The 72089-nt window shown below is 38.5% G+C and overlaps 1 long non-coding RNA gene and 1 other non-coding gene across 2 annotated transcripts; both read left to right on the top strand.

The window, feature by feature from the left end:
- The first annotated feature begins 29958 nt into the window (after positions 1–29958).
- LOC144303666 (uncharacterized) lies at positions 29959–42950 on the top strand. Its single transcript, XR_013370653.1, has 2 exons — positions 29959–30203; positions 42726–42950. It is a non-coding gene; the product is annotated as an uncharacterized LOC144303666 (long non-coding RNA).
- Positions 42540–42644, top strand: LOC144303686 (U6 spliceosomal RNA). The gene has a single exon (XR_013370666.1). It is a non-coding gene; the product is annotated as a U6 spliceosomal RNA (small nuclear RNA).
- Positions 42951–72089: the final 29139 nt, after the last annotated feature.

Genomic DNA, 72089 nt, shown 5'->3' with positions numbered 1-72089 from the left:
TGTGAGAAGAACAGCAGCTGCAGAGTGGCTAACACCTCTAGGTCAGCAGCTGTGTTAGGGGGTGGAGGGTAAACGTGTGTCTGTGTGCACAACCCCACAAGTCTTGTGCTGTAGAGAAGAGAAAAATTAGAAGAGAGGATAGTGTGTATGTGTGTGTCTCTGTGTGTTAGGGTGAGACTGATTATGCTGGACAGGATCTAGGAAACGAAGGGCTAGTTCCTCTAGAGATCAAAGAGTGGCTGTTGTGTGGCTGTGGACAATAGGAATCCAGCTCAGTCACTTGCAGAGACCCAGGCTGAGCGCTCCCTTTCCTCTTCTCTCCCTACCCACATTTGACTTTGCTGTGGGGAGAACAGAGAGCTCACAGGTCACCTAGTTTTGTTCAATTAATTTCATATAGCCTTTAACCACCCAGAGCAAATGTGGAGTTCCCAGATGGCTCTCTGTCCACTCATGGGGCCCACCCTCCTCTGCTCCCACCTCAAAGCTGATGTTGGCTTATCGAGCCCGTATTACATGTTGGCTAAATGTACCAAACTAAGTGACATACTCCTAATCTTAAAGAACCCACTTCATCTCATGTAATTACTGGGAAACTATTGTGTTACTCTTGGACCTGGCATCAGCTTAAATTACTCATTCCCATATAAACAGCTCTCTCATGACTGCCAGGGCCTCCTTTAAAAAAAATCCTATTCCCCAGCCCTTCAACCAAAGGTCTGGCTTCTGCTCAGGGTTTTACCTAAAATCTCTCCTGGTGGTATTTACATAAAAATGTCAACTTTCATAAAAAAAAATTTCAATTAGCTAGTATATCTTTGCTACACCTAGTTCCCAACAATTCCTACTTACAGAAAAGGAAGTGGGAGAAAAGTCTGGAACCAGGAGAGCATGCAGGCATCCAGCAGCTGCAGAGGTGCTCTGAGAAAAAGCAAGTATGCTGCATCTCTCAGAACTCAGAGGTTCCTGAGGACATCCACAGAAATGTCTGCAGAAGAATGAAGATAGGAAAGCTGGTGAGAAGCAGCCCGTCCTGGCAATCTTTTCACACTCAGAGAGGAACTTCTGCTTCAACAAGAGAATTCAGCACCCAACACATATGATCCCCACCTAAACCCAGTAAGACAGGAAATAGCAACGGTATTCTTTTTTTTTTTTTTTAAGATTTATTTATTTATTCATTCAGAGAGAGCAAAGAGAGAGGCAGAGACACAGGCAGAGGGAGAAGCAGGCTCCATGCAGGAAGCCCGATGTGGGACTCGATCCTGGGTCTCCAGGATCACACCCCGGGCTGCAGGCGGCGCTAAGCCGCTGCGCCACCGGGGCTGCCCAGCAACGGTATTCAAGACCATTTCCTTCTTACTTCCTCAGAGGACCCTACTGGCTAATCAGAACATGCTGATCACTCTTTAGTTCTTTGTTTCTGGAGCTCTGTTCGTTAAAGACCAGGAGGAATGGGACCCTCCTGCAGAGTCAAGAAAATAGATGAATGGGACAGAGTGCATTAGTAATGCTGCCAGTGAAGTCCTTAGCATGCAGAGAGAACTCTGCACAGTTTACCACAAAATACATACATTCAAGCATCTGTGAATTGGCTCAATTCACCACCATTAACTTGGTTCTAGATATGGTTAGAGGCAGAACCCTAAACTAGAATTTTATGGCAATATATATCTACTGATAGATACTGATACAGATCAGTAGTCACCAAAAATTCTGTATGCAACAAACGTGGTTGATAGGAAGATGCAAATTTTAAATGCAAAAAGGCCATATTCTCCTGATTGCTGTTCAGCCAAGGCAAGACTTACCAGTTTTCTAAGTCTCCTTCACCTGGTAGCATAATATATATCTGTGTTTTAAGGAGTATAGGCCCAACACTTTTTTTATTGAGAAGCTGCAGAACTCTAACCGGTGGTTCAATAAATTGTATTACATCCCCCTCGCACCGAATGCCCTACACGCTTTGGCTTTCCATGTGTAATTGCAAGCTGTTATTAGCCTTGAGCTGTGTCCGTTACTGGCCACACTCTTGCTGAGCGGTCAATTTTTTCCCCTGCCATTTCCTTTGCTCACACCATGCTGACCACGTTGGCCAGAGGCGGCCCGAGGTTTATAGTGCAGCATTGATTTTTCTTTTCTCTCAATACTGACAGAATCATAGATCCAAGGCAAATAAAGAAATGCATTCTGGGGTGATGAAATGTCTTTCATTCAGGCTGGATTGAATCAAAGCCCATCACAGAAATGTAGGGCTCTGAAATGCTAGGGAAGCTCATGCCTCAAATTGTGGAAAAATAAATTTTATGTTTTCTCCACTTTCCTTCAGATTTGTAAATCACTGGGGACTTGGACAGTCCAGCCTGTGACCAGCTTGGGCAACAGGGCCACTGTAAACCAAGAACGGCTGTTACCACCTTCATTAATTGGGGCATTGCTTGTAATTCTGCTTGAAGGATAGTCATTTATTAGCTTAAGTAACACCCAGGGTCTTCCAAAGAACTGTCTTACTGTAAAAATATTGACTGAGGCTCAGCCTTTGCTAAGAAATGCAAGATAGCAATTCACACAGACTTGTGAAAATCAAGCACCAAGGGGCAGCAGTGACTGACTGCAATAAATTGAGGAAATCTTCACTCAAACAAATAACTCCAGTTGACATCTGGTGAAGTGTAAATATGACCTTCACTAATTAATTTAGTGATATTCATACCTTGTTTATAGACATTAATCCAAGTTTGATCTTCGGCACACACAAGAATACGTGTTCACAGAAACAGTGGGATATTCAATGGAAAAACTCTTGGAGGGGGTAGTCAGGAGATCTGGATTTTCATTCTCACTCTTCCATCAGCAACAAATCATTAGCCCTGAACACAGCACTACATTCTTAGCCTTATATTCTTATCTGCAAAATGGAGGTGCTAATATCTACCATGGGTGGTTCTGATGGTTCAGTAGGATAATGTACATGAAATGGCTAGCACACAGCCCAGCACATGTCATTCCTTTGTGTAACATGAGGGGTTGATACCCAGATATGGTGCACTCCACGTATGTGGAAGCATACAGGTAGGCACTAAGGCCCAGCAGTAATTAAACAGCTGGCTCCTGTCTTCAAGGAGATGATAGCCTGGTGCACATTGCATAAGTATCAAATGCTCAGATGACTGCTATTATTATGATCAGTATCATTAGTTGTAGTAGTATGTTTTAGAAATGGGTCAGGCTGCATTAATAGGTCCTTTCTAGCTCTCAGAATCTAATTCGTGATCAATAATAACTATCTCTGTGTGTATGTTTGTATGCATATCTGACTGTATGTGTAATTATTATGCAGTAGAGGTTTGCACTTAAGCAGACCTATCTGCCAAAGGGCTCGTTTTCTATGTCCAAGTTTGAGACCATTCAAAATTCATGCATCTGTTTATTTGTTTTCAACTTGGCCTAATTCCAAAAAAAAATTGAAATATTCTATCACTTTAAATGTAAAATTAAGCCCCCTGGAGTGAACAAAAAGCAATTCACATTGTTCTTTGTCTGACACATCAAATCTAGGTGCCCAAAACTTAAAAATATTACAAGTACAGCCAATAAGTTTGACTTATCATATATACATGTAGATACCAAGTAGTACAAGAATATCTCTTTGATTTCTGGTGATCTTATAGACTAGACACCTCTCCACCTCCATGCCATTAAAGTTTATGGAAAGAGGAACCTTCTGTTATTTTTCATCCATCCCAAGTATTCGGCACATAACAGGTTCTTAATGAATGTTGGTCACCCAATTTGTACCCCAATCAGTCAGACAGACAGTTCTGCCCCCAATCCTTCCATAAGAAAACTGGAAAGGCAGGGGTGCCTGGGTGGCTCAGTCAGTTAAGCGTCCACTCTTGATTTCAACTCAGATCATGATCCCAGGGTTCTGAGATTGAGATGCATCCAGCTCCTCTCTCAGCGAGAAGTCTGCTTAAGATTCTCTCTCTTCCTCTCCCTCTACACCCCCCACAAAAAGAAAGGAAGGAAAGAAGGAAGGAAGAAGGGAGGGAGGGAGGGAGGGAGGGAGGGAGGGAGGAAGGGAGGAAAAGGAAAACTAAAAAGGCATCTGTTTTCCTCTATGAATGACCATAGCTAAGAACTTAGTAGCCATGGCAAATTTTGGTTTACAGTGCTCAAGGGTATCTATAATTGGAAATTCAAAGGCTCTTACCTGAACCCCGCAAAAATCTCTATAGTTCCCTGAACTTTGGAGGACATGAATGCAGAAACCCATGAGAGAGACGTAACTTCACAAGTCGGAGATACCTGATATCTTCTCCCTGTACCAGCTGGGAGTGGGAAAGGAAGTAAGGCTTTTCATCTTTGCTTCTCACTGATCCTCTGTCTCAAAATGTCCTCTAGGAAAGATGGCCTCTTCGTTTTGTTTGTTTGATTTTTTTTAATCTCAAGAGAACTTTTCTTTCAATGTTTATTGACACTTCAGTGGGTTTTGAATAGCCCTTACCATTTTTCTGCATTTGGGCAGTGACAAGTCACCTTTCTGAACATCTGTTTGACTTTCGGCATATGACATAATTCCAATGGCTGAGCCAGAATTAAAAGCTTAAATGGCAATACTTATAAAATGCTAACATGTATAAAATGCACTCCTGCTGTTTTTCAGAAAAGGGTTTAATCAATTTGTAAAAGCCATTACTCACACAAGGAACATATGTCAATTTAGACTGTTCTTAATTCCAGAGTCTACTTACTATTCTCAGGTATTTTATGTAAAATGGGTATTATAATTACTTACGGCAGGAAAAAATACTCTGTTCAGTTCTACCTTTGGCCCTGAGGAATGTGCACTCAACAAGCATTTTCTAAGCATCCACAATATATGGGCTATGGTGTCTGCCTTCCTGGAGACCTCAGAAACAAATGCAAGCAAATGGTCAAGATTCAGCTCATAGAGGCCATGATACAGGATATGCCTGGTGCTACCGGATGGGGCTAGAGGGTGGTTTGCACTTGAGGTAAGAGGCATGGGCCAGAAAAATGCTTCCCCGGCATTTCTGGGCTGAATTTTGAAGGAAACAAGACTAAGGGCAAAGGAAGTTAAAGCCAAGAAAGCATATATGCAAAGGGCCCTAAGAGTCAAAGAAATTTGTTCCTAAATTTCCAAAGGGGAATTCTCTTGTGCTCACTTTCTAGATTATCCCTGAGCTTTTCAAAGGAACATCTGAAAAAGTTACAGTGCTAGGAAAGGAAACCTTCCAGGCCCAGGAAAAGGGTGAGTGTGAGAAAAGGCCCATCTAGCTTGTGTTTTCTCCCCAGGTCAAAGCAGCATGAAGCTGTGAGTGGTCCCCTCCGATGCTTTGCACACATCCACATGCCAGAATCTTAGCCTTCTAAACCCCACAAGTTTTCCACACAAATTCACCTTCCTTCAGCAGGCTCTTGAGATTTTGGCCATGGCCTAATGAGATATCTACAAAGACAAGGTGCTTCAGGGAGTACTAGGGTGACCTAGTCTCAAGACTGGCTCAGCCTTTGCCTCAGTGGGTAGAGGTGGGAATGGAATGGGAGAAAGGCAGAGCAAGACAAAGTCAGCTTTGGTGAGGAGTGAAAGGCAGAGCTAGAGTCAGCCTGAGGCCAGGAGAACAAAGAAAATTCACCCTGAAAACTCACCCAGTTCACTCCCAGGGGGCAGTCTGACAGTGCACGTTTATCATTCACCTTAATTCAAATCAATTCTGATTTGCAGGAACATCAGCTGTTTGAAGAGATAGGTGACTTCGCCAATACATTCTTGCTTATCTTTCTCACTGACTAAATTAGTAAATTTAACAACAACAACAAAAAAAAACTTTAGGGATTTGGTAAGGAAAAATGTTTAAATGAAATCATGTAGATCAAAAAGGTCTGACTGAAATGCTCATTGTGTATGTGTATATGGCCACACAGATACAGCATTTTCTAATTTTATAGGAAAGTTCAAGCCATTTAAAGAATGAATCATGCCAGGTATATCAGGTGCCAAAATGTAATACATTAAAAGTGCATAAAGTATTATTGTTAACATTAACACAAATATTTTAGAGCAAGATAGATATAAAATTTTAATTGTACAGTATTATTCTTGTATGAGTAACTTTTAGAAACCTTCAGAGAGAAGAATAGCCCGGATGCTATCCAGCACCTAGAAGGGCAAACACACCCAGGTTTGGGTGGATTTTACATGATCATTTATACGAATCTCCCTAAGATCTAAAGAATCATTTAAGAAAAGAGCATCTGGTGCCTTCCTCTGACGCCAAATCCTCTGGAATTGAGAATTCCATATACAGGTGATGCCAAGCCCCATATACAGCTGCAGACCAGTGCAGAAATAATGTGTTCACTGCTATATTCCCAACACCTAAAACAGTACCAGGCACATCAAATCAACTCAATAAATATCTGTTGAGTGAAAGAGTAAGTCAATCAGTGAATGAGTGAATGAAAGCCTTGTTTCTGATAAACTCATGTATCACCAACATAGCACACTGGATGGTGCCCTCCAGATCATGTGATGTTTCCTATGCCTAGAACACTCTTCCCAAATATCCAGCTGGCTGGCTTCTCATCATTGAGGTCTCTTCCAATTATCACCTCCTCAGAGTAGCTAGCCCTCCCTGACCACAACATTAGCAGGGGGATTATACCGTCCTACTAGCAATCACAGCTATCTCCTTCTCCTGTATTATCTTCTTTGGAGTAATTATTACTCTCATAAAATACATTAGTATAATGTATTGATTTTTTATGGCTGCTGTAACAAATTACCACAGTCTCAAGCGGCTTAAAACAACATACATTTATTATCTTAAAATTCTGTAGTTCAGAAATCCAACATGGGCCTCACTGGCTAAAATCAAGACATTAGCAGACCTGCATTCCTTTCTGGAGACCCTGGGGGGTGGGGGGGGGGATCTGTTTTTTCACCTTTTCTAGCTTGTAGAGCCACTCACACTCCTTGAAACAAGGCCCTTTTCTCCAACTTCAAAGCCAGCAACATTGCATCTCTGACCATTTTTTTTTAAGATTTATTTATTCATAGACACAGAGAGAGAGACACAGGCAGAGGGAGAAGCAGGCTCCATGCAGGGAGCCCGACATGGGACTCGATCCCAGGTCTCCAGGATCACACCCTGGGCTGCAGGCAGTGCTAAACCACTGCGCCACCAGGGCTGCCCGCATCTCTGACCATTTTTCATAGTTCCATCTCCTGACCACAGCCAGGAAACACTTTCCACTTTTAAGAACTTCTGTGATTAGATTGGGCCCACCCAGATAATATATGATAATCTTCCCATCTCAAGGTCCTTAACTTAATCACATTTGTAAAGTCTCTTCTTCTATGTAAGGCAATATATTTACAGGTTCTTGGAACTGAGATGTGCAGACATCTTTGCTGAGCTATTATTCTGCCTACTACATATGACAGTAATTTACTTTTTTGTATTATCTGATTTCCACAGGCTCTAAGTTCCATGGCAGCCAGGACTCTGTCTCTATGCTACTGATCTATAGCACCTAGAACAATGAACGCCCCACACATGTTGAGCACTTGGTATGTATTTGTGGAATAAATGAGAAAATGAATACCCCTCTACATATGGAATAAGTTATTTGGTCTGATCTTTGGCTATCCCACAGTCTTCATCCCAATATGAGGTATTTAAGATCCACCTAAGGCATCCTCTACATTCTTGAAATAATGCATAATTACTCAGAATTCTCCAAGAACTAAAACAGGACAAAAGAACTTCTGTTAATGTTTGGGTGTCTCACATTCCTTTATTCACTCTCAGTAAAAAAGTAATTGTAGAATTTATTAGAATTATTTTTATTTAATTTACTAAATTTTTCCAGTATGTCCCTTCTTTTAGCAATTTCTTCCTACATAGAGTAAGACCGGTTTAAGCAAGGTCATGCATACATTGTGAGAGATAGAAATATTTACATTTATAACCCTTTCTTTCCAATCAAATACTTTGTGCAAATTTCCAAAAGGAGATAGCTTAATAAATTGCAATGTTTCCAGTTCACCAAGAGCTTATGTGGTATCATTTAAAGGACATCAGTGTCAAAAGCCCTTGGTTTGAGTCCTGGCTCCACTGTGTACTTCTAATTGTGTACTTTTGGACAATCCCCTTACTCGACCAGCCTCAGCTTTCTAGTACACAAAAATGGGGTAAACAGTACCTCTCAGAGTGCTGTCATCAGGAACAAAATAAGAAGATCTATCTCAAACACATATGTGGCATACACACAAGACCCTCTGTAAGTATCCATTCCTTTTCTCTCCTCCTCACTGATCTTATATCCCAAAATACTGGTAACAGGGAGAAAGGAAGCTGTGAGAACAAGCAGAAAAGGATACAAAAACGGTTGGGCAGAACCAGGAATAAGAGCCTGCTGTCAGCAGAGTTTGCTGTTTCAGATGGAAAGGGAAAAAAAATCCCCTGTATATAAATACTTGAGGAAAACATGTGGAGTTTTTCTCAATGTGGTAGTGAGGAGGATAACTCCAGCCTGGCATTCAAGTCTTCCATCAGCTAACCTTCCCTAATTCCATCAGAAATGATGCACTTACATTCTCTCTGCAAAGAGAATTCAGTACAATTTTCCATTAGAACAAATGAAACACTGAAGTGATTCAATGTTTGTTGAAAGATTAATTGCATGACACCATATGGATTGTTATCTCGGTTTGTTCAACTAGAAAAATAAATGTTTGGTAATAGCTGAAGTATCTGCCCTCCAAGTACATTATAAAGTCTTAATTCATTTTTAAGAGAAAAGAAAAGAAGATGGACTATTATTTTAATGTGATTCCTTCCCTGTCATTTGTGACTTGTGATTTGGAATGTCCTATTACTCTTCCCTATCCCAGTCTTATCTTTCAAGGCCCAGCTCAAATTTTTCTATTACACCTTTCCTGACTATGCCCAGACCTAAATGATCTTTTTACTCCCCAGTATTATAGCATTTACTATCTCTATTGCTGATTTCCAAACCTGGCCAATCATCAAAATCCCCTAGTTAAGGACAGGTTAGATTATGCCACACTAACAAACAGTCCAACATCTTAATGGTTTAACATAACAAAGGTCTAGTTATTGCTAATACAAAGCCCCCTGCAGGTCTAGATAACTTTCCAGTGCTACTTGTTCCCTGCAGGAATTCAGAGATTCAGCTCTGGCTAATGAAAATCTCATCATTCTGTACCTGCACTACCTGGAACAATTGGCCTCTTTGATTGAACAGCAATGGAAGAGAATGCTGGAGATTCTAACACTAGCAATTAAATGCCTTAACTCAGAAATTATATATATGACCTTCACTCTCAAACCACTGGCCAGAATTAGTTATATAGTACAACCAATCAGAAGGGGCTAGAGAAGTATAATCATACCAAATGACAAGAAGAAGGAGAAAGCAGGATATGGACGAGTCTCTTCCACATCGAAAACCTTTTTTAAAAATATAGAGTCACAAGAACACATCACATCCAAATCAAATCCAAAACTGAGAGTAGGTCACAAAATTCTCACTTTGAGACCCCACTTTGAGAACCCTTCATTCATATCATGTATTCTGACCTGCCATTTATTTGTCAGTATTTTATCTTTTCATGCTCAGATATGCAAAGTGTTTGAAGACAAGAACTACATCTTTAGTCAGTTCAGGAAATGTTTATTAGTCATGGTAACAGAAACTGAATGTCTGTCTGACATTTTAAAAACATGGGTATTTGCCACATTTCTGCCACTGGGTAAGTCAAGGGTAAACTTTTTAAATTTTTAACTGAAATATAATTCACATACTATACAATTCACTTTTAAAGTATTCAATAGTTTTTAGTATATTCTCATGAATCATAAATATTTCCATGATCCATGGAAAGTACAACCATCACCACTACCTCATTCCAGAATATTTTCACCACCTCAAGACGAAACTCCATACCTGTTAGCAGTCATTCCCAACTCACGAACCCCATCTCACCCCTGGAAATCACTAATCTACTTTCTGTCTATATATTTGCCTATTCATATTTCATTCAAATGGAACCACACAATGTGTGGCCTTTTGTGTCTATTCTTTCCTTATAATGGTGTTTTCTAAGCTCATCCATGTTGAAGTATATATATCAGTAATTCATTCCTTTTCGTTGCTAAATATTACTCCACTATATGGAATATCACATTTTGTTTATCTACTCATTAATGGTCATTTGGGTTGTTTCTGCTTTTAGGCTATTATGTATAAAGCTGCTATGAACACACATGTGCCAGTTTCTGTGTGAACATACATGTTCAATTCTAGATATATCCTTACAAGTAGAATTGCTGAGTCATACAACAATTCTGTTTCACAGAACTTTATTAAGTTTATTTATCTATAAAACACGATAAGTAGTTTCCTGCCTGTGAACTCCAGAAGGATGTAATAAGGATCAAATATAACAGTATTTTGTAAAGACTAAAATACCAACAAATTCTAGACACTATCATCATAACTCAAAAGCACTAGGCACAACATCTTATATAGAGTAGATGCTCCAAAAAGATGTGACAGTTGATTTATGTAATTAACAAACAAGGAGAAAAAATAGGTCTTTAAGTGGTATATTCAATCCGGAGTATCATATCAAACTAGCAAAGCAAGTTACACAGTGAATACCATGAATCTGCATTTAATGTGCTTTCCTGAAGCAGAACAATGTATGTGTTCTTGAAATAAAATCAAATTGACCTGATGTCTTTAAGGGTTTCCATACTAGCGATCCATTTCTTTAGACAGGCTGTGGCATGAACTGCTTGTGTATGCATCAGTGGTGTCCACCAGGGACATGCAATATTTGGGAAAGCCACTCCACCTCAGCTCCTTTGAAGAAGAGTTTTGCCAAGTCTCATTGTTTTTCAGGAGTTAAATGTAGAGTCACACCCCTCCCCAACCACTTTAAAGAGGAAGCAGAATTTTTTCAATAAACTGCAAATTGCCATCCATTCTTAGGAGACATGTCACTACCATTTCGGCAGCATGTGCATTCAGGTGCTCTGTCTGAATTGAGACTTTTAGGCACTAATAATAATTAACTACTTTCTTAGCAATGAAAAAAGTCTTAAATGCCTATTTACTTAATGGTCCCCTAGGGTGTCTTTGTTTTGAATGGGATAAAAAAAAAATCTTAGCTGCAAAATAAGCAGGTGATTCTAATCAATAAAGCCAGAGGACTATATTGATTACAAGAACTCCATTCTTTAGTCATTAACCCTGTGAATTCTCTACCCAAGCCGAGTAGGACTACTTCTACCCAATAGAACACAGAAAGGCTCATTGAGAAACTAGACTCTCATTTCGCTTTCATGTCTTCCTCTTAGCCTACAGGGCCCACTTAGGGAGTCCATTCCACAGGCTGCACATGTGGAAAGATGATTCTGGTGACCCTCCGTCAGTAGGATATGTGCTTGGAAGTATTTGGAGTTTTTTTCTCCTTGGTAGTAATGGATTTGATGACAGAGTATTAATCCTAGCCTGGAAATTTCCTCTGTGAGGAGGGAAATTTCCTCTCCTCTTGATGATTGCCATCATTTCTGCATTTCAAAGAGAGTGTAGAGGTAAGACACAGCATTGATTTTATTAGTGTGAAACAGCAGTTAATATGATCCATGCAATGTACAACAGGCTAAAACAGTCTAGATCTGACAGTCTGGCTTGAGTTGCAAAGTTTAGGTTCATTGGTATATGTTATAATTGGACTAAGCATAGTCGCCAATCATTGTTTTGATCTGAAGTCCCACAGTACCCTGTAACAAGGAGTGACACACTGTATACATACCCCAGCAAGAATCAGGGGCTGTGAGTTCAAGTTCTTACCCTCCCACTAAACCAATTGAGTTATTTTATCCTTCAGGACTTGTTTCTTCACCTACTGATGGATTTGAACCAAATCTGTGCATTTCAAGTTTTAATGAGAATATGAATCACCTGGAGATGTGGGTAAAATGCAGATTCTGATTTAGTGGTTCTAAAGTAGTGCTCAAGATTCTACCCAGGTGAAGCTGGAGCTTCATCAACACACTTCAGGAGTCAGAGACTGTGACATCTGAAGTTACCATGTTCTAACACTATGGCTCTATGATCTGTGTGTTTCTAGTGGCATCAATATGTTTCTACCTTTTGCTATGGATATTTATATAAATCCCTAATTAAACTTCAAGTTCTGTGATGGCAGAACAATTGTTTCTTAAATTCTGTGTTTATGTTCTGTAAAATTCTATATCCCCAAGAAATGGGCTACACAATATTGAGCATACAATAGGTGTCTAATAAACATTTGCTAATGAATGAATGAATAAAATTTGGTATGTTTGCTCATTCTTTCTAAAAAACATTCCATTTTTTAAATTAATTAATTAGTTAATTAATTAAAAACATTCAATTTAGAAATGGAACTGGAAGGATGACAATCCACTATAACACTCTCATTTCATCCAGAAATCAAAGACCCAAATTACTCAGGATTACATAGCTAGTTTATGAGATGGTTAAAAGCAATATCCAACCTCCTTTCTCCAAAATCTATACTCATACAGAACAGCATCTTCCATAGACTTCCTTATCCTCATTCAGTCATATTTCACTAAGGGTTAATCCAGAGAAAACATCTAACTCCAGTTGAACTATACTATGTATACCTATCTTGCTTCTACATAAAAGAAAGTAACAGAGAGGTTTAAGGAGGAAGTTGAGATCAGGAAATGAATTTGATAGGAAGCTATTTATGGTCTCAGTTCCCTTCTGTTTTAAAAGACAGAGTGTTTGAGGGAAGAATCTAGAAACTATTTAGGTTGACAGATTTGGAGTAAATAAGTTAGCTTCTGGAAAAGACCAAATTACCAAACTGGTAACATGTAGTCCCAGCAGACTGACAACCATCCCATCAATCCAATAAACATTGTTTACCACCTTTCCTCCCAGGTACATGAACATGGGACTCATTTACTTTTTGATAAAGGAAATATGCAAAATTCCCATGCTACTGTGTACAAAAATTACTGCTGTGGTGAAAACTATAATAATTATTACTTGCTGAACAAAATTTACAGAAGTATAGAGTGTATGAAAGGGAGCTTATGTTAAGATTAGAGCCATTTGTAAGGGCATATCTTAATAGCTTGTTCTGCCCACAGAGAAAAGGCAGCCCTGTCAGGGTTTTAAGCATGGGAATATCATGCTTAAATCTGAGCTCTCAGGAGAAAACTCCAACAGAATGGATAGAGGGGAGACAAGGCAGGAGGCCACAAGTTTAAATAGAATGCTGCTGCAGTGCAAAACTCTATTGAGATACATGAGAACAGGAACTCAGACATTGCTAGCTTGGATAGAAAGACAGGAATTTCACAAAAGATTTGAAGTTATCTCCTATGAAAACATAGCAACATGTTATGGGGAGGTGGGAGATGGTAAGAAAAAGCCAGACCAGAAATGGAATACAAAGAAGAGTAGGAAGCAAGATTAAGGATAGGGAGTAGATACCAACATTCAAGCCATAAGGATTTAGACAGTTGTTATAGTTTGAATCCCAAATTTGGATTTCAGCGTCCTGAAAACCAAAGGGAAAATAGAAGCATGGGCAGTTTCTGTTGTCCAAATAGACCAAAAACATAAAATACCTAAAAAACAGCCCTTTAAAAGAAACAGAGCCCTTCTAAACACTCAGCAAGAAGAAAAACAAATTTTATATGCGATTTCATACAGGAAGCACCACAGAAGTATAGAGTGTAATCACAATGTTCTCAGGAATATCCTTAGTGTAAGAGTAGAAGTGATTCAATCAGAGTGTTTCTATAGAGGGCCTCAATGAAATACATGTATAATAAGCATAGAGAGACTTCGTCGAGGCAATGGTACATCAACAGTTAAGAAGGAAAAGAACAATCCAATTGACTCACTTCCAGGATCTTAACTAAGTAGCTGCCATTTCTTAACTATAGCTTCCGCTCAAATTCCTGACAATGACTGAGTGATTTTTTGTTGTTTTGGTTGTTGTCATTCTCTAACCACTTGACAATGAGCTATCACAACAACCCCAATTGGTATAACCTGTTTTGCCGTCACAATCAGTCCATCTCTAGGAGGTAGTAGGCATTTACCTGTCTTAGCTTTAAATAAGGATTAGTCTGGTTTAAGGCAACACAGAAGCATTTATCAGGTCTGGTCCAAAGCATCTGTGGTCTTTGGTCCCTTTATATCCAGGCTGCTTTGGCTTTGTTTTCTCTAGAGTCTTCGGAAAAGTTATCTTTTAAATCCCCAGTGGGGACATTAATCTATCACAGACCTTTGTAGTAATCATATTTTATTTAACTGAAGGAAGAGCCAGAGGAGGAGAAAGAGGGGAAGGAAGGAGAGCAGAAATGAAAAGAGTGAAAAAGAAAAAAGAAGAGGCAAAAAAGAAGAAATAGCAGAAGCAAAATAGAAGAGGAGGAGCAAGGAGGAGAGAAAGAAGATGGACCGAAGGCAATGTACACAAGGAAAATCAGGGAAACTGTGAGACAAGGGTAAAGAGAGGCTATTTTCACCAAGGAAAGATGTTTTGCCAAGCTTCCCTGAAGAAGAGAGAATGGACATCCTTCAGATAGAATCAGCCATAAATGTAACACCACTGATTTCTCTGTGATTTGACCAGTTTCAGCTTACAGATGTGGTTACCCACATGCCCATTTTATCCCTCAACCTGACTCATCTGTCTCCCGCTACACAACTTGAGGTGAAAATACTGCTGGTGAAAATACTGGCAGTCCATCTGTGAATGGTGGCATCTTGTAAACACTATCAAAGGCCAAACCAACTCACAAAGCTGGTGTCTCAGACCTCTCAATCAACCTCACCCATCACCCCAAATAAATCTATGTCAAAACTTCTTTTTCATCCTGTATGCCCTAACAATACCTTCTAATCCCTACTTATATGGCTCCCTATGGAGTAGTAGAGTTCTTTTATACAGGTAGTAACAGGTATTAAATGAGGAGAAAACATCTCTGATGGAACTACAAAAATGTGAGCTCAGTGAAGACAAAGCTTTTGTCCGTTTTGTTATCTGCTCAGTGCCTAGAACAATGTCTGGTAGTCTGTATACCTTCAATAAATGTATCTTGGGGGATCCCTGGGTGGCTCAGTGGTTTAGCGCCTGCCTTTGGCCCAGGGCGTGATCCTGGAGTCCCGGGATCAAGTCCCACGTCAGGCTCCTGGCATTGAGCCTGCTTCTCCCTCCTCCTGTGTCTCTGCCTCTCTCTATGTCTATCATAAATAAATAAATAAGTCTTTAAAAAAAGATTTAATAAATGTATCTTGAACAAATGAGCAAATATTGGCAATAAGAATATATGCCTGCCTTTGAGGGTGCTACTTTTATGAAAATATACATGTGTATTTATAGAAATATTTCTAGAACCATGGAATGTTAGAATTAAAAGAAAACTTAGAGGTCTTATAGTCTAGCCTGAGGTTGAGAAAAATGTCAATAACAATGATTATAGAAATAGTAATAAGAAGAATAAATTATTATCCCAATTTCCTGTCCTCTCCACCACCCTACATAGTCCCCAGGCAAATAACAAGTCCATATCCAGGTTACTAGCTTGATCAGGAGGTTCATGAAACTGATTGGCCTCAGAAGGAAATGGGAAGAAAGTCCAAATTTGATTCAGAACGCTGTGTATCATGGAAAGAGGGCTAGGAAAACCCAAGGGGAAAGTAATGAGGGTGAGAAAAGATTGTCCCTAAGAAATATAAGCACTTCCCCACACCCCATACCCTGAAAGGCCTAGAATAATAGCCCTCATGCTTGCTCAGTGCTCAATATTTTTACAGCACTTTTATAGCCATTCTTCACTGAATGTCACAAACTAGCATCTTGCTAGTCATATTTGGTCCAATGATGAGCTTTGTGTTGGCCCAAACACTAATCCCTATTAGGGACTTTTACTCATTCCTGAAAAACTGAATGCCATGTGAAAAGCCATCAAATGGAAAAAAATGTCTTTCCACTCATCTGAATAGGAAAAACTGTGATGTGTTCCATCCCAAATCAAAATACCCGAAATCTCTCAGGTTAAAAAAAAAAGTATAGCAATTGAACAATGAAAACAAGTATATAGGTAATAAACAACAATTTAAAAGTGAATAAATACAGTTTGCACATAAAATATAATGTGAATGTGATGAAAGTTTATTGTACTCATTTTTTTTCCTTCTTTCTGAATCATTTTCTTCATCAATTTTTCAACCTTTGTGGGGCTCATGGTTATCTTGCATTCAAACTGCACTTGAAAATAAAGTTATAACACTAAAAACACCCTCTGGGCAAAAGAAAAGCTAAATAAGAGAGCACTTCAGAATGTGGAAATAGCACACATGCAATTGCTGGAGAGTCATGAGAAGGTGCTACCTGCCACTTAGCATTCCTACACAAAGCAAAACATTTTAAGTTCATCTACACATAGAGTGCAATTCAAATTCACTCCCTATGATGCTGACTAGAAACTGTTATATCAGATACATCGGTAATTGTGTTTTTGCCTAAAGTCATAATGTAAAAATAGTATCATGTTTTATGAATGCATTTGTGTAATGTGTATACAGGTGAAAAAGTCATCATACACACACAGAAAAAGGGAGGAGGCCAACAGGTGGTATAATTTTTCAAAAGTCAATAGGGTGAAAAGCCTTTAACTAAATCATTGTATGTCTATATTTTACCATGAGAATGTAAATGCTGTAAATGTAAAATGTAAAATGTAAAATTTTAAACATGCTGTAAATGTAAAATGTAAAATTTTAAACATTTTAAAAATGAAGAAAATCACACAGAAATACAGAATTCTGGTTTCTCCTGAGAAGGTGGATAACCTGAGCACTCTGGTCTCAACACGCCTTCATGGCAGCAATCAACTGGAGTAGTGGCTGCTCATTCAGAGGGTCATACATATCCCATTGTGCTGGAGAAACTGAGGCCCCAAGATGTCCTATGATGTGTTCAAACTTGGAAATGTAGAACTGGACTAAAGTCTAAGTGCTTTTATTTGAATTCTCCATCCAGAACAGAACATTACTAAGCGATGCCTCTGCTATAAGGTCCATCCAGGGGATTCAGACTTTCTCATTCAAGGTACCAGGAGATCATTGAGGAGTGCCTGGAAACAGTTATGATTTTTCTTAGCCTCTCTGATTCCTGCATTTTCCAGGTGTGTTGTGCTCTGTTCCCAAAGGACAGTACCTGAGATCATCCTTCAGTCACCAAAAACAGTTCTCAACAGTTTACCTGGGGAACTTTAATGCATATTGATGTCATGGTCTCACCACTAGAGATTCTGATTTCATGATTGGAGGTGCTTTCAGGCACCAGGAGTTTTCAGAGTTCCCAGGTAATTCTAATGGGGAGTCACCATTGGGCAACACAGATGTAAACTCTCCCTTGGCCTGAGCCTCACCTTTTGCTGAGAAAGTTCTAGCTTTCTTCAGAGAAGGGAGCACTTATTTCCCTTTCTTACCATCAGGGCCATACAGGGAAGCTGGAGCTGAATCTTGCTCCTAGGTGTTAGGTTTCACTTGCCAAATCCAAAGATACTGTTGATAAGAATAACTGTTACTATTAAGGAAGCACTTAAACTTTGTGCCAGGTCCTTTACTAAATACTTAGCATATAGAATCCACTTTAAGCCTTAGCAGCACCCTGTGAGGCAAGTACTATTATCTTCTTCCCCATTTCCAAGATGAAAGCTCATAGAGTTTTCATAACTTAGCCAAGTCATCCAGTTCCTAAGAGGCAGACTGGATTCTACTGTGGCCTGATCCCAAAGCCTGAGCTCTTACACAATCATGGTATGCTGTCCAATCTAGAATGTGCCAGCATTCCACAAATGGTTTTACTTCTATAAAACAGACAACATAGGGGCACCTGGGTAGCTCAGTAGATTAAGTACCCAACTCTTGAGTTCGGCTCAGGTCATATCTCGGGGTCCTGGGATTAAGCCCTGTGTCAAGTTTGTTGCTCAGCAGGAGTCTGCTTAAGGATTCTCTCCCTCTCCCTCTGCCCCTACCCCCTCACCTCTCTCTCTAAAATAAATAAATAAATCTAACAGATAATATAATTTCAATGCTACTGGCAAAAATAGAGTTAGGTCCATTCATGGTTAAGAGCAAGAGTTCTGGAGCCAGACAGAGTTCCAATCCCAGTTCCATTACTCATGGCCTGGGTAGCTTTGGGCAAGCCACTTGACCTTAAACAGTTTCAATTTACTTTCTCCTAAAAGGGGCTAATAATAGTACCTAGACCGTAGAGCTGTGGTAAGAAGTAAATGACATTAGCAGATTGAAAATATGTAGTAGTGTTGATTTACACTATTTAATGAATAGCATATTAATTCTTTTATCATCATCACAATTATCATTACTATGCAACATCCAAGAAGACAGGGGCTTAAGTTCTTAGACTTTGTTCCCACAGATGTGTATATGCCTAGTTTCTACTTTGTTTTGTGACACTTAACAACACATTTATTCCACAATATATCTAAAACATGTTATTAAACACAGGCCTTCAATTCAAATATGTGTAGAGAATTTGGACAAGTATCAAGAAAAAAAATCTATGATAAGATGAATCCAAAGGATCCTCTTTTCTGATGGTTCAGTAATCTAGCAACAAATTTGCACTTGCCCTGCAGCATCAGAAAGTATTAAGCCAAGGGAACTACTAATTCTATTCTCTTACTAAATTAGAGAGTTGAAGTCTTAGAGTAAATTTACTTTGGAGGAATTTATAATGCAGATCAGACAGCTATCCAAGATACACAAACCAGCAAACAAGTCTCAATACCCATGAGATAAAATGAAGATGATATTACAACTTTGTAATAATGAGAGATAAACAATTCTCTGGAAGGCGAGAGGAAAGTAATGGGTTGTTTGAAATTCCAGGGATTAGAGTGATGGCTCTAGAAGACCCACAACATTTAGCACATTGACATAGGCAAGTAGAAATTTCTTAAGTGTTTTATTATCACAGTAATGAGAATTCAGAACAATTTACTTATACTTTAAACTTCTCCATTATTGTTTCAAGAGCCTTTCTCCAAAGATTTTCTTCATATTATCTCACATCTAAGTATAATTTCAACTGTGAAAAAAAGACTATGGAAGGATAAAATGTTCTGAATATTTAGAACATTCAAGAGCTCACATATTCCACCTGGGGTGCTTGCCCTCAATTGGCTGTTGGATCAAGCTTGTTCCCTGTGGTCTGTCAGCTCTACTCCCAGTTTGCTACTTAATCGATCCACACATGTAGATATGTGTCTGAGTGTTAGGATATTTTGCATTTTAGAAAAAAAAAAAGACAAGAAGTCTTAGCAATGTGTCTGATCCAATTATAGGAGCCCACAGAAAAGCAAAGAAAGGTTCGAAGAAGCCCACAGTGGGAGAGGAGTCCAGAATAACTTTATTGGTGGTCTTGAAGAGCTGGGCTAAATCACCTCAATGAGCCATTAAAGGAGGAAGGGGAAAGAAAAAGGGTGATAAAGATGTATCTTAGTCCCAAATGTACTCATCACAAAAAGCTTGTTTTTTCCATGTGAACAATACCCAACTGCCATTCATTTTTAAGTAGTGATAAGAGCTATTGAGGCAGACAGGACCCTTACCTGGAATACCATTAACAAAAACTCTTAACCAGAGGTGGGCAAGGGCTTCTAACCACACATTTATCTTTTCATCTAAATGCATATGCTCAGGAAGCAATTCTGTCCAAGGGTTATCTTCAAGAAACAAAAATATACATTCTGCTCTTAAACTAAATATATGGTACAAGGTGATCATTTATATGGCAAAGTCCACACACACACACACACACACACACACACACACAAATCTTTTTTCAAAGAAACTTACTTTTCTGAAACTCTATGGATAAAACCTATCCAAGCATGAAAAAATATGCTATTCAGGATGCAAACAAAAGCAACAAGGTAATACTATAGCACTTTGTACTGAAAAATCAACAAGTTCTCTTAATGAAGTGAATTCTTATTTCTAAAGTATTCAGGGATCCCTGGGTGGCGCAGCGGTTTAGCACCTGCCTTTGGCCCACGGTGCAATCCTGGAGACCCGGGATCGAATCCCACGTCAGGCTCCCGGTGCATGGAGCCTGCTTCTCCCTCTGCCTATGTCTCTGCCTCTCTCTCTCTCTCTCTGTGACTATCATAAATAAATGAAAAAAAATAATAAAATAAAGTATTCAATAGCTGACTTTTAATTAAATAAATAAGATTTTTACAGAATTCAATTTTGACTTCTCAGTCATTTTACCTCTCTTCTTTAGGTCTTTGGGATTGCTAAGGAAGAGGCATTGTTTTTTCTCTGTCCCTTATCTTCCAACATAGGACTCTAGGAGTTTCACAAGTCAAAAAATTATATTGGGCTAGTTTAAAACTCTAAGATCCTTGAGAATAGCACCACAGCATTGAAGAAGTCCATTTAAGAAGATATCTTCATCCAAAATACCATAAACTGGATAGCCTATAAACAACAGAAATTTATTTCTCACAGCTCTGGAGGCTGAAAAGTTTAAAATCAAGATGCTAGAAGATTCGGTGTCTGGTAAGAGCCTGCTTCCTGGTTCATAGACAGCCACCTTTCTTTGGTCCTCACCTGATGGACGGGGCAAGGGAGCTCTGTGAAACCTGTTGTATAAGAGCACTCGTCCCATTTAGTAGGGCTCAAGCATTTATGACCTAATCACCTCCCAAAGGCCCCACCTCTTAATACCATTGTATTGGAAGTCAGGATTTCAACATACACATTTTGAGAATGATATAAACATTTAGTCCAATGCATTCCATTCCTGTCCCTAAAAAAATGTATGTCCTTCTTGCATGCAAAATAAGTTGATTTCATTCCAATAACTCAAAAGTCTTAACTCATTAACTCAACTCTAAAGTCTAAGTCCAAAGTCTCATCTAAATGTCATCTAAATCAGATATAGATGACACTCAAGTTATGATTGATTAATTCTGGGGCAAAATTTCTCCCCAACTGTGGACTTGTGAAATCAAACAAGTTTGTGCTTCCAGAATACAATGGCAGGATGAACATAGGATAGATATACCCATTTCAAAAGGGAGAAATAAGAAAGAAGAAAGAGGTTTAAAAAAAAAAAAGTAAATCTAAACTGCAAGGCAAATTTCAAGGCTTGAGAACAATCCTCTATGATTAGACACTCTGCCTTCCAGGCCCATGGGGCAAAAATCCTACCTTCGGATCCACTGAGTGGTGGCCCTACCTCTGCAGCTATGCCAAGCACACGCTAGACACCCATAGCTTTGGGCAGCCCTGCCCAGAGGTAGCTCTATACCTGGGCTCCACAATGCTACAGGAATGGAGACCCAAGCCCTAGGCTCTGCCTGGTTGCCCCATTCTTTGAATCTAAGTGGAGGCAGCTATGCTCCCTTGACTGCTGGGTACAGCTCACATAGCACTGGGGCCTACTAGAGAGACCCATGGGGTGGCCAAGGAACACAGTGGAGAAATATGGGAGCAGAGACAATGATAAGTGCTGGGCAGTCGGAAGAGGTCCCATAGGCACTGTGTTTTCTTCCATTGTCTTGAATAATAGCTCCTGGCTTCTGATTAGATGGCTGACTAATCTCCTTATCAAATGTGGTTTGGCCATCCCTTTAGTGTTCTCTCCAAAAACACTTTCTCATTTCTTTACTATGTGGATGGGCTGGGAATTTTCCAAATCTTTAAGTTCTGCTTCCTCTCTGATTAACAATCTACCTTCAAGTCATTTTTCTCTTCTCACATTTTACCATAAATATTCAGGAGAAGCCAAGTCTCATCTTCAACACTTCACTTAGAAATGAACAGAAGGTAACTATGCTTATCAGGGTGAGCATTTGGAATGTTTATAGTTTCTGAATCATTATTGTATATATCTGAAATTATAATATTATATATCAACTATACTTCAATTAAAAATAAAAAGCTTCATCTAAATATCAGTTAATTACTTCCAAGTTCTTTCTTCCACAAAACGAACACTATTTAGCCCAATGTTTTGCCACTTTATAATAAGGATGGCCTTTCCTTCAGCTTCCTGTAACATTTCCTATTTCTGTCTGAAGCCTCGTGAAAATGGCCTCTATCATCCATGTTTCTAGCAACATTCTGTTTAGGGTTCCATAGGTATTCTCTAAAAAGATCAAGGCCTTCTCCACAGCTCTCCTCTTTTCTTTCCAAGGCCTCACTAGAATCTCCTGTAACAATCCATTCACAGCAATGTAGGCTTTTTTATCACGAATCTCAAAACTCTTCCAGCCTCTACTTATCACCCAGTTCCAAAGTCACTTCCACATTTTTAGTTATTTGTGATAGCAGCAACTTCCCCTCAGTATCAATCTCTACTTTAGTCTGTTTGGACTGCCATAACAAAATACCATAGGCTGAGGGACTTATAAATAGCAGAAATTTATTTCTCATAATTCTGAAGTCTGGGAAGTCCAAAATCAAGTGGACTTGACTAAACTGAGTCCAGATTCAGGGTCTGGGGAAGGCTCACTTCCTGGTTCACAATAAGTGCCTTTCTGTAGTACCCTTATGGAGGGATAAGGGAGCTCTCTGGAGCCTCTTTTATAAAAGCACTAACATCATTCATGAAGATTCTACCCTCATGACCTAAGTACCTCCCAAAGGCCCTACCTCCAAATACCATCACATTGGAGATTAAGATTTGGGAGGCACAAACATTTGAGGTATAGCAGAAGAAAATAAAAAGAAAACTAGAATCAAGATTAGGAATGTGTGAGCTGTGATCTGAGATGCTTCCTGACTTTGGCTGAGTCATTTCTTACCATAAAATTAATAAGCTGGACTGAGGCCTCTTCCAGGACTTTACAAAGTAAGATAATTATGGAGCTAAACCAATGTTGAGGTTGGGAAAATGTATACAGATTCAGCAGCAGGCCCATAACAGAGCACTACAGAGTGGTAAGGAAGAGTTGAAGAAGAAGGGACTAATTCTGACTTAAGAACAGTAATGCCTCAGATCTGAGCTTCAGTGACTTGGTATTCAAGGTCACTAAAGAAATGGGGTATCATTTTCTATCTTATTATAGGAATCTCTTAAATATGTCCAAGAGATTAGGACTACTTCATTTAAAGTGCCTGGAGATTATATTTTCAATTAGTCTTCAGTTTTTGGTCCTAAGTTCCAAGGCTTACTTAGGTAATTGATTTTTTTCACTCTTGATAGAGCCCTAGTTTCTGTTCAAACTCAATCTCAAACTCAAAGATACAACTTCAGAAGCTAAGTTTCTAAAAATGAAGAATACCATTCCTTATAAGCTTGCCTCACCACTATACCCAAGATTAACTCTGAAACAGCTCTAGGGCTTCCACATCTTATTAACACCCAGCCCAAACAAGAAATGTCCCAATAGGAGCACCAAAGGACCTCAGCAGACCCTTGGATCCTATCTTTATTTATATACATTTTGACAAACATTGAATGTCCACTATGTATAAAACACTATGAAGAAGAAAGTTAAGAATTTCTCCGTTTTCTCAAGGAGTTTATGATCTACTGGAAAAGAGATGAACCTGAAATTGAAATGTCTTATAATTGAGGCACAAAATGCTATGATTTCACAAACTATGCAGTCCTATGTAGAAGGACTAAGTGCTCCCTCAAGAGAGGCTGATTTTCACCAATCCAACTAAGCCTAAACCTATTTTGAATCCTACTGACCTCAGCTGTGGAACCAAGCTATTGCTGGGCCTCAGATAATCTTTTGACCTGGTAGGCAACCCCTTCTTTATTCACTGCCCAAGAGAATGTTGGAGATTTTGACCAACTTGACAATCTATCATATTGCCAAATTACCTAAGCCTTTGAAAAAGGGGGATGGTCCCAGCATCTCCAAGTAGATTACCAACTTGGAATACCAAGTAAAGCTTACTAAAGAGGTGAATTTTGACCTAACACTTGAAAAAACAAATCCAGTTTTAATAACTATTTGCATATCTCCATTGGAGACAAGAGGAAAGGATAAAGAAGGCATTCCAGACAAAAAGAGCTCGTAAGAATAATGGCACAAAGGGGCATCCATGTATTCTCTCAGATATACAACAGAGACATAGGTTAACCCTAGACCAGTGGGGAATACAAAGGTGGATACACCCAAGTTTCAAAGAGCTTTTGAGCCCCTTTGCTAAATGGAAATATTCATGGATACTAAGTTTCCTCAGTGTTAGGTATATTCAACAGGTCGATAAAACAAAAACTCATGGATTAATTTAATTTCCTCAGCAACTGGAATAGATCACCCAATGCTGTGGTCTTAAAGTACTGGAGACTCATAGTTTGTTTAAATAAATTTAGATATTAGAACTTTTGGCTATCTATGTATACAATGAAAAGATATTGATTAAACTATCTTTAAATAATATCCTTCTGTTACCATATGTGAAACCAAATTTAACTGAGGAGTAACAGTAAAATGAGTCCATCAAAGCCCATCAAAGCTAGAAACTGGACTTGTGTAAATCTCAAAAATATACCCTTGTCCAGTTTTAGGAATGGAGGCAAAGAGAGAAAAAAAATCCCAGCACCTACTCACAATCAATCCCAGTGTAGTGATGCTGGGGAAGTCTTACCATATCTTAAGCCCAAATCCCAGCTCAATGTGCCTAGGTGGGCTGCTGAAGTTGGTTACACTGCTCCCTCAATAGCTTTTAGAGCCACTTAGCTATATGACATGGCAGCAGTGGAAACCAACAGATAAAAACTGAGGGGCTATACTAGAACCAAGCCAAGAGTAGGAAAGGAGGACAGAATTTGCACAATTCCTCCTCATCTGTAGCTCTGTCAGATATGAACAGCAGAGAGAGGAAGTAACTGTCTCTTTACAAAGCTACTTTCCACCCTGCTTCTATTTGTTTCCATTCCTTCCAAGTCATTCCTAGGACTTTGTACAACGCATAAGGAAAATTGTCAGGAGGGTATTTGCTACTTGACATTTCCTATCGGAATTATTTTTTCAAAAGGTAAGAAAGAAAACATGTACAATAAAAAAAGAAGGTACATCATTCATCTTCTGCAGATATGGCTGGTATATGAAGACAAAGGCTACTCTGACATTCAACTTTGCTTTCATTGACCTCCACCCCTAAAATTGACTGTACAGAGGGCTTATCCCAACAATAATCCTGCAACAATCTGTTCAATGCCCACTTACCTATATTGAGAAGAGGATCCAGGCCAAAAGCCAGTCAGAGTGCATGCCAGCATCATTTGAAGTCAAGCTTTCTAATATCAAACTCTATGCAACAGATATATCCTTCTCTTGATGTTAAACTTGGGTTCTATTAAATTGTTTTTGAATTCCCTAAACCTGTATAGTCAAAGTAATTCAATTAATTCAACAAATACTTATTAAGTCTTGCTATGTTTCAGGTACTATTTATGCTTGGAATATGGCAGTTCACAAGAGGACAAAACGTAGTTATAAAACTTTACTCTTGATGGAGGAGGCCACATAATAGAGGTAGAAAGGAAGGAAAGAGGGAGGGAAGGAAGGAAGGAAGGAAGGAAGGAAGGAAGGAAGGAAGGAAGGAAGGAAGGAAGGAAATCAAGAGGTCGGGAGGGAGGAAAGGTGGGATAAATTAAGAAAAATAAAATAAATAAGATAGAAAGTAACAAGATTATGGGACTGAGGAGTTGCCATTTTAAATAAGGTCATCCAAGAAGGCTCTAAGGAAATAAGGTATAGACTCGATTCCAAGTAAATTTCTTGAAGAGAGAATGTAAGAAAGAACCCTTAAATCAGAAAAGCTATTTCTTGTCCTAACTCTGCCACTGATTCACTTGTGTCCTTGGAAAAGTCTTAATGTCCTCATGAAAATAAGGAGATGGGGCCCATCTCTCCATTCATTCATTCCATCCACTTTTAATGAGCATGTTTCATGGTCCAGTCCTATGCAAAGGGCTAAAGATAAAAAAATAAATAAATAAGATTTTGTCCCTGATCCCAAGGAGCTTCCAATAAGGAAGAGATGGCTCTCCTAATATCACATATAATATTAAGTAATAGTTATATAATAACAGAAATGAGAACAAAAGCTCGAAGAGCACAAAGAAGGAAGCCATGCCTAAGTATTTTTGCAGTTCTACAACTTCATGGCTTCCGAATCTAAATCTACTTTGGAGAGTATACCACTCAATGGCCTTAAGAAAGCCTGCCCCTAGACAATAATACCCCACTTTGGCTCACTGAAATCAGTTCGTCAATAAAATGCTCACTTCACTTTTAGTGTCAATAGGAGACTTATTAAGAAAGTCAAGCCTTTCTGCTAAATTTAGAAACACCACACTCATCCCAATTTTTAAAAATACACCTCTGAAAAATAGAAACACCACACTCATCCCAATTTTAAAATATACACATCTCTGAAAAATTATCATCTTAAGCTTGGTAAAATGCCTGAAGGTGGCTGCCATGGGGGGTTGGGGCACCTTGGCTTACAACCTGAGGAGAAGGTAGTTCCTTCAAAGAGAAGGCTTCAAGCAGCAGGCAATACCAGCAATACCTCTGCTGTGGTATCACTCTTATTCTACAGACCAGCTGCACACATGCTGCCTCAGTTCTCACTTTGTGTTGATTTTAGTGCAAACCTCACCCACAAATAAGTTCTCACAAGGCCTGTTTACAAACACATACACACAGTTCACCCAAACCCAAGCATTTGGTGAATTAATCTTACTGAAGATTTTGAAGTAGGGTCAGAGGAAGGTTGACATCAGAGGACTTCTAGCCTTCCAGCCCATCTCTCATGGCCTCCACCCTGCTTTCCTTTCCTGCTCTTTGTTCATTATCTCCACAGAGCAACAGAGGAGGCATTCCTCTCTTTTCATGCAAAACATACACACTCACCTTCAGCCCTACTCTGGGAGGTCTCTTTTTTACCCTAAGCTTCCACCAAAGTATTTCCTTCAAACAAATGTGGGCTCTTTCCTGAGACAAATTCTGGTTAATAAAATGTACCTCTTTTGTTTCATTAAGAGTTATGCAAATAATGAAATTTCAGACGAGCAAGCAGATGTCCACCAGACCAATGTTATTTGAAAACTGTAACAGAAAGGACTAAGTGGAAATTCTTAAAGATAAACTAATAACTAGGTACAATCTAGTCTCAAGTATTTGAAGCCATTTACCACAACCATATTTTTTAAACACTTGATCTTACCAAAAAGCTAAGAAGCGATAACTATTATTTTAACAAACATGCATCAAGTGTCAACTATGTACCAGGCACTATTCTAAGTTATGATACTTCAAAAAAAGAAGGCTTAAGTATCAGTCCCTACTGCACTGGACACCATAGTCACTAAAGGAAGATTGATAGATGGGGAATAGCGTCAGAGAGTGGTAAGTGCTTAAAAAAAAACACTTAATGGGACTTTGCTAAAGACTTAAACAAGAATCAATCCACCAGCAAAAATTCCTAAGCAACTGTGAGAAACTATGTCATGTGACATTTCTATTCCCTCTTACAGTCAAGAAAACCCCTCATTCCTAGTCCTTGAAGAGATTCATCAACTGTCCATAACACCACAGGAAGTCACACCTCTCACATTCACATGGACTTTACAGTTAACAATTAAGTGCATAAATAACTTGGAGTCTAAAAATGCAGTTTATAAGCCTGTGTAGCATAAGCCAAAAGTCTGTTCTCTTTAGAAACTAAACTTGAAGTAATTACTAATGCAGACATTGAGTGTTCTCCATCGTTGATATGCTAGTTCTGTTACAAGTAACCAGTCTCACATGTACTAGGGTGGCAAGGTAAATCTATTTCTTGTCACTCCATCTGAGTTGGAAGTAGAAATCCCCCATTCACTCCTTCAAATGGATTTTATAATTTTGTTCATGAAGGTCTTATGAAGACTTTCTAATTCAACCTGTGTCTAAATACCTAATTTTTATTGTTGTAACTATTTCCTCTCATCTCCATTCCTACGTACTTATTTCTAGAGTGGATAAGTTGTTTATGTAATGTTTACACATGCATATTGACTCTTGTATATGTAATACTTGTCAACAGATGCCCTGAAACTGAACCGTGCATTGGTCATAAATTTATTCAGTGGCAAGAAACAGGATGATGAGAGGTAGGCACCTAGAGCTAGTGTACAATATTAAGTACAAGTGGCATAAACAGGTTGAGGAACAAACACAACTGACGCTTGGTAAGCATTAATTCACCTGCTCTGAGTGTCCTGAGTGCCAGCCTACTGGCTGCAGGAGTTCAAAGTGCCTTGGACTCAGTCAGTATGTCCTCCGGAAGGAATGGAGAAGCCAGTTAAGTGGAGGCTGGATAAAAGAGATTCTATGGTATATGCATGTACAAATATATAATCTCTCCTGCTTGAGTGCTCCACTCCTTATCTCCTCAACTCAGAAAAAAAAAGTGCTCCCTTCTTATCCCCTCTTGACCCAGCTTCATGCATACAGAGGGAAAAGATCATAGGCTATTTCAGTATCCTCATGCTGTAACTCCTAAATCTTTGGCTAAATAGAGGGGCAAAAAAAAAAAAAAATGCAATGGGAATAGCTTAGCCATTGAAAGGACAGCAGCAGAGCCAGCTTTCAGTTCGGTGGAATAGGATAACTATAATATTCTCCTGCTTCAAAATAGCACCTCCACAAGTACTGAAATCATTTACATCCATGTTTATTGATTCAGGTTTATTGTAAGATGCAAAGAAGACTAATTTGCTCTACATAATAAAGTAACTGACTTTTCTTTTCCAATTTCCTGGAGCATCCCAAGAGACAAGGGGACTGAGAACCTAGAAAAGAGGAGAGAAGAGATAAGTGGCCTGGAAGGAAAAGTTATCTAGCAGCAGGCAGAGGATGAAAGAAGAGATGGCCAAAGAGAGCTTCTTGGCTCTGGAGAAGACTGGAAAACTGCAGGTCAATTATGCTGACCACATTTATTTAACATATTGACTTATCTGTACAGTGATGTACCTTTCCTCAGATTCCCCAATACCTTTCATCAAAGTCTTTGACTTATCATACATTTATTGATAGTGCTTTGGTTATAACACTGGTTCAGTGTAAGATCAATGTAGGCTTTAAAAAAAACAGAAGCTCCAGGATGAAAAACACTGAATGGGGACAGAGAGTCAAGCACAGGTAGGAATTTGAAACAAGAGGTGACATAAGTCCTTTGGGATAGCCAAAAACACATGGGGCACTGTTTGGGATACCATAGCAGACCATGCCATCAAGCTTCTTATAGTCTTATCAAGGAAATTGTATATGTCCACATGAAATATTAACATAAGAAGAGTGGATATCATGTGCTAATATGAATGACAAGTTGTGTGGTAGAAGTTAGACACTAAGCAGGTGGCAATATCATCTGAGAAGTTTATAATATGTTATAAAAGAAAGGATATGATTTGAGTTGATTTGATCATGTCCTTACCAGAAGATAGTATTTACATCTAAAGAAAATAACAGCACTGAAAAAGCACAGTACTTCCTTGGGTACCAATCCCATCACTGTTCATTTCTCTGAGAAGATGACGTATATGAATAATTTCTGTTACAAATTTGGACACATTCTCTTCATTGATTTTTGCTCTAAAAGTTTACTTTACCAATATTGGGAATGGACTTATATATGTCAATAGGCAAGAGTTCCAATATGTATGAATGGAGAATGCCCAAGAGTCCCATGGTTACTACTCATTCCTCAGAGCCTATGATGCATGTCCTGACAGGAAGCACAGCTTCCCTTGTGACTTCCTTTGTGACTCTCTCTACAGTGGCCCACAGTGGCCCTACCCATGGCACTTTGGGTACAGTACCCAGTAGGGCAGAGATACATGTAAAATGGATATGTGGAGCCTGCTGGGGCTCAGGTCAATCCAGCTTAGAGAGTCCCAGAAAGACACCTGAAATCATCTGTGGAATTGAACCATTCCTAAGCTTCACAGATTTCTAAACAGATAAAATTTAACCATTCCACTCTACACAAGTCTACTGACAAAGAATGAAACGAGAGACTTCAAAGAAGTTTCCAGGATGGATCCTTGGGTAAGTCTTCCCACTCCATTATTTTCACACATTTCAAGTAATTATTACTTACTGTGGAAAAGGAAAATAAGTTTCCTCAAACCATTTTCCCCCACCCATCTGCTGTCAGAATAGTCATTATGACGGAAAATATGTCTACAGAACTGCATAGAACAAAACAAAACACAGCACTGCTACCAAAAGGCAATAGTGCATCCACATAACAGAGTATGAATTCTCAGTTCTCCATTCCAGTAGTCTGCCTTAGACTATTAAACACATGATGAAATGAGAGAGAACGTGTACAGACACATGCTATGTCCTTCATGTACATCCACACATTTGCTTTTAAATGAAAAGGTCTTAATGCCATGTTTTAGCTCATATTTTTCTACTTTCCATAGTCCTAATTTTAAACTTTACCTTCAACATGCTGTATTTATCATTCTTAAAATGTAGGGGATATAAGCTGGCAATAATAGTCATTTGGAGCATGCATTGTAAGTTACAGAGAAAATAGAGGTTCTGGTTTATTATGCTGAAGCTGTAAAGCCACGAATACAAAATATGGCTGGCAGTCAACTTGCTTTATTCTTCTTTTAACAACTTACTAACAGTGTGTAAATAATAAAAGCAAACTTTGATTTTTCCATCAGAGCTCTCTGAAATGGATACTAGAGTGCATTTAACATTGTGACCAGAAATATTGAAATTTGACAGCTGAGAGGTTAAAGGTCTCAAATTTATACATCGAGGTGTTTGTTCCTGTCATCATCCCAGCAGCTTCCTCGGAATAACCCCTTTTGCTTACTGAACCTTTGAGAAACAGAGAACATTAAGTAATACATCTTGGCACATGTCCTGGGATTTTTGCTCCCATCAGGAAGCAAGCCATCCTAAACTCACTAAAAGAATTCTAGGGATATGAAAGGACATCCTTACAACCATTAACTGTACTGTGTAGGAAAATCTCCTATTCTTTGGGCCCACACTCTAAATATATTAGCCTAAACTCCTGGATTGTGTGCTTGGTTTCCCACATACCTCTCATCTGATAACTTCCTTCTGCCAAAATTATATTTGCTGATAGAAAATGATCAGTTGAACTCTTGCTAAAAAGGTGGGAATACTACCTTACTCCAGCAAAATTTATCTTCAGCACAAACACACCCTCCCATTTCATGGCCCATTTCAGTATCTATCTCCCCTTTCAAGTAACATACATTCTATCCTTCACGTCAGCTCCCAGGCATTCAGACTGCCCTGTCCTCCCCACTAGCCAGCTGATCAGAATTCACGCTGTTACTATTGAGAAGATTTGGGTCCACCTCAAATCTTGACTCTCCAAATGCATAAATCTAGTAACAAATTTGCAAAATATGTGGCAGTAATTTCTTCAAATAGAATAGTAGTAAACAACAAGAGTTATAAAGGAACAAGGAGAGGATTATCACAATATTTCACACACATTAAATATTTATCTGGCCTTATTCTAAATGGATCACATTTTTTAACTCATTTAATTCTCACAACAATCCCATTAGACTTATGCTATTTTATCCCTTCTCTCTTTTTTCCTTTTTAAACAGAAAACAACAAAATGGCAAAGGCTCTTTTTCTTAAAGATGACTTAAGATAAAAGATTCTGGGTAGTCTGCTAGACTCTACCACCAGAGAGGGATGTGACTAGTTCCCATTGCAATATGTACAGTTACTAAATGTCATGAATTTTCAAGATCACTTGAAAATTGATTGATGCTTAGAATGAAGAGTCCTGGAACACCAGGATTCTCCCACAAACCCATTCTTTTTTTTTTTTTTTATGATAGTCACAGAGAGAGAGAGAGAGAGAGAGAGAGAGAGGCAGAGACATAAGCAGAGGGAGAAGCAGGCTCCATGCACCGGGAGCCCGATGTGGGATTCGATCCTGGGTCTCCAGGATCGTGCCCTGGGCCAAAGGCAGGCGCCAAACTGCTGCGCCACCCAGGGATCCCCTACAAGCCCATTCTTAATAAAATATACTTCATTAAGAATTTAATGTGTTAGGGTGCCTGGGTGGCTCAGTCACTTAAGCATCTGCCTTCAGTTCAGGTCATAATCCAGGGTCCTGGGATTGAGTCCCATATTGGGCTCGCTATTCAGTGGCAAGTCTGCTTCTCCCTCTCCCTCTACTCCTCTCCCCTGCTCATGCTCTCTCTCTCAAATAAATACATTAAAATCTTTTAAAAATAAATTTAGAAAATTAAATTTTAAAAAAGGATTCAATGTGTTATCCATCCCAAAGATATTTGTCATCTAATAATATCTCAAACCAGAGGGATTAATAGTCAAAGACTGAACATTAGGCATCACTCTTCTACAAAAAAAGATATCTTTGTATCCTTTGAAATTATACTACACCAAATAACCATATCTCCACTTGTGAAAAAGGCCTTAACTGATTGAAGTAAGACAAAACAGGCAAGTCTGACTCAATGTGCCAAACACTATTCTAGGCATTGAAGGAGACAAAGAGAGGGAGACAGACAGTATATCATGCTCAGGGAGGTGGGCAGGTGAGAGTGCAGCTGAAGTTTCAGGATAAATGGATATCAGTTCAGCCAAGGGGCCTTGGGAAGAGATTCCCACCACAAAGTTCCTTGGGAAGACCCACTGGCACTGCAGAGTGAGACTGGGCAAACCTCACTAGGCAGGCTGAGCTGAAGGTCCCCAGGAATGTGGGCAGTCACATCAGCATCAGAACAGGGAAGAGAACCCTGTTGCTCAGAAACATGGCCTCTACTGGGGTACTCAGGGCTGAGCAGAGGAGGCAGTGCACACAGACATGCAGATACACACACACACACACACACACACACACATACATCCCTTAGAAACTGCACAAAACGAAGGTGGTAGATGGAAATGATCCCTCTGGGTAAGTCCAGACCAAGGGTGGTCAGTTTTATTTCCCTCCAAAGAAATTGATATTGATATGAACTCCCCTAAACCTAGGCAGAAGCATAGAGTGCAAAAGGAAAAAATGCTACAAATAAATAGGTATTTTATGTGTCTGCTATGAAACACCTGCATAAAAGGGAAAAGGGAGGAAAATCTATTTTACACCTCAAATCTAAAGATTTTACATTCCCTTCAAGTTTTTATATTAGAGCCTAGACTTGGTATTTTATACATGTGGCCCACTCTTTATAGCTCTCTGATAAAAATAAATGTGAGGAGAAAGAACAGGCTAGACAAGCTACCACATCGCCCCTTCCTCATATTTTGCGAAAATTATCTTTCCTCAGACTCACAAAAGTCTCAAACTCTGCATGATTTACTAGGCAGGCTTTGGAAGCCAAAGCTTTTGTGGACCAGTCAGCCATGGCATATGGGCTCAAATTTTTCTTAGCTCATCTACAGGTACCAGATTTACCACCCCCTCTTGGTCAGAAGAACACAGCTATGCTATGTAATGTTTTTAATAATGTGGGATCACTCTTTCGTCCTCATTATATCCTCTAAAGCTTGAATAAAACTGCACAAACTTCTTCAGCAGCCATGAAATCTATTTCCTAGTTCCCATCTAAGAACAACAAGCTAATAAGTTTGATGTCTTAATATCAGCTTTCCTGATTTCTGGAATGAAAGCCCATCCGCTAGGTCCCAGCATCCCTACCCAAAAAGGCACAATCTCTGTTGATGCCCACACATCATAGCTTCTTTGGATAATACATTTTTCCACAAGCCTTAAAACTTGTTATTAAGGTGCCTACAGCACCATGTAAGCAACTTGGAAGCAAGCCTCTCACTGAATGAATATTAAATCTCTTGGGTCAATAGGTCCTCCTGTTTCCCTGGCAGATAGAGTAAGAAAAGATGCCATGTTTTCCTTAGCTACCTAATGGCTCTCTAACTGCTGGTTTCCATTTTCAGTCTGGCACAAACAAAAAGGCTTGCAGCCCCTTCCATGGTCTCTTGAGCTCACCAACCACCATGCAAAGGCAGCAATTTTTCATTATTGATAAAATGTAATGTCATAATGTCATGGCCTTTCAGGTCATCATTTTGGTAAGTCAGCAATGACATTATCACTTTTTATAATGATAACAAATGGCCATAATGTTTGCATGTAATTTTCATTGACTCCTTCAGAATTCTCATTCAACCCCGTCAACAGATGGAACTTAATAGCAACTTCATATGTCTTTTTCCTTAGATCTGCTGAAGGCTAATAGTAAAATCTGCATGAATCAAAGCTTATTAAAAGCACAATGGCTATTCCGCCACCCCCCTTTTAACTGAATGTTTTAGTTTTAGAATGAAAAAAATTTGCAAAATGTATTTGTAACATTGGATTTGGGCATGGAAATGAATTAAGTACATTTACTTGCTATTCATTCATGAACTCTCACTAACCCCTTTCTGTTCTGTCCAGACCTGCACTTCTCCAATCTGTCCAGTGATTTTTGAGTGCTGTGTTCTGACTGTTTCATAGTAATCATAGAACATTAATTGGTCTAAATGATAAGAATCATTCATGGGGCTCTTATTTCCATATATTAGCCTTCTGACTCCTCTTCTCCCTGAGAAAGTAAAAATATTTCATTGTTTGAGCCCAGAACTAAAACCAGCATTCCTTAGAAAGTCCTTATTTTTTCAATTTATTGACAATAGAGTAACAAACAGAGTAAAGCTAGAACAAGTTTACACACTAGTCCTAAAAACACTCAGTCTAAAACACACTTGGGAGATCTCAAGAAATATTTTAGAACTCATTTAGTACTTCATGAAGAAGAAAGAAAAGAGAGGAGAAAAATTCTCACTCACAAGCTCTCTGGCCTAGGGTATGTTTGTATGTATCATATCATCTAATCTTCATAACAAACCTCTCCTCCAAAAAAATAAGAATCACTCTCTGCTTTTAACAGATGAGGAAACTGAAACTGATGCTCAAGGAGATCACAGAACTTATGAGTCAAGAAACCAGCATTCAGACATAGCAGTTCTGATTCCAAAACTCATGAGTGTTCCATCACACAAAACTCCCAAAGCAGTTATTCCCCTATCGAAGGAAGAACCAAATCTTTCAGCCATCCAAATAAAGTCATCATACATTCAGAGAAAAGATATGAGTAGATTTCAGATGTAGAAACTCTTTATGTTGCCATTAATACATCCATTTAGACTATTATTGGTACCAGTCTCAGGGCAGTCACATCTTAACTGAGTTAATGACTTCAATGCATCTGTGTGATTCCTCATTTGATGCCCTTTCCACATTATTCAGTAGATTTCACTACTGTCCAAATTAGGTAGTTTCATCAGATCTGTAGATCAGCAGCCCTCTAGCTGACATGGTAAAACCATGTAAAAGAGTAAATATTGGTGTTAGGATGAGAGTTTCCCACACCTGTTCTAGTCAATCAGAGGAGGCACTCATTACCACCTCCACTTAAAATAACAAACATTTCTAAAGATTTTACTGTTCACAAAGCACCATTCTACTCTTGCATTTATCCTCACAGCAATCCTATGTTAAGGTAAAGAAACAGATTACTTGATTTATCCAAGTTCATAGAGACACCAAGTGGCAAAAAAAAAAAAAAAAAAAAAAAAAAAAAAAATTCCAAGCAAACATCTCTGGCTCAACTGTTCATGCTTTTTCCACTCTACCAAGGCTTTTAGTGTATTTAGGGAATATGATTTCCAAAAGCAATGTACCTACCAGTATTGGGGGAAAGTTCAGCACTTCCTCCAAGGGGCAGGCCAGGCAAACACCAGGACCTCATAGAATAGAAGTCTTCTAGAAATGGAATGGTGGTATAAGGGAGTATAGAGGAAGGACTTGCAGAGAATGAGGGCTAACAAGCTATTCTATCTAATGAATTATAAGTACATGCTGGAAAAGAGGAAGGACTTCTCTTCACTCCTCTTCATTCATTCAGTAGATCCTGGAGGCTTACTCTCCATTCAATCATGTGTTCATTAATTCAATATACATTACTGAGCACCTTCTCTAGGCCAACGTCATACCAAGCATGGATGATACAATAGTGAATGAAACACACATCGACCTGCCCTCGTGGAGTTCACATTTGTGCAGATGAGATGGTCACTAATGTCATGAAAAATCATCTCACTACTATTGATGTACATGAAGACCAGTTGTGAGGACATAGAATTCGACCAATCCCAAGGAGTTAAGAAAGACCTCTCTAAAGATGAGACATTTACATTGAGATTTGAGGCATTAATGAGTAGAAGTCACCAGGCAAAACATTAGGGAACCAAGGGAATTTTCCACCCTTGCCTCCCTCTTTAAGGTTCCTTTCTGCTTGGTTTCCCTTGCCTTATTAGCCAAATACTATGGCTATCATGATGGTTACCACCTCAACCTTAATTTAGCACTTATCTGTTCTAACTCACTAACAATTTGGAGATCTGTGTATGTGTAACTTTGACAGGTCAGAGGTAGCCTGAAGGACATGCCTGATGATTTTCTGCCATGTTTGGTTTTAAATCATAGCTAATCTGGCAGTTGCTACATTGACCATCCCTCTTTCTCTTTCCTTCTCTTTGTATGACTCCTCACAATGAGTTGACATGCCCCTCTGTATACTAAGCCATACAAAACTCCACATTCCATTCCTTCTTTTTCATCTTTTTCCTTTTCATATATTACTATGAACTGAATTGAGTTTCTCCAAAATTCATATGATGAAAATCTACTTCCCAGTGTGATTGTTTGGAGACAGGGATTTAGGGAGGTAATTAAGGCTAAACGAAGTCATAAATGATAACTCTAATCCAAAGGGGCTGGTGTACTTGTAAGAAGAAGGAGAGATACCAGAGAGGCACATTTTTTTCCTCTCTCTCTCTCTCTCTCTCTCCTTCCTTCTCTACCTCCCTCCTTCCCTGTGTGTGTGTGTGTGTGTGTGTGTGTGTGTGTGTCTACCCACCCATCAAGAAAAGGCCATGTTAGGACACAGTGAGAAGTCAGCTATATGTAAGCCAGAAAAGAGACTCACCAGAAACCAACCCTACTAACACCTTGATCTTGAATTTCAAGTCTCCAAACCTGTGAGAAAATAAATTTCTAGTGTTTAAGACACCCAAACTGTGGTATTTTATTAGGACAGCCCAAAATGACTAATAGAGATGTGAAAACAAAAATCTGCAAGGTATAGCACATTCATTAGAAGTGTTAATAGAACTGTATTAACAAGTATTGCAAAAGTAGTAACTGCACAATTTGTACTCCTAGCTCTGGTACCCAGGAAGAGGAAATGACAGTAACATGGGGAAAAAAAATTATTGTAGAGATTGTCCAGGCAGGAAGGCTATGAACCAGCATTACTGCAGGTAAATGATACTTTCAGATGCTGTTTACCTGCAGCATCACTGCAGGTAAATGACACTTTCAGGTGTCTGTTCTAAAACTTTGTTTTTAAATTATCTTCACCATATTCTGTAATTATGTATCCAAAGAAGATACAGATCCTTCCTGAAAGAATTTTAGAATGGTTTATATCAGAAAGAGTAGGCAGCCATCCACTTACTAGGAGCAACCTCTTCGCCTAAAGACAAAGATGGTAAAGCCATTGTTTTCTAATAGGGGATTAAGCTGGAGAGGAGGGAAGGTTTAAAGAAAAGTAAAGACTGATAAACTTTCAGATTTGGCACACCAAATCCCATGGAACTTTATGTTCTTGGTGGCCATATAGATAGCAGATGTCATGATTTTCCCTTTTTCAATTGTAGGCACAGTAGAGGGAAAGGATTCAAACCTTCCAAGTTGATCTGTAGTTCTAGAAAGGGAATTGTAGTCTTCCTTGGGTTAACTTGAAAGCAGACACAATGTTTTACTTAAGCTTAAGTAGACATTTTACAAGATTTCTGAAAACACTACGTAATCCAAAGGAAAAAGGTATTGTATCAGTCAGTTATATCTAATAATGCTGAGTAATAGACCACTCTAAAACTCAGTAACAGCTAAACAATAAACATTTATTTCTCATTCATGAATCCGTGAGTCAGCTGAAGTTTGTCTGATATAAGCTGAACTCAACTGAAGGTTGGGTTCAGGTTTTTCATTCTCCTTGGACAGTGGCTACTTAAATATATTATTCTCATAGCAAAAGTTAAAAGTACAAGAAGTTCAGCAGAAGTGCAGAAGGATATCTAAAGCCGTTTCTGTAAGTCTTAGTCAAAACAAATCATAAACCAGTCCCAAAATCAAAATGCAGGGAAGCACCCTCCACCTACCACAAGACCAAACCAAGTTATAGGGCCAAGCCCAACATCAATAGGATGAGAATGTATACTCCTCCCATGGGGGTTGGAGGAGGAAGAGGAGAGTGAATATTTGCTTAACCATAATCTAATTGACCACAGAAATGCTACCTGTACTTTACAGATAAGAAAACTAAGGTCACTTTTTCAAAGTACAGAGCTAGGAGTTGAATAAAATTCTATATTTTTCCAAAGTTTACATTCTTTTCATTCATCTAATACCTTCCAAGTAATAGAAGAGAAAATATAAGAAAACACTGTCACAGAGATGATAGGCAACAACAGACTAAAGAGACATGTTTATAAACTAGGACCAAGAAATGCCTAAAGGAAGGAACAACACATGGAAGTTAGTCCACCAAATACAGTCATTTCATTATTCAAAAAATACTTATTGAACACTCACTTGGCACTAAACACTGTGATAAGCACTAAAGGCAGGATTGTTATTCTAGACAGGCATGCCAGTTAGATGGCACTTAGTTAAATGAAGCCAATCTGGAAGCAGTGCCTTCCTAGATCCTTTTGAGGACCTCTTCTTTTACATACTCCTTGGCATCTAACTGCCCCACCTTGCCAGGCCTGAACACCTAGATACCTATCCCCCAAACCTTCCTCTATAACCAGCCAGCTCAGCAGCTTAAAACAACTTAGGCTTCCTTCAACCAAGACCAAGCACCACTAGACCATTCTGAAAGGAAGCCCATCACTGGAATAACTTCTTAAATGACGTAGCACTTTCTACCTCATTTATCCTAATTCTCCCCTACTATAGTTTTCTTGCTACCTTTCCTATCACCACACTTTTACCTTATATTTATACATACCCCTAGCTCTCCTGACTATAATCTCTGCTGGTTCAACAACAATGGCTGTCTATCACAATAATAAATTCCTAGATTACTTCATGTATTCCATAAAATGCTCAGGCAACTTGTACCCAGTCCTGCATGATACAACAAATATTCCGTGAAATCACCCAAAGATCCACCCATAACATCCAGCAAAAGTTTTTAAAATCCCTTTTTTCTTCTTTTAAAATCTCCAACATTTTCTTCCCACAAACATGGCAGCTGTCCCTAAAATTGCTTTCTTTCACCCAAAACTCTCCCCAAAATTCATGGGTATCCAGTCCCTACTGACTCTTTTTTTTTTTTTTTTTTTTATCTTTCCTTCCTTCTCTGCTTTCATTCTATCAGTGATCAAGGGCCCATTCAATGAGCCAGGTACCTCCAGGCTCAGAGTCTTAGCCTGACTGTTATCTCTGCTCCGAAAGGCTCTTTATCTAGATGTGTACCTGGTTTACTCTTGCCTCTCTTTCAGGCCTTTGCTCAAATGCCACCTCCACTGGGAGGCCTTCTCAGGCCACCCCAGGTAAAACTGGATGTTCTTATCACACACTTGTTACCTCCATCTTCCTTCCCTGTTTTCTCTACTTCCTCAGCACTTAACACCATCTGACATATATTTTCCTCCTTTACCTGGCATATTCCCTCTCTAGAGTGCAATCTCCATAAAGGTAGGAGTGTTATCCATTTTGTTTCCTGCTATATCCCCAACACAATGCCCAGTACACAGTGGGATTTAAAAAATATGTATTTACCCATTATTATTATTCTGCATAACAGAAACCAAAAAGAAATTGGCCAACTTGAGAGTGGTGGGGGAGATGAAGAGGAAGAAAGCTATGAATACTCAGCATATAATATCTTCTCTTTTTTTCACTCTGCCACACCATTGTCTGTAGTCTGACTCAGCCCCCAACATCCCACCTGAAACAGGTATCTGCTCACCCCCTTCCTCTGGCCACCCCATAACCATTCTATGTTACCCCATTCCATCACATCCTCCCTAGTGATCTGAGCATGCTTTGTTTCACCCTCTAGAAAAAGAGGATATCCCTTCGTCCACTTTTGATACACTCAGTCTACAGTTCCAATGATTACTCATAGCATATATGGTGTTGTTTGGGGTGCTCCTAAAGGAATTCCCATAGAGACAAGAACTTATCCTATAGGAATCAATCTCTAATGATTAGAGATTAGGCCTGTAAGCCAAGGACTACACCTGACACACCATCAGTCACAGTTCCTCAGGAGAAAAGCAGCTTGTTTGCATATCATATGAGAGGATGTTTTTTTTTTCCCTGTCATAGAAACAAGGTCACCCAAATAGACCACAGGATCACTGATCTCCGTGATGTGACCATGGAGAGATACCTAAAGTGCTATGCCCTCAAAGTGTAATGCCATTAGAGTGTTTCCAAGCACAGACATGTCATGAAATGTGGTTGGGGGATTATCAGTGGATGTATATTTTACCCTTGTTCTTCCTAGCTCCAATTTACCATAGATAATTGGGAATTGACTGAATCAGATAGACAGTAAATAGGTTAGCCATTTATTTCTAATAAAATCAAATCAACTACTTGTACTCCTCTCTTTCTCTATCTACCTCTTTACACTGTTAGGTAAAATAACACATATATAACATATATATAAATATACCACTTAAACAGTCAGAATTATAAAATTAAATCATAAAGCAACAAGAAGAAAATGTGGGTGAATACTTACCTGACATAGGTAAGGGAAGGAATATTTAATCATAAAAAAGAAAGGAAGAAACAACAAAGGAAATAATACTTTATTTTATAAAATATAAAACTGTAACTATTATTTGCATTAAATGATGAAAAAGTTTTGACATATCTTATATATAAAGAGCTCCTACAAATCAATAAGAAAAATATAAATATCCTGTATACAAAAATAAATGAAATCATGAATAGCCAATGAACAAAAAAGAAAATAAGAAATCATGAATAAAAAATATGAATACTTCACCAATAAGAATATACATATGAAAGCAAGACGATGTTTTCTGCCTATAGCTTTGCAAAATTTTTTTTTAAATTATTATACTCAATGGTGAGGAGAATGCAGAAAAATAAACACTTGATACTACTGCTGGAAAACTGGTGACCCCTTTCTGGAACGTAGTTTGGCAGTTTATATATATTCTTATTTTTTATATAAAAATTTCATCTTTAGGAATTTAACCTAAAAAAATTATCAGAGATTTACACAAATGTTTATTCATAGTGATGTTTGTTCTTTGTAGGCTTTTTATATTAGAAACACCCTAAATGCTTAACAATAAAGAAAAGCTAAGTAAATAGTGACAATCATACAGTAATATACCATGCAACTGAAATTAATTGTAGAAGATTGTATTTTCAAAAAATTACTGCAACAATATTTCTGGTTGCATATGCTCTTCCAGACCCTTGCCATTTCCCACTGTGGTAAGCTGAATAATGGCCTCCCAAAGATGTCCACATCCCAATCCCTGGTATTTGTGAGTATATACTTGTGTATATACAAGTATATACTTGTGAGTATATACAGGTGAGCCCAATGTAATCAACACAGGTCCTTTTAAGAGGGAGGCAGGAGAATCAGAGTCAGAAGGGAAAAAAAGTAATGATAAGCACAGAGGGTCACAGCCAGAGACAGTTGAAGATGCTTCAATGCTGGCCTTAAAGATAGAGGATTCATGAGCCAAGGAGGGCAGGCAACCTCCCAAAGCTAGAAAAGACAAGGAAATGGATTGTCCCCTAGACCCTGATAGGATACCTTGATTCTGGCCCAGTGAAACCCATTCAGAATTCTGACCTCCAAAACTGTAAGACAATAAACCTGTGTTGTTTTAAATTTGTAACATCACTGATAAGAAACTAACAAACCATTCAAGAGGTCTATATCTCAAGGGGAGAGCTTCTGTGGGCTTTGGGGTAGGCTTTTGTGTCTGCCTTGGTGACAAGCATGTGGCAGAAGGAAGGCTGTGTGACTTCCAAAACTAAGTTATAAACGGTGAGTTAGGGCAGCCCCGGTGGCGCAGCGGTTTGGCGCTGCCTGCAGCCTGGGGTGTGATCCTGGAGACCCGGGATGGAGTCCCACGTCGGGCTCCCTGCGTGGAGCCTGCTTCTCCCTCTGTCTGTGTCTCTGCCTCTCTCTCTCTGTGTCTATGGATGGATAAATAAAATCTTAAAAAAATAATAAAAAAATAAAAGGTGAGTTAGTGCTCACTTTGGCAGCACATATACTAATACTGGAACAATACAGAAAAAATTAGAATGGCCCCTGCACATGGATGACACAAATTCATGAAGTGTTCTATATTTTTATTGTCGAGTCATTATATTGTATACCTGAAAATAATATTACGTAACTATACTGAAATTAAATTTTTTAAATTGTTTTAAAGGGACACCTGGGTGGCTCATCCGTTGAACGTCTGCCTTTGGCTCAGGGCGTGATCCCGGGATTCCGGATCAAGTCCCACATCAGGCTCCTTGTAGGGAGCCTGCTTCTCCCTCTGCCTATGTCTCTGCCTCTCTCTGTGTGTCTCTCATTCATACATAAATAAAATCTTTAAAAAATAAAAATAAAATAAAAATAATAAATAAAAATAAAAATTGTTGTAAGGCGAGTTAGTGTAAACCTGGCCTTTCTTTATGGACATTTAGTCGTAGAACCCTGAGCTGCAATGTAGGAAGCATGGCTACCCTGAAGCCACCATGCAGGAGAGAACACATTAGAGCCTGGGAGAAATGCCCAAGAAACCAGTTGTTCCAGCCGCCAGTTGTTTCTAGCCCACATACCAAAAATCTGAGTAAGCAAACTTCAGATAATTAGCCCAAGCCAGCTCCTGACTACAACTGCACAAAATACCCTTCATAAGAACTGCTTGGCTGAGCCTAGATAACTCTAGAACCATGAAAATAATAATAAAATTATTCTGTTGTTTTACGCCATTAGGTTTTGTGTTGGCTTTACACATCAATAAGTAACCAATACATTAATGATAAGGAGAAATGTTCAACATATAATATTAAGAGAAAAGAGTAGGGGTGTCCGGCTCGCTCAGTCAGTAGGTCACATGACTCTTGATCTCAGGGTCATGAGTTCAGGCCCCATGTTGGGTATAGAGCCTACTTTAAAAAAAAAAAAAAAAAGTCTATACGCTATCATCACAGTGTGTTTATGTGTGTGTCTGTGTGTACACAGAAAAAACTTGGAGTCCCCAAAATATGTTATAGAATGGTTATTTCTGTGGGCTAGGTGAGGAAATTAGTTTCTTCTTTATATTTTTATATTTCCAAAGCCTATAGAATAAACATGCATTCCTTTTGTGATCAGGGAAAATATTTTAAGCCCTTTAGTTCCTATTACTTTCAAGTATATCATGATTGCAGAAAGCATATGAGTGTATCCTGTATAGGAAAGTATGCATTCACACATGTATGTACATACCAAAGATAAAGAGAACTGGGGAAGGGGTCATTTGGTTAATTGGAGTGAGAACATGAACCTTTAAATCCTACTTTTATTCTTCCCTTCCCTGCAGTAGAAATGGCAGCAAATTCTTATAATATGGGGTCAAATACCTAATCCTTTTAGCCACTCCCAACTCAACTGTAATTGACTGATACTATTGGGTTTGGATTCCTTTCTGTGACACAGATAAAAGATTATGTATAGCTTCTCCCAGAAGAAGGAAAGTAACTATCTCTTTGAGAATCACTCTTTTCTTTGGGCATAGTGCCTAAAATTCATTAGGATTTTGCTGTTCTCTGTCAGTACCTCTGGAAGATAGGCACCTGGAAAAGAGTCAGGGGTGTGACAAAGGAGGAGATGCCAGAACTCTACTGCATTCCCATTAAATCTCATGATAATCCTGGAAGCGGAATTAACAATCCCCATTTTACAGATGAGAACATTTCGGCTCAGAAAGGTTCATCAATTTACCCAAGTCAAAGAGCTAACGAATGGCAGAACTGAACTTCCAATACAAAGCTTCTTATGGTCACACTGCACTTGTCTTCTCTTTTCCTCAGTTTTACAGTTCATACCTTCACCATTGTAGTGTGAATTAAATTTCTGAATATACATATCATAGTATATTACATGGAATAATGCCTACCACTTGAAAACGCCACACTATTCAGCGTTAGCTTCCATTTCAATTTTATGACTCAAAGTCACATCACAAAGCACAAGAAGGCCCTGGGGACAACAATTGCTCCCCTTTCAAAAATCCTGCATTCAGCATCTCACCATTTTGGGTGGGCAGCAACCTACCCAGCAGTTGTTGTTATTCCATGAAAACTAGAGCTGGCCTAGATCCCATGGAGTAGCAGCCCAGTGACCCACCTCAGACACACATTTCGCGTGCTCTTTTTCAAATTGCACAATAGCTCTCACACAGTCCAAGGGCTATCATTAAAAGTCAGCTGCTCTCCGAATGTGTCGATTCTGGTGGCACTGACAAGTGAGGGTAGGAGGCAGGATTGCTTCTATAAAATAAATGAGGAGGGAAATGGTGTCGGGATGGGATTTGCCTTCTGGCTGCACTGAAAACTGAGGCCTCTGTCTTTTGGCATTTCCTAAAAGGCCTCTTGAGCTTTCCTTGGCAAGCCTTGAGACTGAGGGTACTTTTAGCTGTTTAAGCCATCCTCTTCTAACAGGGGTCAAAGGGCTAGAAAGATCTTCGCAAAAGGATAGAGAAGGAATCATTAAAAGGGAGGAGAAAGAAAGTGACAGAAGGTCAGCCTTTTTTTCCTAATGGGTGGATCCCTGAGGGTTGGGCTCAGTGTCCGTCCGCATGCTGCACACACAGGCACCTAGCTTCCAGAAACCTACGGCAATTCGATTCACACTTCCCTGAGCAGGAGACCAGAGAAGCTCAAAGGGGCAGCCTGGGGAGGGTATAGAGATGAAAACAAACACAACAGAAATCTGGCTGTGATAAGCAAATTTCATTGATCAAATTAACTTAAAACAACAACAGTATTTCAATAAGCCAGAGAAAACAAATGCTTGAAATCTTTATGTGTGTTGAGTCTACCATAAAACTTACTTCTTTCAAATATAAATTTATTCTAAAAATGTTGCTTATTGCACTGCATGAAGCTTTATATAAGGACTGGTTTGGGATTAAAATTCACCTTTACATATAACACAAGACACAAATGGTGAAGGTTTTCACTGATTTTTAGTCAACAAGCAATAAACAGCATTTGCACCCACACACCTACTCCTAACACCCCATCTGGTAACATTTCCACGTTTCAAGCAAAGAAATCAATAGCAATAATCCATAAGGGACTCATAGGGTGTATATTTTTTTATCACACTGCCATTTGAAGAAAAAAATTTTCCTTACCTACTTAGAGCAAAAGGTTGTTCTTTTTGTACAATCACATGGAAAACTCCACACTATTATTGGAGGGGGAGAGGTTAAAAGGGAAAGGGAGATGAGTCAATTAAAACAAATGTGAGAAAATCTAAACATGTGTTTTTTACAGTATAGGTTCTATTTGAACAACCCAAATGATAATCAATGCCCAAGCTGAAAAACCCCCAATCAACCTGCAAAATTCAAAATTACACTATGGTTCAGTTTCTAAGGAAAGGACAGTTAAAATGCATGTTGATGTAACTTCTCAGAGAGGAAAGCCATCCTGCTTTCAAATTGCCGTGCAGAGAGAAGACACCATGCCTGAACCCTGAAATTTAGAACTATGCCATTGCTGATTTTCTGTGCGAGAAGGAAATATGATTCTTTGTTACTGCTCTTATTTATTGCAGACCTTGTCTGGAATCTGGTATTGAAGCCATGCTTGATGAGTTGCCGCCTTGAACTTTCCCACTGATCAATGCTGGTGCTGCTGCTGCATGAAAGAATAGCTTTCATGAGGAGCCACTATCACATGGGAAACCTAGCAAGCATTTTTTTTTTAAATGGCCCAGAATCTTGTATGCTTAAGCTTCAGAACATGCCCCTTTGCAAAAATAATGGCAAATGGTGACTGACCATTTGAAAATTGGAATGTTACAACAGAAAGAGGTAAGGTCAAAAGCAGAAATCCTCCTTTCTATAAAATGATCAGATACCAGGGGATGAAAATGTGCAGGAAAAAGGAAGGCTAATATGAAGCAAGAGGACAGGAATCATATTTCTTCTCAGCAGGGTGACAAATAAAAAGTTGCCTTTATTTTTCTGTGCAAATAAACTTTACTTTAGGAATTGTAGCAGTGTTTGGTCTCCCATAAAATAGGCTTTATCTGCTGTGGTGACAACCTAAGGTAGGGAGGGGTTAGTTGCAGGGTAATTGCCATCTTTTCCATTATTTTTGTCAATATTTTTGTTATTTTGTGGTGAGATTGCAGGAGAAGTCCAGACAAATGCTATTAAGAATGAGGGCCAAGAGAAAGGTTTAATCCAATTCTTTGGCAGTTCATGCGGGAAGTATGTGTCACTGGAGTAGGCCAGGACAGAGTCTTCAAACACATGTAAGTTAGTCTCTGTGTAAAACCCCAGCCTGTCCATAAGTTCTATACTTTAGAGGCTTCACTGAATGGGATATCCATGGTAAAAGCATCCACTAGAAAGAAACCTTCCTTTGAGAAAGAAGTATGGCAAGCCATCAATAGCTGTTGAAAACTAATGACTTCAGAAGGATCCCAAACAACAAACAAAAGCCATGGGAAATTGGGACAATCCATGAACCTTCATTTAGTTTATGAAATGAAACAAGAATGAGATCTGAGCTAAGTTTAAGTAAGTTTAACCCAGATACCTTCACCCACTGGCCATATTCCTGGTTTTCTCATGAGCAATAAGTATTTTAAATAATTACTAATTCTACTATGAGTCAATTACGTGTTGATTATGGGCAGCCCAGGTGTCTCAGCAGTTTAGCGCCTGCCTTTGGCCCAGGGTATGATCCTGGAGACTCGGGATCAAGTCCCATGATGGCTCCCTGCATGGAGTCTGCTTCTCCCTATGCCTGTGTCTCTGCTTCTCATTCTCTCTGTGTCTCTCATGAATAAATAAATAAAATCTTTTTAAAAATTACATGCTTATTTTAACCTCTCCTCTACCCTCCAGACATTCCTAACACTTTCTATTCCCATGGTCAAAATTTGTGTGCATGCCACAACTTCTAGTATAGAGTTTTACCAGCTCAGTCTGGGTCTTGCCTTCCTTGTACTCTCAGTTTCCTGGCTCTGTGCTTTATATATAGTAGACATTCAAGTGTTAGTTGACTGACTGGTTGATTAAATGAATATATGAGGGCCTCATCCTTAAATATGTCATCATCAAAAAAAAAAAAAATCACAGCAAAAACACCACCTGCCCTACCCCACATTCTCCTGTGGACAAACCTCCTCCAATAAGCTGTTGGCTGGAGCCCATCCAAAGTGGTGTCACAGCCTGGCAGCGTGCAAGCAGTCGTGACAAACGCCAGACCACTCTAAAAGTTACTCCATCCCTGGGAGGAAGGGAAGAAAACTACACATACCAGTCTAACTATGACTCATCAGTGAGCTAGGGGTAGACATGCGTCTGACTGCAGGTCCATCCACCAATGAAAGGTTCTCAGGGGACAACATAGGAAGCATGCCCAGTAATTTTGTGTTCCTGCATCTCTGGCAAACATCTAGTATGACTCAACTTGAGCCCAAAGAAGCCCCAAACAGGCTCACTAACAACACAGGGACCAAACCCTGACCATACCAGACAAAGAAAGCGTTGCAGATGACTGGACTGAAGGCTAACATGACTCAGCCACAACAATAGGGCATATACAACACACACAACACTCACAAAAGACACCTCTGAAGTGCCAGGTCCTGGTGAACAGGAGACATTGCACTGCAGGGCAGCCACCACCAGACCTCTTCTTCATAAGGTCACTACTTTCAAGAGCAGGAGATGTAGCTGATTTTCCTAACACATAGAAACACACACAGAAAGTTAGACAAAATGAGGGACAAAGAAATACACTCAGAATGAACAAATAGGACAAAAATGAAGCAAGAGAGCTAAATGAAATGTAGATAAGTAATATGCCTACTAGAGAAATTTAAACAAGTCATAAATACAGTTACTGGACTTGAGAAAAGAATGGAGAACCTCAGTAAGATTCTCAAAAAAAAAAGAGCTTTTTAGCATTAAAAAGAACCAATTGGAAATGAAGAACATAATCAATGAAATAAAAAATATACTAAGATTCTATGCACACAAGTATTTGTCTGTGAATAATAATTTTTTTATTCTTTTCTTACCCTTGCATCTTACACAGTATTGTTTTCCAAAATATAACTTACCTGACATTGTTTTCCAAATTTTGGCTGTTTCCTTAAATTTAAAAAAAAATTAAAAATTGTAATTATTTTCCATTTTAAAAAATACACTAGAAAGAATAAATAGTAGGCTACAAGAAGCAGAAAGCAGATCAACAACTCAGAGAACAGAGTAATGCAAAGCAATCAAGCTGAACAGGAAAAAGAAAATAATAATAATAAATGAAAATAGATTTAGTGAACACAGTGATACCATCAAGTAATAATACTATTCACGTTATAGGGATCCCAGGATAAGAGAGAGAGAAGGAGGCAGAAAATTTATTTAAAGAAATAATAGCTGAAAACTGAAATCTGTGGAAGGAAACAGAAATCCAGATCCAGGAAGTACAGAGAGACAAAATCAATGCAAATATGTCCATACCAAGACACATATTAAATAAAGTGACAGAAATATTGATAGACAGAATTTTAAAAGTAGCAAGAGAAAACAGTCACATACAAAGGAAACACTATACAACTTATCAGCTAATTTTTCAGCAGAAATTTTGCATGCCAGAATAAAGTGGCTGATATATTCAAAGTACTGAAAAAAAACCTTAAACTAAGATTACTTTATCCTGTGAGGCAATCATTCAGAATAGAAGGAAAGATAAAGATTTCCCAAACAAAAGTTAAAGGAAATCATCATAACTAAACCAGGTCTACAAGAAATGTTAAAGGGGACTCTGTGAGTGGGGAAAAAAAAGGCCAGAAGTAGGAGTAAGAAAAGTAGGAAGCACAAGAACAGTAAAATAAGTATATCTATAAAAGGTAGTCAAAGGATTCACAAAATAGAAGGATGTAAAGTATGATACCATATACCTGAAACATGATGCACACCAAATACATAAAGTGCCTAATAATAAACATAAAGGAAGTAATCAATAATAATACAATAATAATAGGGGACTTTAATGAACACTAGGTATTATATAAGACTGATGAATCACTGACCTCTACCTCTGAAACTAGTAATAGATTATATGTTAATTAAATTTAAATTAATTAAATAAATATAAATTTTAAAAATAAACAAAATTTAACACTCCACTTACATCAGTGGAAAGGTCATCCAAATAAAAAATTAACAAGTAAACAATGGTCTTGAATGACACATTGGACCAGATGGATCTAACAGATATGTTCAGAACATTCCATCCTAAAACAGCAAAGAATACACATTCTTTCAAATGCACAAGGAACATTCTCCAGAATGTCTGGACAAAACAAGTCTCAACAAATTCAAAAAGATCAAAGTCATAACATGCATCTTTATGACCACACCACCATAAAACTAGATATTAACCACAAGAAAAAATCTGGAAAGAACACAAATACAAGGAGGTTAAATAACATACTTGATCTGAATGTCGGGGTGCCTGGTGGCTCAGTTGGTTAAGCATCTGCCTTCAGCTCAGGTCATGATCCCATGGTCCTGGGATTAAGCCATGCATCAGGCTCCCTGCTCAATAGGGAGCCTGCTTCTCCCTCTCCTCTCCACATGTGCTCTCTCACTATCTCTGTCTCTCTCTCTGTCTCTCTCTCTCTCAAATAAATAAAATAATTTTTAAATAAATTAAAATAAAATAATACACGAATGAGTCAACCAAGAAATCAAAGATGAAATCAAAAAATGCAGGTTGACAAATGAAAATGAAAACACATAGGTCCAAAATCTTTGGGTGGCAGCAAAAGCTGTTCTAAAGAGGGAAGTACAGGCCTATCTGCATGAAAATTTTCACATAAAAAAATTAACCTTACACCAAAAGGAGCTAGAAAAATAATAAACAAAACTCAAAACCAGCAGAAAAAGTAAATAATAAAGCAGAACTAAACAAAATATAGACAAAAAAAAAATCCGTGAAACTAGGAGCTGGTTCTTCAAAAAGATCAACAAAATTGATAAACCTTTAGCCAGACTCATCAAAAATAAAAAAAAAAAATTAAAGAGAGAGATGGAGGGGGATACCTAAAGAAATTCAATGAAATGAAAAAGAAGAAATAACAACCAATACCACAGAAATACCAAGGGTTATAAGAGAATATTAAGAAAAATTGTATGCCAACAAATTGGACAACCTAGAAGAAATGATTTAATTCCTAGAAACATAATCTACCAAAAGTGAAGCAGAAAGAAATACAAAATTTGAACAAACTACCAGCAATGAAATTGGATCAGTAATCAAAACATCAAAACACTGCCAACAAACAAAAGTCCAGGATCAGATGGCTTCACAGGTGAATTCTACCAAGTATTCAAAAAAAAAGTTAATACCTATTCTTCTCAAATTATTCTAAAAAACAAAGAGGAAGGAAAGCTTCCAAATTCATTCTACAAAGCCAGCATTAACCAGATACCAAAACCAGATAAAGACAAGACAAAAAAGAGAACTATGAAGAATAAAGAGAACTTCATCAACAAAATATTAGCAAACTAAATACAATACAATTTTTTTAAAAATCATTCACCATGATCAAATGGGACTTATTCCTGGGATGCAAGGGTGATTCAATACTCACAAATCAATCACCATGATAATCACATCAACAAGAGAAAGGATAGAAAGGAATTTCAATAGATGCAGAAAAAGCACTTCACAAAGTACAACAACCATTCATGATAGAAACCCTCGACATAGTAGATTTAGAGAGAATATACTTCAATATAATAAAGGCCATCTATGAAAAACCCACAGCTAATATTATCCTCAATGGTGAAAATTTGAGATCTTTCTCCCTAGGATAAGAAACAAGACAAGGAAGTCCACTCTCATCACTTTTTTCAACATTGTACTGAAAGTCCTAACCACAGCAATCAGACAAGAAAAAGAAGTAAGAGGCATCTAAATTGGTAAGGAAGAATAAGGTGCCTAGGTAGCTCAGGTGGTTAAGGGTCTACCTTTGGCACAGGTCATGATCACAGAGTTCTGGGACTGAGCCCTGTGTCAGTCTCCCTGTTCATGGGGGAATCTGCTTCTCCCTCCCCCAGCTCCTGCTCATTCTCTCTCTCTTTCTCTCTCTCTCAAATAAATAATATCTTCAAATTGGTAAGGAAGAATTAAAACTTTCACTATTTGCAGATGATATGGGCATATATAGAAAACCCTAAAGACTTCACCAAAAAACTAGTAGAACTGACAAATAAACTCAGTAAAGTCTCAGGATACAAAATCAATCTACAAAAATCTGTTGCTTTTCTATATACTAATAGCAGCAGAAAAATAAATTTCTATATACTAATGAAGCAGCAGAAAAAGAAATTCAGAAAACAATCCCATTTAAATTGCACCAAAAATAATAAAGTACCTAGGGATAAACATAACAAAGAAGTAAAAGATTTAGACTCTGAGAACTATAAAACACTGATGAAAGAAACTGAAGTAGACAAAAAGAAATGGAAAGACATTCCATGCTCATGGATTGGAAGAACAAATATTGTTAGAATGTCTATATTACCCAAAGCAATCTATATATTCAATGCAATCCCTATCAAAATATAACAGCATTTTTCATAGAACTAGAACAAACAATTCTAAAATTTGTATGGAGTCAAAAAAGATCCCGAATAGCCAAACCAATCTTGAAAAAGAGAAGCAAAGCTGACTTCAGAAAAGAGAAGCAATTTCAGACTTCAAGTTATATTACAAAGCTATAGTAATCAAAGCTGTGTGGCAGTGACATAAAAATAGACAAACAGATCAATAGAACAGAATAGAAAACCCAAAAAAAACCCCACAATTATATGGTCAATTAATCTTCAACAAAGGAGGCAAGAAAATGCAATGGGAAAAGACCATCTCTTCAACAAATGGTGTTAAGAAAGCTGGACAGCTACATGCAAAAGAATGAAACTGGACTACTTTCTTACACCATACACAAAAATAAACTCAAAGTTGATTAAAGGCCTAAATGTGAGGCCTAAAACCACAGACATCCTAGAAGAGAGCACAGGTGGTTATGACCCTGATATTGGCCATAGGAACATTTTTATAGATAGGTCCCCTGAGACAAGGGAAATAAAAGCAAAAATAAAAATAAATAAAATAAATAAATAAAATTAAAAAAAAAAGCAAAAATAAGCAATTGGGACTAAATCAAAATAAAAAGCTCCTGCACAGCAAAGACAACAACCAACAAAATTAAAAGGCAACCTACAGAATGGGAGAAGATATTTGCAAATAACATATCTGAAAAAATAAAAAAATTTAGTATCCAAAATATATAAAGAACTTATAAAACCCAACATCCAAAAAACAATCTGATTACAAAATGAGCAAAGACATAAACAGACATTTCTACAAAAAAAAGACATACAGATGGTCAACAGACACATGAAAAGGTGCTCAATATCACTCATCATCATGGAAATGCAAATCAAAACCACAATGAGATATCACCTCACAGTTATCAGAATGGCTGAAATTAAAAACACAAGAAACAACAAGAGTTGGCAAAAATGTGGAGAAAAAGGAATCCTCATACACTATTAGTGGGAATGCAAACTAGAGAAGCCACTGTGGAAAATAGTACAGAAGTTCCTCAAAAAAATAAAAATTTAATAAAATTTAATTTAAAAATAGATCCTGTAATTCCAAACTGGGCATTTAACCAAAGAATACAAAAATACTAATTCAAAAAGATATATGCCCCCTATGTTTATTGCAGCATTATTTTCAATAGCCAAATTATGGAAGCAGTCCAAGTATCCATTAATGGATGAATTATAAGGAAGATATGGTATATATATATAATATATATATATATATATAATGGAATATTACAAAGTGGAATATTACTCAGCAATAAAGAATAAAACCTTGCTATTTGCAATGACATGGATGGATCCTAAGTATATAACGCTACGTGAAATAAGTCAGTTAAGAGGAAAAAATTGCACATGATTTCACTGATATGTGGGATTTAAGAAATGAAACTAATGAACAAAGAAAAAACGAGACAAACCAAAAAACAGACTCTTAACTACAGAGAACAAACTGATGCTTATCAGAGGGGAAGTAGTTAGGGGGATTGGTGAAATAAGTGAAGGGAATTAAAAGTACACTTATCTTGATGAGCACTGAATAATGTATAGAATTGTTGAATTACTATATTGTACACCTGAAACTAATATAACACTGTATGTTAACTCTACTAGAATTGAAAAAATTTTTTAAAAATCACAGCAGAAAATCTCTCTAACTCCTGTTCCATTTTTTTACTTTTTTTTGCAATTTTTTAATTTAAATTCAATTTGCCAACATATAGTATAATACCCAGTGCTCATCCCATCACACACTCTCCTCAGTGCCTGTCACCCAGTTACCCCATCCCCATCCACCTCCCGTTACATAACCCTTTGTTGGTTTCCAAGAATCAGAAGTCTCTCATGGTTTGTCTCCCTCTCTAATTTTTCCAACTCAGTTCCCTTCCTTTCCCTTATGATCCCTTTCACTATTTCTTATATTCCATGTATGAGTGAAACCATATGACGATTGTCTTTCTCCAACTGACTTATTTCACTCAGCATAATACCCTCCTAGTTCTATCTTCGTTGAAGCAAATGGTGGGTATTCGTCTTTTCTGATGGCTAGCATTTGTTGGACATGTCTCATATATGATGTTCTTGGCATCTTGCAACTGTTCTCTTATTCAAATCTATTACATTAAAACAAAATTATTATTATTATTATTATTATTATCACTCCCATTATACAGATAAAGAAACTGAAGCACAAAAATTTAAGTAATTTTTTCAGCTAATAAGCATCAAAGACAAGATTTCGATCTAGGCAATCTCACTCCAAAATTTAAGCTCTTAACCAACTTACTATTTGGCTTTAAGCAGTTCCTTACCCAAGAGTACTTAGGCAAAGGGTACTCTAACCAGGGAGAGAGAAGAATAGGAGATATGTGTAAGCTCTAAACTCTTTTTCTATAAAAGAGGCATAATAAAAAATGCCTACTTCATAAGGTGAAGGAATAATTAAGGTGAGGAATAAATTAATTAATATGTCAAACATTTATTCCAGTGCCTGGCACACTGTAAGCTCTCTAAAAATGTTAATTATTATTATTATTATTATTATTATTATCATTATCATTATCATTATCATTATTGCAAGGATAGTGAGTGGTGGAGTCAGAAGCAAACTCAGCTTTCTCCATTTCCAAACTCTAGACTGGATATATATAAAAGTAAAAAAGAAATACTTCAAAATTAGTTTAACTATTTAGAAATGAAATTATTCCCAATTAAAGATAACTGCCTAATGCACAACTCATTTAACACATCACAATAATTTGGTTGTCTTACTTTTTTAAAAACTAAACTGTACTCCTGTTGGTTTCATGGGTTTATAGCTTGTGGCTCAGGCAGAAAGATCATCCACCCTTTAAGTATTCAAAGGGATGACAGCAATTCCTTAAGTCTAGGCTAAATTTAAAACTAATGTTGGAGGCTTATGGCCTGAACATTATGTGAATTTGTTCCTAAGCCAAGGAATCATTAAACCATGGATCTTAAACAAAGAGACTTCCAGAGATCACACAACCATCCCTCTATATCCAGAGGGACAGACACCCACTTTACTTCACTTAGCAACTTGGCATCTTCTGAAAAAAGAAGGCATTACACCACAGCTAAATCTCTTCTTCAGCACACACTGTTAAGAAACTAATTATCAAAAGTAGAAATTAAGTTTTCTCAAATTAAATTCTTATATTTCATATAATTCTTATCTTTTTCTGGTCATTCTTCTGTTTTACAAATCCTTGAAGTAATTAGATTTGTTACAGGTTTAATAGAGTAGCACTTCAGTGAGAAATCTAACTGTGCCTAACACAGTATTTGGCACACAGCACAAATCACTAAATAAGTGATAAATATGGCTATGGCAACCAGCAGGCTACTCAATGTCTCTCTTTAAGGGTATTTCCTGTTCTTCATCTGAGTTAAGAAGGAATATCCACATCAAACTAATTAGGGGTCCTTGAAACTCCTTTACATGGCAATTAAAAGATTATAAGCAGTTATTACGACCTGAACTTTGTCTCATAGTTATATTCAGCAGCCTGTCCCTAAAAAGCTTATCCACCATCTAAATCTCCATTCCATACCCTTGGCAAGACCATTATGTTGCATTACACTGGGGGCACCAAAAAGATCATGGTCTATATAGTTAAATCATGGAGTTATTCAACCCTCCTAATGATGTTCAATCTACAACTTGCAAAGCTTTAAACAATAGCTTCTTTTTTTTTTCTTTTCCCATGTTTTGTTTTATTTTTAAAAATTTTTTTTCATTTAAATTTATTTATTTGTTTTTAAATTTATTTTTTATTGGTGTTCAATTTACTAACATACAGAATAACCCCCAGTGCCCGTCACCCATTCACTCCCACCCCCCGCCCTCTTCCCCTTCTACCACCCCTAGTTCGTTTTCCAGAGTTAGCAGTCTTTACGTTCTGTCTCCCTTTCTGATATTTCCCACACATTTCTTCTCCCTTCCCTTATATTCCCTTTCACTATTATTTATATTCCCCAAATGAATGAGAACATATAATGTTTGTCCTTCTCTGACTGACTTACTTCACTCAGCATAATACCCTCCAGTTCCATTCACGTTGAAGCAAATGGTGGGTATTTGTCATTTCTAATAGCTGAGGAATATTCCATTGTATACATAAACCACATCTTCTTTATCCATTCATCTTTCGTTGGACACCGAGGCTCCTTCCACAGTTTGGCTATCGTGGCCATTGCTGCTATAAACATCGGGGTGCAGGTGTCCCGGCGTTTCATTGCATTTGTATCTTTGGGGTAAATCCCCAACAGTGCAATTGCTGGGTCGTAGGGCAGGTCTATTTTTAACTCTTTGAGGAACCTCCACACAGTTTTCCAGAGTGGCTGCACCAGTTCACATTCCCACCAACAGTGTAAGAGGGTTCCCTTTTCTCCGCATTCTCTCCAACATTTGTGGTTTCCTGCCTTGTTAATTTGCCCCATTCTCACTGGTGTGAGGTGGTATCTCATTGTGGTTTGGATTTGTATTTCCCTGATGGCAAGTGATGCAGAGCATTTTCTCATGTGCATGTTGGCCATGTCTATGTCTTCCTCTGTGAGATTTCTGTTCATGTCTTTTGCCCATTTCATGATTGGATTGTTTGTTTCTTTGCTGTTGAGTTTAATAAGTTCTTTATAGATCTTGGAAACTAGCCCTTTATCTGATATGTCATTTGCAAATATCTTCTCCCATTCTGTAGGTTGTCTTTTAGTTTTGTTGACTGTATCCTTTGCTGTGCAAAAGCTTCTTATCTTGATGAAGTCCCAATAGTTCATTTTTGCTTTTGTTTCTTTTGCCTTCGTGGATGTATCTTGCAAGAAGTTACTGTGGCCGAGTTCAAAAAGGGTGTTGCCTGTGTTCTTCTCTAGGATTTTGATGGAATCTTGTCTCACATTTAAATCTTTCATCCATTTTGAGTTTATCTTTGTGTATGGTGAAAGAGAATGGTCTAGTTTCATTCTTCTGCATGTGGATGTCCAATTTTCCCAGCACTATTTATTGAAGAGACTGTCTTTCTTCCAATGGATAGTCTTTCCTCCTTTATCGAATATTAGTTGACCATAAAGTTCAGGGTCCACTTCTGGGTTCTCTATTTTGTTCCACTGATCTATGTGTCTGTTTTTGTGCCAGTACCACACTGTCTTGATGACCACAGCTTTGTAGTACAACCTGAAATCTGGCATTGTGATGCCCCCAGATATGGTTTTCTTTTTTAAAATTCCTTTGGCTATTCGGGGTCTTTTCTCATTCCACACAAATCTTAAAATAATTTGTTCTAACTCTCTGAAGAAAGTCCATGGTACTTTGATAGGGATTGCATTAAACGTGTATATTGCCCTGGGTAACATTGACATTTTCACAATATTAATTCTGCCAATCCATGAGCATGGAATATTTTTCCATCTCTTTGTGTCTTCCTCAATTTCTTTCAGAAGTGTTCTATAGTTTTGAGGGTATAGATCCTTTACATCTTTGGTTAGGTTTATTCCTAGGTATCTTATGCTTTTGGGTGCAATTGTAAATGGGATTGACTCCTTAATTTCTCTTTCTTCAGTCTCATTGTTAGTGTATAGAAATGCCACTGATTTCTGGGCATTGATTTTGTATCCTGCCACGCTACCGAATTGCTGTATGAGTTCTAGCAATCTTGGGGTGGAGACTTTTGGGTTTTCTATGTAGAGTATCATGTCATCAGCGAAGAGGGAGAGTTTGACTTCTTCTTTGCAAATTTGAATGCCTTTAATGTCTTTTTGTTGCCTAATTGCTGAGGCTAGGACTTCTAGTACTATGTTGAATAGCAGTGGTGAGAGTGGACATCCCTGTCTTGTTCCTGATCTTAGGGGAAAGGCTCCCAGTGCTTCCCCATTGAGAATGATATTTGCTGTGGGCTTTTCATAGATGGCTTTTAAGATGTCGAGGAATGTTCCCTCTATCCCTACACTCTGAAGAGTTTTGATCAGAAATGGATGCTGTATTTTGTCAAATGCTTTCTCTGCATCTAATGAGAGGATCATATGTTTCTTGGTTTTTCTTAAACAATAGCTTCTTAGAGTCCAGGAAACATTTCAGCATTTTGTGAGAAAGGCCTGGTTGCATTTCCCTGACCCACTTGGGCAAGAAGAAGGAGAAAAGTTATTCTTGGTGAAATTCCTAATGCACATGAAAAAGTAAAAGGTGAATCTTGCTTCCTTCAGGGAATCTCAGCAAATCTGAGAGAGATGATAGAGTGGGAACCAGGAATTTGAAGCCCTATTATTTTGAATCCATGGTTCTAATATTCTGATGGGAGCCCTCTCCTGACAACTTTTTCCTGGCAACAGATTTCTGATCTCGAAAAACACAAAATGATTCTTCTTCAAAGCTCCAACAGCAACCCAATTAGAAAGCAGCCCAGGCAAACAGATTTTTCTTCCCTTCAATCATATTCTATCATTTAGCCAAATGCAGATTCTATTTATTTCCTTACATAAGTTTCTATCATCAAACCTAGTTAACTTATAAGAGTTTTGGCTTCTCAAATTCTTTAATTTCTTGTGGTTTTGCAACTGTCTTAAACCACCAACACTTTTTTTGTATATTTTTTTATTGGAATTCATTTGCCAACATATTGCATAACACCCAGTGCTCATCCCATCAAGTGCCCCCCTCAGTGCCCATCACCCAGTCACCCCAAATCCCCACCCACCTCCCTTTCCATCACCCCTTGTCCGTTTCCCAGAGAGGTGTCTCTCATGTTCTGTCACCCTCACTGATATTTCCCACTCGTTTTCTTTCCTTTCCCCTTTATTCCCTTTCACTATTTTTTATATTCCCCAAATGAATGAGACCGTATGTTTGTCCTTCTCCAATTGACTTACTTGACTCAGCATAATACCCTCCAATTCCATCCACATTGAAGCAAATGGTGGGTATTTGTCATTTCTAATGGCTGAGTAATATTCCGTTGTATACATAGACCACATCTCCTTTATCCATTCATCTTTCGATGCACACCAAGGCTCCTTTCACAGTTTGGCTATTGTGGACATTGATGCTATAAACATTGGGGTGCAGGTGTCTTGGTCTTTCACCACATCTGTATCTTTGGGGTAAATCCCCAGCAGTGCAATTGCTGGGTCATAGGGCAGGTCTATTTTTAACTCTTTGAGGAACCTCCACACAGTTTTCCTGAGTGGCTGTACCAGTTCACATTCCCACCACAGTGCAAGAGGATTCCCCTTTCTCCACATCCTCTCCAACATTATTGGAGAGGGCATTGATTTTGTATCCTGTCTTGTTAATTTTCACCATTCTCACTGGTGTGAGGTAGTATCTCATTGTGGTTTTGATTTGTATTTTCCTGATGGCCAGGGATGCGGAGCATTTTCTCATGTGCTTGTTGGCCATGTCTGTGTCTTCTTTGGTGAAATATCTGTTCATGTCTTTTGCCCATTTCATGATCGGATTGTTTGTTTCTTTGGTGTTCAGTTTAATAAGTTCTTTATAGCTCTTGGATACTAGCCCTTTATCTGATAGGTCATTTGCAAATATCTTCTCCCATTCTGTAGGTTGTCTTTTAGTTTTGCTGACTGTTTCTTTTGCTGTGCAGAAGCTTTTTATCTTGATTAAGTCCCAAGAGTTCATTTTTGCTTTTGTTTCCCTTGCCTTCATAGGTGTATCTTGCAAGAAGTTGCTGTGGCCAAGTTCAAAAAGGGTGTTGCCTGTATTCTCCTCTAGGATTTTGATGGATTCTTGTCTCACATTTACATCTTTCATCCATTTTATCTTTCTGTAGGGTGTAAGAGAATGGTCTAGTTTCATTCTTCTGCACGTGGCTGTTCAATTTTCCCAGCACCATTTATTGAAGAGACTGTCCTTTTTCCAGTGGATAGTCTTTCCTGCTTTGTTGAATATTAGTTGACCATAGACTTGAGGGCCCATTTCTGGGTTCTCTACTCTGTTCCATTGATCTATGTGTCTGTTTTTGTGCCAGTACCACACTGTCTTGAAGATCACAGCTTTGTAGTACAACCTGAAATCTGGCATTGAGATGCCCCAGCTCTGATTTTCTTTTTCAATATTCCCCTGGCTGCTCAGGGTCTTTTCTGATTCCATACAAATCTTGAGATTATTTGTTAGAACTCTCTGAAGAAAGTCCATTGTATTTTGATAGGGATTGCATTAAATGTGTAAATTGCACTGGGTAATATTGACATTTTCACAATATTAATTCTTCCAATCCATGAGCATGGAATATTTTTCCACCTCTTTGTGTCTTCCTTTCAGAAGTGTTCTGTAGTTTTTAGGGTATAGATCCTTTACCTCTTTGGTTAGGTTTATTCCTAGGTATCTTATGCTTTTAGGTGCAATTGTAAATGGGATTGGGCAGCCCCAGTGGCGCAGTGGTTTAGCGCTGCCTGCAGCCCAGGGCGTGATCCTGGAGAACTGGGATCGAGTCCCACGTCGGGCTTCTGCGTGGAGCCTGCTTCTCCTTCCTCCTGTGTCTCTGCCTCTCTCTCTCTCTCTCTCTCTCTATGTCTATCATTTAAATAAAAAAAAATCTTTTTAAAAAATTGTAAATGGGATTAACTCCTTAATTTCTCTTTCTTCAGTCTCATTCTTAGTGTATAGAAATGCCACTGATTTCAGGGCATTGATTTGGTATCCTGCCACACTGCCATTGCTGTATGAATTCTAGCAAGCTTGGGGTGGAGTCTTTTGGGTTTTCTATGTACAGTATCATGTCATCTGCAAAGAGGGAGAGTTTGACTTCTTTGCCAATTTGAATGCCTTTTATTACTTTTTGTTGCCTGATTGCTGAGGCTAGGACTTCTAGTACTATGTTGAATATTCAGCAGTGGTGAGAGTGGACATTCCTGTCATGTTCCTGATCTTAGGGGAAAGGCTCCCAGTGTTTCCCCATTGAGAATGATATTTGCTGTGGGTTTTTTGTAGATGGCTTTTAAGATGCTGAGTAATCTTCTCTCAGTCAATCTATCCCTACACTCTGAAGAGTTTTGATCAGGAATGGATGCTGTATTTTGTCAAATGCTTTCTCTGCATCTATTGAGAGGATCATATGGTTCTTGTTTTTTCTCTTGTTCATGTGATCTATCACGTTGATTGTTTGATGAGTGTTGAACCAGCCTTGCATCCCAGAGATAAATCCCACGTGGTCATGGTGAATAATCTTAATGTACTGTTGGATCCTATTGGCTACTATCTTGTTGAGAATTTTTGCATCTGTGTTCAGATATTGGTGTATAATTCTCCCCTTTGGTGGGGTCCTTGTCTGGTTTTGGAATTAAGGTGATGCTGGCCTCATAGAACGAATTTGGAAGTACTCCATCTCTTTCTATCTTTCCAAACAGCTTTAGTAGAATAGGTATGGTTTCTTCTTTAAACATTTGATAGAATTCCCCTGGGAAGCCATCTGGCCCTGGACTTTTGAGTCTTGGGAGGTTTTTGATGACTGCTTCAATTTCCTCCCTGGTTATTGGCCTGTTCAGGTTTTCTGTTTCTTCCTGTTCCAGTTTTGGTAATTTGTGATTTTCCAGAAATGCATCCATTTCTTCTAGATTGCCTAATTTATTGGTGTATAGCTGCTCATAATACACTTTAAAAATCATTTGTATTTCCTTGGTATTGGTGGTGATCTCTCCTTTTTCATTCGTGATTTTATTAATTTGAGTCTTTTTTGTTTTTAATAAGGCTGGCTAATGATTTATCTATCTTATTAATTCTTTCAAAGAGCCAACTCCCAGTTTTGTTGATCTGTTCCACAGTTCTTCTGGCCTCTGTTTCATGGAGTTCTCCTCGAATCTTTATTAACTCTCTTCTACTGCTGGGTGTAGGTTTTATTTGCTGTTCTTTCTCCAGTTCCTTTAGGTGTGAGGTTAGCTTGTGTATTTGAGTTTTTTCCAATTTTTTGAGGGATCCTTGTATTGCGATGCATTTCCCTCTCAGGACTGCTTTTGCTGTATTCCAAAGATTTTGAATGGTTGTATCTTCATTCTCATTAGTTCCCATGAATCTTTTTAATTCTTCTCTAATTTCCTGGTTGACCCATTCATCCTTTAGCAGGATGCTCTTTAACCTCCACGTGTTTGAATTTCTTCCAAATTTCTTCTTTTCTTCTTGTGATTGAGTTCAAGTTTCAAAACATTAGGTCTGAAAATATGCAGGGGACAATACCAATCTTTTGGTATCGGGTAAGACCTGATTTGTGACCCAGTATGTAGTCTATTCTGGGAAAGTTCCATGTACACTTAGAAGAATGTGTATTCAGTTGCGTTTGGATGTAAAGTTCTGTAGATATCTGTGAAATCCATTTGGTCCAGTGTATCATTTAAAGCTCTTGTTTCTTTGGAGATGTTGTGCTTAGAATATCTGTCATTTGCAGACAGTGCCATGTTGAAATCTCCCAGTGTAAGTGTATTGTTATCTAAGTATGTTTTACTTTGGTTATTAATTGAATGATATACTTGGCAGCTCCCACATTAGGGGCATAAATATTCATGATTGTTAGGTCCTCTTGTTGGATAGATCCTTTAAGTATGATATAGTGTCCCTCTTCATCTCTTACTACAGTCTTTGGGATAAACTTTAATTTATCTGATATGAGGATTGCTACCCCTGCTCTCTTTTAAGGACCACTTGAATGGTAAATGGCTCTCCAACCTTTTAGTTTCAGGCTGTAGGTGTCCTTAGGTCCTTAAAATGAGTCTCTTGTAGACAGCAAATAGATGGGTCTTGCTTTTTTATCCAGTCTGAAACCTTGCGCCTTTTGATGGGGTCATTAAGCCCATTCACGTTCAGAGTTACTATTGAAAGATATGAATTTAGTGTCATCATAATACTATTGAGTCCCTGTTTTGTGGATTGTTTCTTTGGACTTCTTTCTTTTACAAAGTCCCCGTTAACATTTCTTGCAAAGCTGGTTTGGTGGTCACATATTCTTTCAGTTTCTGCCTATCTTGGAAATTCTTTATCTCTCCTTCTATTCTAAGTGAGAGCCTTGCTGGATAGAGTATTCTTGGCTGCATGTTCTTCTCATTTAGGACCCTGAATATATCCTGCCAGCCCTTTCTGGCCTGCCAGGTCTCTGTGGAGAGGTCCACTGTTACTCTAATATTTCTCCCCATATAAGTTAGGGATCTTTTGTGTCTTGCTGCTTTAAGGATTGTCTCTTTATCTTTGGAATTTGCAAGTTTCACTATTAAGTGTTCAGGTGTTGAATGGCTTTTATTGATTTTAGGGGGTATCTATCTCCTGGATCTGAATGCCTGTTTCCCTCCCCAAGTTAGGGAAGTTCTCAGCTATGATTTGTTCAAATATGCTATCTCTGTCTCCTTCGGGGTCCTCTGGAACCCCAATTAAACGTAGATTTTTTTTCTGAGGCTGTCATTTATTTCCCTTAACCTTTCCTCATGATCTTTTAGTTGCTTTCCTCTTGTTTCCTCAGCTTCCTTCCTTGCCATCAATTTGTCTTCTATGTCACTCACATTTTCTTTTACCTCATTAACCCTCATCGTTAGGACCTCCAATTTGGATTGTATCTCATTTAATTGATTTTTAATTTCAGCCTGATTAGATCTAAATTCTGCAGTCATGAAGTCTCTTGAATTCTTTATGCTTTTTTCCAGAGCCACCAGTAACTTTATAATTGTGCTTCTGAATTGGCTTTCTGACATTGAATTGTAATCCAAATTCTGTAATTCTGTGGCAAAGAGTACTGTTTCTGATTCTTTCTTTTGTGGTGAGTTCTTCTTTCTAGTCATTTTGCTCAGTGCAGAGTGGCTAAAAACGAGTGGTACTGGAAAAGTAAGAAAAAAAAAGAAAAAACAAAAACAACAACAACAACAAAAACACAACAAGGAGGGATATCCTCTGGTTCTATGTACCGTAAATCCCTTGAATTCCCCTGGAGCTTTCCAGTGCTGCTCAGTCAAGAACTTGCTCTTCTGTCCTTCCAGCTGGTCTTCTGGGGGAGGAGCCTGCTGTGCTGATTCTCAGGTGTGTGCACGTCTCAGTGAGAGCTGTTTATCCTGAGGCCCCTGTTCCCTGGTGGCCCACTCCGTCCCAGGCACAGAGTGCCACCAGGAGGAACACCACCACTGGTGAAGGCCAGCTCTCCAGCTCTAGAGTCAGCTCCCACAGTAATTACTACAGTCTCCCAGTCGCATTGGCCTGGATGCTCCTGGGCAGTGGGGGTGCTGACCTGCACAGCCTGGGGACGCCCAGCGGCAGGACTGTCCTCACTGTTCTGTGCCCTCCCCCCCTCCACCTGTCCCGGGGGAAGCACAGGATCCTGAGCTGTGTCCACTCAGGCCCTGGGATCCGGGGCCTGTGCTGCTGGAATAGCGCTCCCAGGGCCGAGGCTCCCGAAGGCAGCAGGGCGCAGCCCCCTCTGCCTGGAGCCACCGCCTGACCGACTGGCTTCTCCCCAAGGCCCCACCGGGCGGGCTCCAGCACTTTACCGCGCTCGGCCTGCGGTCCGTGGTGTGCTCTCCCCCGGTGCACTTCCTCTGTTAGTGACCCCAGGAACCTGGAGGCTCCACTGCCCCTCCTGTGGTTCTGCCCGAGTTCCCTGCTGAGTGCCTTTCTGTCCAGGAAGAATCCGGTGCAGATTTTTAAAGTTCCCGCTTCTCGGAGACTGAGCTTTCCTGTCCTGGAGGTTGTCACCACCCAGCCTTAGCCCGGCTCCTCGCGGGGCCCCTCCCCCAGAATTCTATTTTTCTTTTTTTTCCTTCTTCCTACCTTGTTAGGAAGGCACAAACTCTTCTCTCTGTAGCATTCCAGCTGTTCTCTCTTTAAATCTCAGGCCGAATTCATAGGTTTTCAGGATGATTTGAAAGTTATCTAGGTAAGTTGGTGGGAAAAGGTGACTTGGGGACCCTACTCTTCCACCATCTTGCCCCGCCCCCAACCAGCAACACTTTTGTTAAGCCATCCTGTGTCTAGAGCACAGTGATTTCCAGTTGAATTAGGTGTCAAACTTTTCTAAATGCCCAATTTAGGATCATGTTTTCATTATAAAACTAGACTAACAGGAGCACCTGGGTAGCTCAGTGGTTGAGTCTGTCTTTGGCTCAGGTTGTAATCCCAGGGTCCTGGGATTGAGTCCCACCTCAGGCTTCCCAGGGGGAGCCTGCTTCTCCCTCTGCCTATGTCTCTGCCTTTCTCTGTGTGTCTCTAATGAATAAATAAATAAAATCTTTTTTAAAAATTAGACCAACAGGAAGGCTTCGATTTTTAGAACTCTCATATTCTAATATATATGTGATGACTATTTGTTGCTAACTAAGTTGGGACTCTTAAAAGCCATTTAATAACCAAATGTCTCACTGACCTTCCTATGTACATTAGCATCACTTAACTGTGAAGTTTAAACATCCCCAAGAGGTTATTCAGTCAAGTAACTTGTCTTCACTCAAGTTAATATCCTACATAGATGAGATCTTCTGCTTCTTGGTGAGGAGGGATTATTCTAGAACTGAAGACACTGAGTGTAGGACACTCCTTCCAGAAGTCTGACTGGGAAGGAGGACAAGGAGAGACAGGACATGGAGGAGGAGAGAATATCCAAGATGGCTGGGCTTTTGTTTTAAAGATGGGAGAAATTTGAACATGTCTGAATTTGAGAGAAAAAAGCCAAGAGACATGGAAAGATTGCAGGCTCCAGAAAGAGGGGATAATCCCCAAGTGCATCGCTGAGGAGGTTGTGTACATAGAACCCAGGAAACAGTGCAGGGAATAGTCTTTCACAGGAGAAATGCTTTCTCTGGCAATAGTTTTGGTATATGGGGAGAAGCTGAAGGAATTCCAAAAGTTTATCCTGACCAAAGCACCATCTCAAGTCCAACCACCATAAAGTAGAGAAAATTCTTGTGTTTAACTTACTTCTCAATTCCATTTTGTTTTCTGCCCTATATGCCACTTTATTCTAACCAGCAGAGAATGTTACCTTTCATGGTTATGCATGAGTATTCATTTGCAAATATTTTTACTTAATTGTTCATAACATGTCAAAAAATTTTATGTTCTCTGTGTCTAAGATTTTCTTAAGTTTAAAATCCATTAATATTTTTAATTGCTACACTTTTCAAATAGATGTGAATATTTTTTGCTTACATAAAAAGATTGCAGTGAGATGATTCAAAGCAGTAACCATATCTCTGTGGTTTCTAAAGCCCTAGAACCAGAACAAAACTAGAATTTCAGAATAGTCTCTATCACTGTCCTAAAACTGCTCCCTTGAAAGTCACCATTCACTTATTTCTTGTCAAACCCAAGTCTTTTTTTCTTGATCCTTTGCTAGATATGTTACTTCTAAATTAACTCCACAAGCAGTCCTTGAGCATAGATGGTGTACAAAATCTGTATGAGCCAATAATGAGAAGCAGTGAATGAGACACAGCTCAAGTCTTTGTTTATAAAATAAAATGTCACATACACATACACACACAGAAGACTAACTATATTGTAATGTAATAAGTGCAAAGGGAACCAAGGAGAGAACAACTAAGTCTGCCCAGGGATCAAGAAAGCCACACAGGAGGGATTCTCCTTGGCTCTGAAGGATGAAAAGGAGTCTGACATCAACTGCTCTCCTATCGTTGCAGTGCTATCTCCTTCACCAGAAACTCTTCTTCCCCTTTTCTAAGGGTATTTCTCTCCCTTTGCCCCAACCCCTAGTCTGTCCTCAGTTCTTCATTCTTCTCCATATCTACTTGCTCCCTCTGTCAGCTCCTCTCCTCTCACTGCTTTTAATTATCAGTTTTCTGATGAGGAGGAGGAGAAGGAGGAGGGTGATGAGGATGATGATAGTAAAACCTCTTTCCCACAGTCTTCCCTCTGCACATAACATTTCTACTTGTAAGATACTCAATCTCCCATAATTCAACAGTTTCAGAACTGACCACACTCCCTTGGCCATAGCTGGTCTTCTGGGCCCTCTTTCTGTGTGGACATATCTTCCAAGATCACTGAAGCCCACAAAGACCTATCCCTTTCCCAAAAACTATCATCTTCCTGTACCTACACAGTTTAGATTTTACTGTGTGATGTCTGAAAATGTTTCACCGGCTCACATCATTCCTCTCCTACTAAACTACAAGCACCTTTGATTAAGAACTATATCTATTGCTTCTCTGAAACACTTCTTACCTGCCTTCACTCCTACTCTCCCCATTTCTTTAGGACCTAATCAATGAAAGCTGATATATGCTACCAGAGCTCTTCCTTGGCCATCTTATGCTCTCGGCAGACATCACCAATTAGACACAAAATCAAATTTACCTTACAGTCCTTTTCAACCTGCCATTTCAGGCAACTACTACCGATCCAAGGGAAATGATGCTCAGGTTAAAATCTACTATTTAATACTTTAATAGACATAGACTTGCTCTTTTTATATATATTTTTTTTTATTGGAGTTCAATTTGCCAACATATAGTATAACACCCAGTGCTCATCTTGTCAAGTGCCCCCCAGTGCCCATCACCCCATCACCCCATCCCTCCACCCACTTCCCTTTCTATTACCCCTTGTTCGTTTCCCAGAGTTAGGAGCCTCTCAGGTTTTGTCACCCTCTCTAATTTTTCCCACTTATTTTCTCTCTTTTCCTCTATAATCCCTTTCACTATTATTATTATTCCCTGTATGAGTGAAACCATATAATGATTGTCCTTCTCTAATTGACTTACTTTACTCAGCATAATACCCTCTAGCTCCATCCATGTCAAAGCAAATGGTGGGTATTCATCATTTCTAATGGCTGAGTAATATTCCATTGTATATATAGACTTGCTCTTTAATACATATTTGTTGTATTGAATAAATATTGGTTGAATTCTGGCTTCTTAACAAGGTAGCCACAAAATTCTTAAAAATAATGTTATAGTAAATATAAGTAATTATAATTAGGTCAGGCTATATAGGAGAGGGTTTGAAGTTTCATCAAAAATATGTGCTGAATTCCAGCTTCCACTTAAGATGTACAAATGTGGAAAGAACTTTGTCTCCACTCTTACAACGACATAAAAGCCAGAAAATAGTCAAAATCCTATTTTTTTTTCCTTGAACCCACACGAAAGCTGAGGTTGCAGGGTGAATAATCAGCTCAAAATCTATAGAAATAAGTGCCTTGAAAAAGGTACAGGATACAAGGGCTGATTGCCCTAGAACAGACAACAGCTACCAGACAAGCTAGTAAGGAGAACTGAGCTAAAATTCTGAACCAAATGCTGAAGGCTGTGAGAGAGGCAGGATGAGATTATAGAACGTCTGGGAGCCACAGGGAAATCCACAGACACGGGGAAATCCATACCCATTCACAGGTTTTTCACAGACATCCCTGGATGCTCATAAGAAAGACTGGAAGTAGATTGGGAAACCAGAGAAAGCAAAATACAGGTCTGGAAAGTGGAGACCAGTTGCCACCACAGGAAAGAACAAAATCCTACATACAAGTCTTCCCAAAAGATTAAAAACTTTAAGCTCTTGGGGAAAGAACAAGTCTAGTCATACTCAGGGCATAGATAAAAACCCACTGCAGCTCGGGGAAAAAAAAAAGAGAAAAAAACTTCTGTCTCTGGGAGAGAGGCAGGAAACATGAAAAGCTCAAACTATTAAAGGTTCTTAACATTGAGAAGGGACAAGATTACTGAGAAGCTCCATCCTCAAGACCCAGGAGCACAGAGCCTACCAAAGATTGAGGGCAAGCCATAAAAACAGAACTTTCCTCATCCCACCTCCTACAATACAATATTAAGAACTAAGTGGCAAGCAACAGCAGAGAAACAAGAGCATGAGAGAGAAATTCTGAAATGCAGGCTCACAGGATGGCCTAAAGTTAAGGTCGGAACAATGGCACTGGGAAAAAGACTCCAGAAACCTAGCCTCAATCTAAATACAAATTCATGCTGGAGGAATCTGCAGCTGATGATGTATTGTCATACACATGTGCACACATACATGGACCTATATTTAAAAAGAAGTATGCTCATTTTGGCCATTCATATATTTATTTCAGCCTCTAGTGGACCCTGTATAAAATGTCCAGCATTTAGTAAGAAATTGCAAGACACATAAAGAAACAAGCAAAAAATACACTATGCAGAGAACAAGCAAACAACAAAACCAGACTTGCTTATGACTCAGATGTTAGAACTTTCAGATATGGAATGTGAAATAATTATAATGAATATATTGAAGACTAAAGTATAAAAGGTAGAAAGTATGCATGAACAGATGGAGAATTCAAAAGAGAAAGAAGTACTAACCAATATTCTTCATTGAACATAGATACAAAAATTCTCAGCAATGTGTTCTCTAAAATTTAACCAAGCAATATATTTTTAAAAAAGAATATATCATAACCAAGTGGGATTCACCTTAGGGAATGAATGATAAAACATTCAAAAATCATTTGAAATAGTTTACCTTATCAACAAATTAAAGAAGTAAACAATATGGCCATCTCAACAGTTGTAGAAACACCCTTTGACAAAATGCAACATCCATTTCTGATTTTTAAAATATTTTGAATTCAGAAAACTAGTAATAGAGGAGAACTTCCACAAACTGACAAAGAGCAACTACAAAAAACCTAAAGCTAACACCATACTTCATGGTGAATGACTAAATGCTTTTCCCCTTAAGATTGAAAACAAAGCAAGGTTATCAGTTCACTCCACCCATATTTAATATTATACTGGAGCTTCTACCTACTGCAATAAAACAATAAATAAAAACATACATAATGTGAAAAGAAGAAATAAAACACTCTCCTTATAGGCAACATGATAGTTGTTGATGTAGAAATATCCCAAAGAATCTGCCAAAAAAGCTACTACAACTCCATTACAGACTTATTAGAATGGCCAAAATCCAGAACACTGACAATATGAAGTGCTGGTGAGCATGTGAAGCAACAGTAACTCTCATTCATTGCTAAGGAAATGCAAAAGATACAGCCACTTTGGAAAACAGGCAGTTCATTACAAAACTAAACATACTCCATACAATCCAGCAATCATGCTCCTTGGTATTTACCCAAAGAAGTTAAAGACTTTTGTCTATAAAAAAAAACCTGCACACAAATGTTTACAGCAGTCTTATTCATAATGGCTAAAACTTGGAAGCAACTAAGATGTCCTTTAGTAGGTAAATGGATAAATAAAATGTGATACATCCAGACAATGGCATATTATTCAGCACTTTAAAAAAGGAACTATCGAATCATGAAAAGACATAGAGGAAACTGAAATGCATACAAAGTGAAAGAAGCTAATCTGAAGAGTCTACATAGTATGTGGTTCCCACTATGTGATGTTCCAGAAAAGGCAAAACTATGGAGACAGTAAAAAGATCAGCAGTTATCAGGGGTTAGAGAGAAGAATGAATAAGAGGGGTATAATGTATTTTTAGGGCAATGAAACTACTCTGTATAATATTATAATGGTGGAATACATGTTATTATACATTTGTCTAAACACATAGAATGTAAAACACCAAGAATTAGCCTAATGTAAACTATGGGCTTTGGATAATAATGATGTGTCAATGTAGCTTCTTAAATTGTAACAAATCTACCACTCTGGTGGGCGATATTGATAATAAGGTAGGCTCTGCACCTGTGGGGACTGAGGGTATGAGGAATCTCCATACCTTCCTCTCAAATTTGCTGTGAATTTAAAACTGCTCTAAAATATAAAGTCTAAAGTCTATTATTTTAAAAAAGCAACTTCTAAAATCAATTGTTGGGGCACCTGGATGGTTCAGTTGGTTAAGCATCTGACTCTTGGTTTCAGCTCAGGTCTTAATCTCAGGGTCCTGGGATCAAGCCCCACATTGGGCTCCAGCAGGAGTCTGCTTGAGGATTCTCTCTCCTTCTCCCTATGTCATTGTCATTCCCCCCATTCTCTCTCTCTCTCTCTCTCTCAAATAAATAAATAAATCTTTTTAAAAAATCCATTGCATTTCTATATAACAGCAATGAGCCACTGGAAATTGAAATTTAAGACACAGCATCATTAAAATAGCCCAAGAAATATGAAATACTTAAGTATAAATCTAACAAAATTTGTACAGTTATCTGTATGCTGAAAACTATTGAATTCTGATAAAAGAAATAAAAAGAGATCAAATAAATGGAGAGGTATACTGTGCTTACAGATTGAAAGTCTCAATATTGGGTCATCTGGGTGGCTCAGTTGATTAAGCAAGCATCTGCCTTCAGCTCCGGTCATAATCCCAGCGTCCCAGTATCCAGCCCTGAGTCAGGCTCCCTACTCAGCAGGAAGTCTGCTTCTCCCTCTTCCTCTGCTCCTATCCCAGCTCATGCTCGCTCTCTCACTCTCTCACTCTCTCTCTCAAATAAACAAATAAAATCTTAAAAAAAAGAAAGTCTCAAAATTGTTAAGATGTTAATTCCCCTCAAACTGATCTATAGATTCAATACAAGTCCAGTAAAAATACCAGCAGGATATTTTGTAAAAATGATAAGCTATTTCTAAAATTTAAGTGGAAAGGCAAAGGAACTAGTATAGACAAAACAATTTTGAAAAAAAAAGAATAATGCTTAATGTTGGAAGATTCACACTACCTGATTTCAAGAAATACTATCAAACTACAGTAATCTGGACAGGATAGTATTGTCAGAAGGGTAAACAATGGGACAGAATAGATAATCTACATATTTGGTCAATTGATTATGATCAAAAGTACAAAGGCAATTCAATGGAGAAAATACAGTCTTTTTTTTAATTTATTTTTTATTGGTGTTCAATTTACTAACATACAGAATAACCCCCAGTGCCCGTCACCCATTCACTCCCACCCCCCGCCCTCCTCCCCTTCTACCACCCCTAGTTCATTTCCCAGAGTTA

Source organism: Canis aureus, chromosome 32 (genome assembly GCF_053574225.1).
Source record: "Canis aureus isolate CA01 chromosome 32, VMU_Caureus_v.1.0, whole genome shotgun sequence".
In the NCBI taxonomy this organism is placed as follows: domain Eukaryota; kingdom Metazoa; phylum Chordata; class Mammalia; order Carnivora; family Canidae; genus Canis; species Canis aureus.
Note: the sequence above shows the minus strand (reverse complement) of the source record. Positions and strands in the feature narration are given on the sequence as shown.